Below are 72,089 nucleotides of genomic sequence, written 5' to 3'. Positions count from 1 at the left end.
TGAAAGGTACGCACAAGGGGACCCCTATCGTGCTTCTGGGAGGGAGGGGAATGGGTGAGAGCCGAAGTGAGGGAAATAGAACGGGCACGTTCGAGGGTCCTGTCCACCGTGGTGGAGGCGATTCCTCGGTTGAGGGAAAAGTAAAACATATCGGAAGGTGGCATCATCAGAAGAGAAACTGAGAATAAGAAATAAGAATCAAGGTGGGAGGAAGTGTCGTCAAGTTAGCTGTGGAAGCAGCTGGGCTTATTTGGTTGATGTGAGTGGTTTCAAAGGAGAAGTAGTTCAATGTATGTTCAATACAAGTTCAGCCAGGCGGAGGAGGGTGCTAGTGATAGGGATTGTGTTGGTCTCCATTCAGGAAAGAAGCCGTCCTGCTGGAGGTGTAGAGGGAATAGATGCCCATAGTGAAAAGCAGGAAACTGGAGAGTAACTGATGTTATATTTTTCCACAGCAGCATTCAAATCAATGGCATTATCAATGGATTTGTATTTTGATGTGAAAGGAATTTGTTGAATTGTGTACAACTGTGCATTGCTGTTTATATCACCAGCATGGCCGAGTGGTTGAAGGAATCGAGTTATAAATCCTGGGTGTTTGACGTGCACTTTAACATTTTTACTTAAAAGGTGTTCGGTGTTGAGGGGAGGGTTACATGTTCTGTGGGCTAAAAGCCGAAGGATTTCTTGCCTAGTTACGAACGTTCAGCTCAATGCGTTATTTGCCCAGCTGCTGTGCTTTAGCAGTTCAGCTTTTCACCGTCCGTAGTTTTAGAAAAACTCTTTATCCTCTCACTCTTTCAGTTTATTTTAATATGTAGTTTGCTCTAACCTGAAAACTAAATTTCGAGTCTGCAAGGAATTTGTCGAATTTTCAAGCACTACACAGCAAAGCTGGTAGCACCAGGATGGCCGAGTGGTTAAGGCGTTGGGCTTAAGATCCAATGGGCGTTTGTCTACGTGAGCTCGAACTCCACTCTTGGTAGATGCTCAGGCAATGGAATTGAACATAAAAACTAATAATGTTGTTGGTTTGAAAACGCTTATGATCTCTGCAAGGGATTGTGCCATATTTATAATTCACCCTTCAAGACAGCGTTTCTTCATTTACAATTGATGTTCTGAACATAGGAACAGGAGGCCATTCAGCACCTTGAGCCTGTTCACCATTCACTGAATTCCTGTCTGAGCTGTGTCTTAACTCCATCCATCAGCGTCAGGATATGTATAATGTAGCACAAATGTACAAGGTGGAGATAATGAGTTAATCCATACCCTGAGTTAAATGATATATGGGCCTGTATATTGCATTTACCCAGCTAAGCTTTAAAAACATGGTTAAATGACTTCGAATGCTGAGAAATTAAACTGCAGAGCAACTCGTGGGAAGATTAGGGAGGATATCTGTTCGGCCAGGTGAGGCAACACATACGAGATAACACACCTAAGAATTCGTTTGTTGTAAACTCACAACAGGGTTCCATTACATCAAAGTATGGTGGGACTAATCAGAATGTGCTTGCTTTGCAGAAGTAACCCGAGAGAAGGTCAGAATCTGTGCTTTGCAGAAATTGAACGAGGACTGTTATCTTAAGAAAACATGTAATGAGCAAACCACCTGACCAGAGACAAATGGACGGTTGTAAAGCAATAGATTAAAATGAGGCCACAGTCACCGATAATAGGCCTGTGCATTTATAGGTGGCAGGAAGGATTAAATGTCACGGTTTATAATTACCATTTAGCAATAAAGGTGTATATGCTGATAAGCTTTGCGCCCGCCCCTAGGGCAGGGGTTTGATTTTTGTACAATTGTGAACGTTGCTGGGATATCGGTGGAGTCGGATTTAGACAGCGATCATAAAGGTTCTCCACAGGCCGGCGAGTAAAGACCGTTTTGAACCATAACTCTGAGTCTGTCATCTTTTCCGGGGATGGTGTTAGCGTCGAACTTGCATATCACTTGGTCCACAAAACACCTACAACAGGCCTGCCTCTGATTTTATGATTATGTCCCCTTGTCCGAGACTCCTGCAACAACGGCAAAAAAGGTTTCTCTCTATCTAGCTTATCAACTTGTTTCTAAATCTTAAAAACGTCAATCAAATCCCCACAACCTTCTATATTGCAGGAAGTACAAGCCCAGTTTATGTAATCTCTGCTCATATTTTAACCCTTGGAGCGCTGGTAACGATCTGGTGAATGTGCACTTCACTTCATCCAAGGTCAATCTATCCTTTTTAACAGGCGATGCCCAGAACTGTACACAGAAATCCAGATGCGGTCTAACCAGATCTCTGTATAGCTGTAGAATAACTTCCTCTCCTTTATATTCTAGCCCCTCGTTATAAAGCTTAACATGCTATGAGATTTTTATAATTATTTCTGTACCTGACTGCTACATTTTAGTGGTCTGTGTACATGAACCCGAAATCCCTTTGGAACTCTACTGTTCCAAGCTGTACACCATGTAATTAATTCTCTGATCTACTTTTTTGGTCTAAAATGAAAGACGACATACTTACCTGCTTTGAAATCCACCAGCCACTGTTTCACCCATTCACTTAATCTATCAATATATCTTTGTTATTATATGCTGCTGCCTACACGACTTACCATACCACCAACCTTTGCATCATCGGCAAACGTGGATATATGGCTCTCTATTGTGTTTTCTAAGTCATTAATGACTATAGAAGGAACCATTTATTTAATATCAACATTTATAAACGGGCCATGATGCGACACCCTGGCAGGGTCTGTGGGGAGAGGAAGGTAGGGTTAAGGTTTCAGCTAGATGGACATCTTCACCTATAAATAAACATCACGCAAGTGTTAGTAGTTTTTAAATAGTAAAAAAGAGAACTTGCACTCCTATAGCACCTTTCACGACTTTGGGACGTCCAAATTGCTCACCAATGCTCAGTTTGAGTCCCCACAGGACCACTAGAGTCCAGACCTCATTACAGCCTTGATCCTAACATGGACAAAGGAGCTGACTTCTAAAGGTGAGATGCTCTTAGCATCAAAACAGCTTTAGACCAAGTTTTTTTTTATCAAGGAGCCCGAGTAAAATTGAAGACAATGGAATCTGTGGGGGGACGGGCGGGGGGTGGGGGGAACCGCCACTGCTGGAGACATACATAGCATAAAGAAAGATGCTTGTGGTTGTTGGAGGCCAATCATATCAGCACCGGGCCACCACTGCAGGAGTTAATCTTCACCTGCTTCATCAATGACCTTCCCTCTATCAGAAGAGCAGAAGTGTGGAAGTTCAGCCATGATTGCAGTGTTCAGTTCCATTCTCATCTCATCAGATAATGAAGCAATCCTGGACTGCATGCAGCAACACCTGGACAACATTCAGGCTTGGGCTGATATGTGGAAAGTAAAAATCGCCCTACACAAGTGCCAAAGCTTCTTCTACAGCGATCTGCACCTCCTAGAAGGACAAGAGCAGTTAGCGCATTGCAATACCACCACGTGCAAGTTCCCCTCCAGGGCATGCACCATCCTGACTTGGAAATATATCGTCGTTTCTTCATTGTCGCTGAGTCAAAGTCCAGGAGCTCCTTCCCTAACAGCACTGTGGGTACCTTCACCTCACGGACTGCAGTGGTTCAAAAAGAAGCTCATCACAACCTTCGGAAGGGCAATTAGGGATGTGCAATAAATGATGATTTTGCCAGCGACATCCACATTCCATGAATGGCGAATTAAAAAAAATTGCTTTTAAGAAAATTAGGTACATTTTGAAGCATGGTCACTGCTTATAATTTAGGAACGATGGACTTCGACTCTGGTCAAAAGACTTATGCAGCCTGTTCCCACTTTCCAGCTATTGGTCCATAGCCTTGCAGATTATGGCACATCAAGTGCATATCCACGTACATTTCAAATATGGTGAGTGTTTCTGCCTCTACCACCATTTCATGTAGTGAGTTCCAGACCACCATCACCCTTTGGGTGAACAAAGTTCTCCGCAACTCCCCTCTAATCCTTCTACCAACAACTTTAAATCTATGCATCCTTGTTATTGACCTCTCTGCTAACTGAAATAGGTGCTTCCTATCCACTCTAGCTCGGCCCCACATAATTTTATGTACCTCAATTAAGTCTCCCCTCCGCCGCCTCTGTTCCAAAGAAAATAACTCCAGCCTATCCAATCTATCCACAAAGCCAAAATTCTCCATTCCTGGCAACACCCAGAGGACAGCAGAGGACACAGATTGAATGTAATTGGAAAAAGAATGAGATGGGAGGTGAGGAGATTTTTTTTACATTGCGAGTTATTATAATCTGTAATGCTCTGCCTGAAATGGTGGTGGAAGCAGATTCAATAGTAACTTTCAAAAGGGAATTGGATAAATACTTGAATTGGAAAATGTTGCAGGGGTATGGGGAAAGAGCTGGGAATAATTGGACTGCTCTTTCAAGAGCACGACGGGGCAAATGGCCTCCTTCTGTGATGTATGATTCTCTGATTCTCTGAAAGGATTCATGTAAATGAGGCTGTTATTTGCTGGCTCCACTATCTCATTTTATTACTGTATACAAATGCCAGTTCTGTTTCAATCTCATTCAAATGAATCGGGGTTCGGTACCAATGAAGCTCAAGTCAAAATCTGAAGTATGGCATGTTGACCAAGTGATAAGGCGTCGGTTACATGAACCAACAATCATGGGTTCGATCCCCCTCTACGCCTGGGAAGATTTGATCACATTTAATTTGACATTTTTAATGTTTCTCCTTTTTGTCTCTTTTAAAACCATTCATAATTTTGAACATTTCAAACAACTCTCCTCTTGACATTCTCTGCTCTAAGGAGAAGAATACCAGCTTCTCCAGTCTCTGCATAAATGAGGTCCCCCATCCTTGGTACCATTCCAGTGAATCTATTCTGCACTCTCTAGAAAGTCTTGACATCTTTCCTAAAGTGCCCGGAATTGAACGCAATACTCCAGCTGAGGCCTCAGCGGTGCTTTATAAATATTTCACGTAATTTCCTTGCTTTTATGCTATATTCATCTATTAATAAAATAAAGGATCCCAAATCGCTTTTCACAGCTTTCTCAACTTGTCCTGCCACCTTACAATACTTGTTTGCGCACACCCCATGTGTTCCTGTTTCTGCACCCTCTTTCAAATTGTAACATTTAGAGCTGGTTAATAAATTGCAGGGGAGGGCATTCTGAGCGGTTTGGGACCAGTGATCTACAGAGGGAGCCGATAAAAGGAAATAATCGGCCCCATTAAAGTTGGAACATTTAGTTTATTTTGCCTCTCCTCATTCCTCCGGCCAAAATATTTCACCTTGCATTTCTCTGCGTTAACTTTCATCTGCCATGTGTCTGCCCATTTCACCAGTCTCTTTCTGTTCATATTCCCCCTTTGTAGCTCTTACTATCTGTTGCGTGCCCCTTTGCTGTTTTTTGTAACTTTCCCATTCAACAGGATCTGTGCAATGTTTTGCATTTGTGTTTGCTTTTTCTTTTCTTTCAATGCCGTCTGTTAACTCTTTAGCCGTCCATGTCTGTATTTTGGCCAGTAGAGTTCTTGCCCCTCAAATGTATAAACTGATTCTGTTTCATAGCAAATTATTTTAGAACACCTCCCACTGATCTTCTGTCCTTTTACCTATGAAAAGGTTTGCCCAGTTTCCTGCGGACAGGCTTTGTCTTGTTGAAGTCGGCCTTAGCGAAATCTAGAACCTTTGTAGCTGTTTCGCATGTCTCCCTTCCAAACATTGCGTTGAACTCAATCATGTTATGATCACTATTAAATACATTTTCACGTACGCTATGTCTGATGAATAAATCTAGCTTGTTACACATTACTAAATCTAATATGGCATGCCCCCTCGTTGGTTCTAGGACATATTGTTGTAGAAAACTATCCAGGACACACTCAATAGTTAACTACCTTTCTGATAGGTGCTAGTCTGCTTATCACAATCTATATGAAAGTTAATATCCCCCATTAGTACCACTCTGCCTTTACGACGCCCCTGTCTATCCGCTGCATTTATACTTCAGACCTGCGACCAGGGAGCCTACACACAAACCCCACTTTCTTAGTCCCTCAGTCTTTAATTCTTGCCTATTTCTTAATTCTACCCATAAATTCTCCACTGTCTGTTTACCTCTCGTTATATCCTCCTTTAACATTGAATTGATTTCATCCTGAATCACTAAGGCTACTCCTCCCCCTGCACCATTTCCCTATCTATCATGTAGGCCTCCAGCAGTACTTCCGCCCCTTTGTATTCCCGCCATCTTGAGATTAAGGCTAATATTCCATGAACCTTGCATTTTTTTGTACGTGTCCGGTAGTTTGAAGTAATTACTGTACGTGGACTTTTAAATCTCTCTGCTCCTCCTCAGTTCCTAACTTCTCACCATTTTGAAATTACTCTAACCCACCTTTCTTAGTTCGAAGGTGGATGATCCGCACATTGAACCCCGTTAGCCACATTTTTGCCCATTCACTTAACCTATCAATGTTCCTTTGCAAATTTCTGCTCCCACCTACACTACTTACTGTGCCGCCTAACTTAGTGTCGTCAGCAAACTTGGATATACGATGGAAGTCATCGAACTGTGAAAGAAGGCTGGGAACGGGAATAGAACTGCGGGCTGACATGACAGGGCGTTGGTATTCGGAATGTACAAAATACAGTCTCCTATGCTCCGCTTATCTGCATCAGACTGAAAGTAATTTGTAATACATGCTCGATCCTTATTGGTCGCTGTAACCTGATGCTGTAGCTCGGTGAATTAGTGGTTCAGTCTGGAAAGGGTTGTGTCTCTGTTGCACAATCAGTTAACAAGGTCGGCCGTGAGCACAAAAAATAATGGTTCCACGAACGATCGGGTAATCTTTACCTTATTGTCTCGCAGTTTCAGGTTTCACCGTGTGTTTTGACTGAAAGGAAATGTGCTGCAAACATTGCCAGCTGGGCAGGGCTGACATTCCCACCATTTACCCTGCGATCGGATAGCAGGTACATCAAAAATATATAAAAGCCTGAGATTGGCTTCACGGAAATCAGAATTCGTATTAGCAGCCAAGGCCACGAAAGGCCGGATGGGAGGCTGCACTGGTTGCAGGAGAGCTGGTTCGCTGTGACATGGATATTTCCAGTGAGCCAGACTAGACCCTCTTCATGTCTCCACAATGAAAGTCACACCGTTCATTTTGGAAAAGCAAAATGATACTTACATTCTGACTGGTTTCAATTGATATTTGAGAGATCAGTATAATATCCTGCAGGGTGGCCTCGGTTAATAACAACTGTTCGAAGCTGCATTTCAGACACGGCAACAAATCCATCGTTTTGTTGCTGTTTTCCAGAACCCTGAAAGAGCAAGGCCGCGAAAGACAACTCTCTTCAATCACCAGCTGCTGGCAGAAAGCAGCGAATGTGGCTTCAGACAGTCCATTACAGCCCATCTCTGGGGAACAAGATCCCACTGAAGCAGAGTTGTGCAGAGCTTTGCATCTCTTGCCTATAGGTGACGTCGTGGAGGTCGATAATATAGAATGAATGAATATTTCAACACAGAAGTGGGCATTCGGCCCATCGTGCCTGTGCTGGCTCTTTGAAAGGGCAAACCAATTAATCCCACTCCCCTGCGATTTCAGTATTCTTTTTAAAGTATTTATTCAATTACCTTTTGAAAGTTACTATTGAATCTGCTTCCACTACCCTTTCTGGCAGTGCATTACAGATCATAAAAATCACTGTGTATTAATGTTCCCTCATCTCTACACATAACAGAAGTCTTTCATCCCTTGTGCCATTCTAGTAAATGTCTACTGCAGACTCTCTGAGGCCTTGACATCCTTCCTCACTGTGGTGCCCAGAATTTGCCACAATACTCCAGCTTGTGCCTCAATGGTGTTTTATGAAATTTGAGCATAGATTCCTAGCTTTTGTACTTTATTTCCCTATTTATAAAATCAAGGATCCCGAGTGCCGAATACTGTCCAGCTCAATATTTACAACGTTGCCAACCCATCAGCAAACTTTGAAATTTGCTCCCGATACCCAAGTCCAGGTCATTTATATAACAAGAAAAGCGATGGTGATAATACCCACCGCTGTGGGACCCCACTGCAGCGAATGCAGCGCATTGCTGTCCATCCTTGGGAAGTACAATACAATATGGCCCAGCGAAGCCTCCTCATACACCGAGCACAGCGACAGTAATATCCATGGAGATTGAATCCAGGTCACTCGGCCTTCCAGCAACAGTTGGTGAGGACCGAATGAAATGAAACATTTTACTTGCCTCAGTGAGAAAATCACTGGACAATGTTGCAGGAATAAAAACAGAAAATGCTGGAAATACTCAGCAGGTCAGGCAGCATCTGTGAACGGAGAAACCGAGTTAACATTTCAACAGAAATGGAAAAAAAGTAGGAAATGGAACAGATTTTTAAGCAAGTGTAGGAGCTGGGAATGGGGGGAGTGAATGAAAGAACATAAGGGAATGTCTGTGTTAGGATAGGAGGCAGTAAAGGGTAAGAGGCATTAAGAGACATTAACCGATATTCAAGGCAAAATGCGATGGTAATGGGGCAGATTAAGAAACAAAAGATGGCTCTAGATGAAGTGCAAATGGCGCTGGCAGAAGGAAAGACAGCTGCCATGTTGGAGCAAAGAAAACAAAACACAAATAAACAAAAAAAAAGCGTGGAAAAAATATATATGATCAGGCCGAGGTTATGGTCTGAAATTGTTGAACTCTATGTTGAGTCCAGAAGGCTGTAAAGTGACTAATGGAAAGATGACGTGCTGTGCCTCGAACTTACGTTGAGCTTCAGTGGAACAATGTAAGAGGCCTAGGACAGTGAGGTCTAATTGGGATTGTAGCAGAGAATTAAAGCAACAGGCGACCAGAAGCTCCGGGTCACCCTTACAGACTGAAAGCAGGTGTTCCACAAAGCGGTCACCCAATCTGTGTTTCATCTCCCCAATGTACAGAAGACTGTTTCGTGAGCATCGAATGCACTATACTAAATTGCAAGAAGTACAAGTAAATCGCTGTTTCACCTGGAAGGGGTGTTTCGGGCCCTGGACAGTGGGAAGGTGGTGCTTTAAGGGCAGGTGTTCCATCTCCTGTGCTTGAACGGGAAGGTCCCAGGCGAAGGGGAAGGGGTGCTGGGGGCGATAGAGGAGTGGGTTAGGGTGTCTCGGAGGGAGCGGTCCCTTCGGAATCCTGAAAGGAGAGCTGAGGGGAACATGTGTTTGGTGGTGGGATCAAGCTAGAGGTGGCAGAAATGGTGGAGGATGATCCGTTGAATGTGGAGGCTGGTGGGGTGAAAGGCGAAGAGAAGTGGAACCCTATGGTGGTTGTGGGAGGGAGGGGCAGAGGTGAGAGCAGAAGTGCGGGAGATAGAACGAACACGGTCAAGGGCCATGTCAACCACAGTAGAGGGAAATCCTCGGTTGAGGAAAAAGGAAGACATGTCGGAAGCACTTTTATGGAAGGTGGAATCGGCAGAGCAGATGCGGTGCAGATGGAGAAACTGGGAGAATGGAATCAAAATCAAATCAAATCAAATCAAATCAACTTTTATTGTCATTGTTAGTGCACAAGTGCAGTACAACGAAATGTAAGCATACGGCTCCTGAGAGTGTACAATTTGGATTAGGACACTTAAACATTTCAACATACATTTGTACATATATATTAGCATAAATATGACCATAATAAAGTGCCTCGGCAGATGTGCAGGCTTTAGTGTTTATTTGTGGAGTTCAGTAGGATGACAGCCCTGGGAAAGAAGCTGTTCCTAAATCTGGTCGTACGGGTGCGAATGCATCTGTAGCGTCTTCCAGATGGTAGGAGGGCGAACAGACTGTGGCTGGAGTCCTTACAGGAAGCGGGGTGGGAAGAAGTGTAGTCCAGGTAGCTGTGGGAGTCAGTGGGCTTGTAGTGAATGTTTGTCAATAACCTATCCCCAGAGATGGAGACGGAGAAGTCGAGGAAGGGAAGGGAAGAGTCGGAGATGGACCATGTGAAGGTGAGGGAAGGGTGGAAATTGGAAGCAAAGTGAATAACATTTTCTAGTTCAGGGCGAGAGCAGGAAACAGCACCAATACAGTCATCAATGTACTGGAAAAAGAGGTGAGGGAGGGTACCTGAGTAGGATTGGAACAGGAAGTTAGAATGGCCGAGCTGTTTCAGACGTTTAACATAGAAACGTAGAAACATAGAAGATAGGAGCAGGAGTAGGCCATTCGGCCCTTCGAGCCTGCTCCGCCATTCAATGAGATCATGGCTGATCATCCAAATTCCGTTCCCTGTCCCTGCCTTCTCCCCATAGCCTTAAGAAATATATCCAACTCTCTCTTGAATATATTTAATGAACTGGCCTCCACCGCCCTCTGTGGCAGAGAATTCCATAGGTTCACCACTCTCTGGGTGAAGAAATTCCTCCTCATTTCAGTCCTAAATGGCTTACCCCTTATCCTTAGACTACGACCACTGTTTCTGGACTCCCCAGCCACCATAAACATCCTTCCTGCATCTCGTCTGTCCAGGCCTGACAGAATTGTATAGGGTTCCATGAGATCCCCTCTCAATCTTCTAAGCTCCAGTGAGTATAAGCCCAATCGACACAATCTCTCCTCATACGTCATTCCTGCCATCCCAGGTATCAGCCTGGTGAATCTTCGCTGCACTCCTTCCATGGTAAGAACGTCCTTCCTCAGGTAAGGCGACCAAAACTGCACACAATACTCAAGGTGCGGTCTCACCAAGGCCCTGTACAACTGTAGCAAGACATCTTTGTTCCTGTACTCGAACCCTCTTGCTACGAAGGCCAACACATCATTTGCCTTCTTAACTGCCTGCGGACAACCGTTGCAGTCCGTGTGGTGAAGGCACTCCCACAGTGTTGTTAGGGAGGATGTTCCAGGATTTTGACCCAGCGACAATGAAGGATTGGTGCTACATTTCCAACTGAGGATGGTGTGTGTCTTGGAGGGGAACTTGAAAGTGATGGTGTTCCCATGCTGTTGCTGTCCTTGTCCTTCTAGGTGGGAGAGTTCACGGGTTTGAGGGGTGCTGCCGAAAAAGCCTTGGTGAGTTGCTGCAGTGAATCATGCAGATGGTACACACTGCAGCCACGGTACACCGGTGGTGGAGCGAGTGAATGTATAAGGTGGTAAATGGGGTGCCAATCAACCGGGCTGCTTTGTACTGTTGTCGAGCTTCTTCATTGTTGTTGGAGCTGCACTCATCCAGGCAAGTGGAGAGTATACCCTCACACACATGACTTGTGCCTTGTAGATGGTAGAAAGGCTTTAGGGAGTGAGGATGTGCGACACTCGCCACAGAATACCCAGACTCTGACCTGCTCTTGTAGCCACAATGTTCAGCGGTTCCCAGACACGGCTCAGGCCGGGGACAGCAGCGGCTGGATTAGAGAGCGGGGATCCTGCGCTGTTGTTGAGGTGGTCTGGCTGCTGCTGCCTCCGCCTCTCGCACTCCGAGAGGCCGAGCGGCGGTCCACACCGATCTCCCTTCTCTGGACCCGTTGTCTCTTGCAAACTGTGGACCTAGTGGCGGAACGACCGCGTATCTGCATTTGCAGTAAAATGCTGTTTGTTTGAATCACTGCGGGATCACTGAGCTTTCACAGTGTTTGGTCCTCAGTTTATATCAGAGAAGCGTTTGAATTATTTAATGTCCAGTTTTGGGGCAATCATTATTTTCAGAATTAAATGCACTTTTTCTGTTACTTTTGATTAAACTCTCAGTTTTTCTGTTCGAGAGTATTTTTTAAATTTTATATCGGAACAATGTTTAAAGGATGTGATGCGCTCACTTATTGTATAATAACACTCTTTCCCACTTGATGGAGTTTACTGATGCGGTAACAGAGAGGGTTGATGAGGGCAATGCGGTTGACGTGGTGTACATGAACTTCCAAAAGGCGTTTGACTATGTGTCACATAATAGGCTTGCCAACAAAGTTAAAGCCCATGGAATAATGGGACAGTGGCAGCTTGAATACGAAATTGGCTAAGTGCAGGAAACAGAGAGTTGAGGTGAACTGTTGTTTATCGGACTTGAGGAAGGTATACAGTGGTGTTCCCCTGGGGTCGGTTCTAGGACCACTGCTTTTCTTGATATATATTAATGACTTGGGCGTGGGTGTTCAGGTCACAATTTCAAAGGTTGCAGCTGATGCAAAACATGGAAGTATAGTGAACAGTGAGGAGGGTAGTGATAGAGTTCAAGAGGTCATAGACAGGCTGAGGGAATAGGCGGACACGTGGCAGGTGAAATTTAACATTGAAAATTGCGATTGATACATTTTGGTAGAAATAATGAGGAGAGGAAATGTAAACTAAAGGGTACAATCCTAAAGGGAGTGCATGAACAGAGAGACCAGTGGGTGTATGTGCACAAATCGTTGAAGGTGGCAGGGCAGGTGGAGAAAGCAGTTGAAAAAAACTTACAGGATCCCGGGCTTCCTAAATAGAGGTATAGTGTACAAAAGCGTGGAAATTATGAGGCTTGATGGATAAAACACTGGTTCTGCGCCAACTGGAGTATTGTGTCCAATTGTGGGCACCACAATTTAGGAAGGATGTGAAGGCCTTAGTAATGGTACAGAAAAAGATTTACAAGAATGATTCCAGGGATGGAGGGACATCAGTTACGTGGATAGTCTGGCGAAGCTAAGGTTGCTCTCTTTGGAGCAGAGAAGATTGAGTGGAGATTTGATAAAGGTGTTCAACATCATGAAGATCTGGGCAGAGTAGATAGAGAGAAACTGTTCCCATTGCCAGAAATGTCGAGAACCAGAGGGCACATAAGATTGGCAAAAGAACCAAGGGCGACATAAGAACAAACTTTTTTTAGGCAGCGAGTAGTTAGGATGTGGAATGCACTGCCTGAAAAGGTGGTGGAGGCAGATTCCATCACAGCTTTCAAAAGGGATTGGATAAGTAACTGAAGGAAAAAAATGCAGGGCTACCAGGAAAGGGCGGGAGCGTGGGAGTAGCTGAAGTGCTCTTGCTGAGAGCCGGCACGGGCTCGATGTGCCGAATGGCCTTCTTCCACGCTGTAACCATTCCAGTCTATGATTCTGTGAAAGGCGCTATACATATTCAAGTTGTTGTTGTATTACGGTTTGTTATAATATTCGTAACATGCAAAATCCAAACTTTACAAAATTAAATCCACACAAAATGCCACGGGGAAATTATTTTGAATAACATCCATTGCACCTTGCAACACATCTTTACATTTATGTGTCTTTCCTCCGTTTGCTGATAAACGTTTATCTTGCGGCCTGTTCTCGTTAATGGTCACAAGCAGGAACAGATAGACACAGCGTGTCTGACCGCCCCGAGATGTGCCAAAGGCATCACAGAGTCATAACGGCACAGCAGGAGGCCAATCGGCTCATAGATTTGGTGCCGGCTCTCTGTAGAGCAATCCAGTCCATCCCATTCTCCCACTCTATCCCCGTAGCCTGCAAGTTAATTTCCCTCAAGTGCCTATCCAGTCTCCCCTTGAAAACATTGAGCATCTCTGCTTCCACCACTTGTGCCGGCAGTGAATTCCAGGTCATCACCACTCGCTGCACAAAAAAGTTTTCCGCTTCTACTGATATTTTGTCAGCTTCCACCTGCTTAGTAAACACCAATACAAAGTACTCATTGAGTATTCTAGCCTTGCCCTGCGCCTCTAAGCATACATCACCTTCTATTTCCCTAACAGGCCCCACCCCTCCTCTTACTACCGGCATACTGTGTACATGCCGGTAGAAGATTTTTGAGTTCCCTTTTATGTTAACCGCCATTCTACTCTCATGTTCTCTTTGCCAATCTTATTTCCATCTTCAGTTCCCCTCTCAACTTATTGTATTTGTTCTGGCTCTCCGTTGCAGAATTCACCTGTCATACATCATAAACCCTCTTTTCTGTTTCATCATCTTCTCTATCTCCCTCTTCATCCAAGGGGCCCTTGCTTCGGTTCCCTTACCCTTCCCTCTTGTTGGAATGTATCTAGCTTGTACTTGGAAAATTTCCTCCTTAAAGATCACCCATTGTTCCATTACAGATTTTCCTGTCTGTCTTTGGTTCCATTTTATCCTGGCTGGATCCTTTCGCATCCCATTGAAGTTAACCCAATTCCACTTTAGAAAATCCACTCTAGATTGTTCCTTGCTCCTCTCCATTGCTAATCTAGATCTTATGATCCGATGATCATTCATATCCAAGTGTTCTCCCACAGACACTTGGTCGACCTGCTCCATTTCATTCCCCAGCACCAGATCCAGAAATACTTCCCTCCTAATTGAGCCAAGAATATATTGGTCAAGGAAATTCTCCTGAACACGTTTCAAAAATTCCTCCCCCTCCTTTCCCTTTACCCTAGCATTATCCCAATCGGTATTTGGGTAATTAAAGCCCCCCAATATCACCACTTTATAGCTCTATAGCATCAGTTTAGGACAAATGCATCAAATCAAATGTTCACCCGTCACAGAGACAAATAAAAACAGAGGAAAGGGTAGAAGGAGATAGGGAAACAAATCTAAATACAGAAAATATAAATATTTCCTATCCTTGATTTCTCTCTATTACAAACCAATACTCCAGTGGCGGATAAATAACTTCAGTGTACATTGCTCAGTTCGAGAATCGGAACAAAGAAAAAGACACAAAATAACTAAAAGTGGCCGAAACCAGGGACCTCAGGGTCTTCAGTCGAACGCTCTCCCAATTGAGCTATTCTGGCCCCTCGTTAATAAAGCTTTGTGTCAATCTTTCAGAAGAAAATCTAACCCCGGGTGGACGCCGCTCATTCCTCACTCCGGGGGAATGGGACCCGGCCAGATCTCGGAGCTCAGGTAATGTTAATGATCTGCTGAAGCATTTATAAACACAGAAAGCTGACACACCAGGGGAGACCTCACCGTGTTGGACACGGAGTGGAATACACTGAAGATTCTTTTGTTACATTTACAGAGCACACTAACCCCGAGCTGCAGGGGAAATTATATGAAGTTCAATGTTCAGCAGCGAGATGCTGGAGAGATAAGAGTCCCGAATCGGGGAGAAATTTTCTGATACCGCTGCTGAATTTCATTTATGTCAAACACTCCCTGAAATCACTGCAGGAATTCAGAGCTGGGGACCGCCTGTGAAATCAGCCTAATAAATAAAATAATACACTCGCCCAACGTGGGGCTCGGACCCACGACCCTGAGATTAAGACTCTCATGCACTACCGACTGAGCAAGCCGGGCCCACACACTATTTCACATTCTCTGCCTGTTATTGCAGAGCGGCAGCTGTTGGCTCCGCCCCAGGGGCCCGTCTTGATCTACAAACCATGAACCAGCTTCCTCTCAATTCCCAGGTTTATCAGTAAACTGACCCACACAAGCCCGAGAGAGCGATGGATTCCTCTCACTGATCGACAATAAAACTCAGATTTTCTGCTCTTTTCACCTTCCAAACATTCACATCCATTTTGCTCAGTGTTTATTTCGCTTTCCTTTTTATTCTGTTTCTGCTTTTCTTTGTAAACATTTATATTGTAATTATTTATGAGATGGAAGAAATGAACAGAAGAGATTTACTGGAATGGTTCCAGGAATGAGGGACTTCAGTTATGTGGAGAGACTGGAGAAGCTGGGGTTGTTTAGAGCAGAGACGGCTACGAGGAGATTTGACAGAGGTGTTCAAAATCATGAACGATTTTGAAATCGTAAATAAGGAGAAACTGTTTCCAGTGGCAGAAGGGTCGGTAACCAGAAACCACAAATTGAATCTAATTGGTAATAGAACCAGAGGCGACATAACGGACCATTGCTTCATACGGCGAGTTGTTGTGGTCTGGAATGCACTGCCTGAAAGGATGGTGGAAGCAGGTTCAATAATAACTTTCAAAAGGAAATTTGATTAATACTGGAAGGGAAATATTTACATGGCAATAGAAAAATATCAGGGTATTGGAACTAATGGAGAGTTCCAACAAAGTGGCAGCACAGGCGCGATGGAAAGTCCCAGGCTTCATTTCTGCCTGCACTGAGATCGATTATCTCACCCAGTGTGCTGCCGAGCTCCACAGAATGTAGGAAGGGCCGATGTTCCTACACTGGCCTGTGCTTCATCAGCTGATCTCACCCGGCATCATATTGAGCCGCACAAAGCAGGGTGGGCCCAGGATTCATCACCGGCCTGTGGTGTGTTAGATCATCTCATGATGTGTGCTACTGAGCCATCCAATTCAGTAAACTCTCTGTATACATCCCCGGTTTGTGCTGAGTTAGCATATATCACCCGCTGTGGTACCGAGCCCCATACAGACCAGGATAGGCCCAGGATCATTCCACGGCTTGTGGTGTGTTCGCTGATCTTATTTGGTGAGTTACTGAGCCTAAAGAACAGGAAAGATCCAGGCTTCATCTCTGGTCTAAGCTGAATTATCTGACCTCATCTGCTGTCTGGGCCTGTGTTGGGCATATCTGGGTCCTTGTAGCAACTGTCCGAGTAGTAGGTCATGGTCTGCGCAGGAGTTGTTCAGGTCTTTGTAGAAGCTACCTGGGCCTGTGTAAGATATTACTGGGTTTGTGCTGGAGCTACCTGGGTCTGTGTAACAGCTGTATGTGTCAGGGTAGGAGCTGTCTGGGCCTGTATGTTATATTTGAGTCTGTGTAAGAGCGGTTTGTTTCAGGGTGGGAGCTGTCTGGGTCTCTACGTTATATCTGGGTCAGTGTAAGTGCTGTCTGTGCCGGAGTAGGAGCTGTCAGGTTCTGTATATTATATCTGGGTCTGTGTAAGAGCTGTCTGTGTCAGGGCAGGAGCTGTCTGGTCTGTATGTTATATCTGGGCCTCTGTAAGTGATGTCTGTGTCAGGGTAGGAGCTGTCTGGGTCTGTATGTTATATCTGGGTCTATGTAAGAGCTGTCTGTGTCAGGGAAGGAGCTGTCTGGTCTGTATGTTATATCTAGGTCTGTGTAAGCGCTGTCTGTGTCAGGGTAGGAGCTGTCTGTGACTGTGCGTTATATCTGAGTCTGTGTACGAGCTGTCTCTGTCAGGGGAGGAGCTGTCTGGCTCTGTATCTTTTATCTGAATCAGTGTAATTTCTTTCTAGGTTTGTGTAGAAACAACCAGGGCATATGAAGAAGCTGGTGAAAGGCAGTCAACCAGCAACATTAACTGTTTCTCTCTCCACAGATGCTGCAAGACCTGCTCAGTATATCCAGCATTTACTGCTTTTATTTCAGATTTCCAGCATCAGCAGCATTTTGCTTTGGTTTCTATGAAGAAGATGTCTGGGTCTGTGTAGGAATGTCTGGGTCTGTGCAGGAGCTGTCTGGATTTTTGTATGAATGTCTGGGTCTGTGTAGAAGCTGTCTGCGTCTGTGTAGGAATATCTGGGCCCGTGTAGGAACATTCTGTGCCTTTCTTGGAACTGTCCGTTCCCTGTAGGAAATGTCCATGGCTGTATATGGGGCTCATGTATAGATGCTGGCTGTGTTATTGTAGGAATTGTCTGGGTCTATGTAGGAGCGAATGGATCAGTGCAGGATTTCTTGGATCTGTACAGATGCTCCCTGGATCGGGGTAGGAGCTATCTGTGTCTGCGTAGGAACGTCTGTGCCATTGATGGTGCACCCTCACGGGCACAGGCTTTCCTAGACGGACCCAGACAGCTCCTACCCTGACACAGGGAGCACCAGCAAAGGCACATACTTTCCTAGACGGACACAGGCAGCTCCTACCCTGACACATGAAGCACCACCACAGGCACAGACTTTCATACACGGACCCAGGCAGCGACTACCCTGACACATGAAGCACCACCACAGGCACAGACTTTCCTACACGGACCCAGGCAGCTCCTACCCTGACACATGAAGCACCACCACAGGCACAGACTTTCCTAAATGGAAAGATAGGAGCTGACTGGGTCTACATAGGAAAGTCTGTGCTTGTGATGGTGCTCTCTGTGTCAGGGTAGGAGCTGCCTGGGTCCGTCTAGGAAGAGGGTTAGTACAAATATTCCGGATCAAAGGCAATCTCTACCGCCTACACTTTCTATCAACGAGTTTTTTTCTGGAAGTTGAATGCGATATTCAACCAGTTCTGGATTTTCATCTCACTGAAGCAGATAAATGAACGAAAGACTTGAATTTATTGGGCGCCTTTTCCCACCACCGGACGTCCCAAGAAGTTTACAGCCAATGAAGTACTGTTGTACATCACTATTGTAATTTAGGAAACATGGTAGCCCATTTGCGCACAGCGAGCTCCCACAAACAGCAATGTGATAATGACCAGATCATCTGCTATTTTTTGTTATGTTGATTGAGGTTTAAAAATGGCCAGAATGATTGATGTCCCAGGTTTATTCAGTATACAGACAGTCATTAAGATAAATAATGATTGAGCCTGGGAAGGACACCGTTTTCACACCTACCCACAATGATCACAAGCTCCTTGAGGAAGGGCATTCAGCCCATTCTAATACAGCCCTCCAGAGCAACTGTAGTCTTCACCTCATTGCTTAATCCAGTTTCCTCCTAAATCATTCAGTGGTTTTCACCACCACCGCTCTGCCTGGAGTCCATTCTAAGTGTTGATCATTCTCCTGATATCAGCCCTAAAAAAGTTCCCTTTCACTTTTGAGGCTGTTTCTTCTTGTTATTTCTCCCACAATGTAATCTGGTATTCCACACGAGTTACTTTCTTGTAGATCTCTGCAATACCAAATCGCAGATGCCTCCGTTCTAGGCTGAAAATTTCGATTATAACTCCCAGCGAGTAGGGTTAAAATCTTTCCACCCGTGTATGTTTGTTCTACAGTATCCAGGTGTGTCTGGTACTGCTGCTGCCTCCTCTGGCCGCTGTGCAGTATTTTACAACCTTGTACTGCTGCTCCCTCCACGGGCCGGTGTGCAGCATTGCACCACCTGCTCCCTCTGCTGGCTGCTGCGCAGTATTGCTGTGTACGGTTGAACCTGGTACAACTTCGACCTCCTCTGCTTCTAGCTGTGCCAGAACTGGGCGAGGAGAATGGAGGGTGGAGTTGCTTCCTGAGAAGCGACCCTACAGAATAGGAGTGAAAGACGATTTCTTGATCCAGTCTGCTGACAGCTAATGTAGGGTAATGTTATCTGAGAAGGAAGAGAACAGAATTCACGACCTTAGAGCGCGAGTAGTCCTTTCAACCTTCTCCCTGCTCCGACATTACATTAGATCATGGCTGATCTGCACCACACCTACATATAACTAAATCCCCTTTCCTAACAACAACGCGTCGATCTCAGTCTTGGTAGCAACAATTGACCCTCAGCATCCACGGACTTATCGGGGAGAGAGTTCCCGATTCCTACAAACCTTTATGTGAAAAGGTGCTATCGGATTTGACTTTTGAATGGACTGGCTGTAGTTTTAAGTTTTTCCCCCTTGTACTTTTTTCCTCGTCAGAGGAAGTTGTTTAACTCTATCCACACTATTAAACCTTTTAATACTTAAAACACCATGATCTGATCACACATCAGTCTTCTAAATTCAAGAGAACAGAAGCCAAATTAATCATCATAATGGAATCCTGTACGCCTCGGTATTAATCTGGTAAATCTGCGCTGCACCATTCCGAGGCCAATATATGCTTCCTGCGTACGGTACCCAGAAGAGAACACAACCGACTTGACGGTTCCAATGGACGCCTGGCCGGCCTTCTACGTTCTTTCCTTCGGAAAACTCAAGTAATTCTGCCTGCCCGTGTCCTTACTCACACCAAATCCCGTCCAGCCATCACCCCTGTGCTTACTGACCTCGATTGGCAGGGCAACAATTTCTGTGTGAATAACTGGGAGAATCGGACATTATAGGCTCGTGGGAGGCTATTGAAACCCGGAGCGAACCAGGACTTCTTCATTTTGAGTCTAACTTTAGAAAAAAAACATAATCGCTGAATGGCAGCTTATGATCAATTATGATTATGGAGCCTGACATTGCTGGGAAATAATGATGCATTAAAGGCGTGCGTCATTATTAATACATCAATGTGCCAGCAAGCACGAGGCGAGATGTGTTGCGCTGCACTATTAATTGATGGTTTTTCACTACAAATGGGAACATATTGCACGTGTCCGTGATTTGTACATCAGACCTCTCACATATCAATCAGTGAAACCCCATAGCGAGAATCACACCACCAAAACAACGAGCCGCTGGCACCGTAGTCGTTCAGCCATTATAGAATTTCTCTGCCATCAACACCCCATCAGCCGGCCTTTCAGACAGCTTGTGTCCATTTCATCTCGGTTTCTGTTCGGGTAAATTCCTCTCTGACCCATCTAGGTGAGCGGAATTAGCCCAGGAAATCACCCTGGCCCTGTATTCCTCGCAGTACCGAGCTGTTGTACGAGGTGAATCTGCCCCAGTCAGAAACAGGTCCAGCTCTCGCTTGAAGAAATTCAGCGAATCGGTGTCCACTGCCCGAGCCGGCAGATTGTTCCAGAGTTCCACTATTCTCTGGGAAAGGAACCACCTCCAGACATCTGATCAAGATCTGGCCTTATACAACTTAAAATTGTCACCCCTGGTCTTCCCTCAAATATTTAATTGGAACGAATTGTGAACTGGAACTAAAGCTACTCTTCATCATCTTATAAACATCGATCAGATCAACCCTCAGTCTAGGCTTCTGTAAAGTGTCGACACGCAACTCGTTCAGTCGATCTTGACAACTAAACTGCTTTATACTGGGAATTAGTCTAGTGGTTTTCCTCTGCACACTTTCCAAAAGAGGTTGGCCTTTACCTCAAGAGGGATGAAATACTAAAGAGGAGGATGATATTCACCAGTTTACAAAGTTCCAGGTGGCCCACATCTGGAGTATTGTGTTCAGTTCTGGGCACGGCATGCAGGAAGGATATATTGGCCTTGGAGTTGTGCAGCGCAGATTTCCCAGATTAACACCGAGACTTACAGCGTTAAATTATGAGGATTGATTGTATAAAGCTGCCTTTTGGTCACGTGAGTTTAAAAGATTGAGGGGTGATCGGATTGTGGTGTTTAACATGTTAAATGGATTAATAGGGTACATGGAAATCAACTATTTCCTCTGGTTGTGGAATCAAAGACAAGGGTCATAACCTCAAATATAGAGCCGGGCCATTTAGACATTAAATCCGAAAGCAACTTCTCTCTCAAAGGTTTTAGAAATCCAGAACTCCCTATCCGAAAAGGCTTTGGATGCTGGGGGTCAATTGTTGCTTCCAAGACTGAGATCTACACGGTGTTGCTGGGAAGGGTATCAAGTTATATGGAGGAAAAGAAGAAAAATGGAAGAGAACTGCAGATAGCCAATTTCTTATCCAAGCTGTCACCGACCCACCTATTCCACGGGCCTCAATTTTGTCAACTAGCCTTCTATATGGTACTTTGTCAATTGCCTTCTGTAAATCAATGTAGACAACATCCATTGTATTCCCTTCACCAATCCTCCCTGTTACTTCATCAAAAAATTCAATTAGATTACGCAAACACGATCTGCCCTTTACAAATCCGTGTTGGCTCTCCTTAATTAGCTTAAACCTCTCCATGTGCCCGTTAATTTTAGACTGGATTATTGTTTCTAAAGCTTTACCCGCCACTGATGTTAGAGTGACCGGCCTGTAGTTGTTAAGCTTGTCCTTAGACTTTTTCTTGAATAATGCTGCCACATTTGCCAATATCCAATCCTCTGGCACCTCCACCGCATCTAGGGAAGATTGTAAAATTATGGCAAGCACTTCCGCTATCTCCTCCCCCAATTCCCTTAGCAACCTGGCATGCAGGCCATCTGGACCAGGCGACTTATCCACTGTAAGAAGACCCAGCCTATCTAGTACATCCTGTTTATCAATTTTCACCCCTTCCATTGCTTGTACCTTTTCCACTTCTACAGATATTTTGTCAGCATCCACCTCCTTAGCAAACACAGATACAAATGACTCATTGAGTATTCTAGCCTTGCCCTGCGACTCTAAGCATATATCACCTTCATTGTCCCTAATAGGCCCCACCCTGCCTCTTACTACCCGCTTACTATTCACATTCTGGTAGAAGAATTTTGGGTTTCGCTTTTATGTTAACCGCCATTCTACTCTCATACTCTCTCTTTGCCAACCTTATTTTCATCTTCATTTCCCCTCTCAACTTATTGTATTTGGTCTGGTTCACCGTTGAAGAATTCACCTGACATTCATCATACACACTCTTTTTTTGTTTCATCATCTTCTCTATCTCCTTCGTCATCCAAGGAGCCCTTGCTTTGGTTCCCTTACCCTTCCCTCTTGTTGGAATGTATCTAGCATGTATTTGGAACATCTCCTCCTTAAAGTTCACCCATTGTTCCGTTACAGTTTTACTGTTATCCTTTGGTTCAATTTTAATCTGGCTGGATCCTTTCGCTTGCCATTGAAGTTTGCCCTATTCCAATTTAGAAGTTCCACTCTAGATTGTTCCTTGCTCCTCTCCATTGCTAATCTAAATCTTATGATACAATGATCATTCCTACACAATTGTTCTCCCACAGACACTTGGTCGACCTGGCATACCTCATTCTCCAGCATCAGATCCAACAAAGCCTCCTTCCTACTTGGGCCAAGAACATATTGGTCAAGGAAATTCTCCTGAACGCATTTCAGAACTCCCTCCTCCTCCTTTCCCTTTCCTCTGGCATTATTCCAATCGATATTTGGGTAATTAAAGTCCCCCAATATCACCACTCTATAGCTCTTGCATATCTCTGCGACTTCCCTGCAGATTTGCTCCTCTGCCTCCCTCTCACTATTTGGGGGCCTGTAGAATACCACCAATACCGTGATCACACCTATTTTGCTTTTCAACTCTAACCAAATGGATTCTGTCCCTGGTCCCTCAAGAACATCTTCCCTTTCCAACACTACAATGTCTTCCTTAATCAGCACTGTCACCCCATCTCCCATTTTTCCTTCCATATTATTTCTGAACACCTTGTCTCCTTGAATATTAAATGCCAAGTCCTTACCGTTTTTAAGCCACGTTTCGGTTGTTGCCGCAACATCATATTGCCACATGGCTAATTGTGCTTGTATTCACCAACCTTATTCACCACACTTTGTGCTTTTATGTACATGCATTCTAAACCAATTTTTAACTTTTTCGTAGTCTTGCTTAGTCTGCTCCTATCTAAAATTGTACTTCTTCCTCCTCTAGTACTACTTTCATCTCTAGGACTATCCAACACACTCAATTTTTATGCACCTTATTCCTCTTTCGTACTCCTATATTCTGGTGCCCATCCCCCTGCCAAGCTAGATTAAACACTCCCCAACAGCACTAGCAAACCACCCCACGTGAATATTGGTTCTGGCTCTCGAGGTGTAACCCGTTCAGCTTGTACAGATCCCACCTTCTCCAGAAATGGTCCCAATGCCTCAGGAATCTAATCCCCCTCCCTCCTGCACCATCTCTCCAGCCAGGCATATAGGACAAGAAATGGTGAAACTTCGTGGCCAATGTCTCTACTCAAATGCTTCTTCGCTGCCACAGTGAAATAACGCAACATTTTCAGTACAGTCGACTATTCTAGAGTGTATTATATCAGGATGCTGAGACAGACGACAATGCTGAGCTATTAATTCTGCAATATCTTATTTGATAATATAAGTCGTAGATTCAAAACTAGTTTTGTAAAGAGAGTCTAATATTGTTGACTTGAACTAGTCAGCAATGTCCGCACGGCAGTTGGATGCCTGTGTCCAGTTGGAAAGCTGTCTGAAAGAACATGCAGTCTGGCAGAGCTGGACGTCCAGCAGATTGACTTTTCTGCTGAGCAGACGATGAGCTTCCTTCTTGAAATATTTCGTCAGTCCATCTCAGAGGGGATTAAGCATCATTAATGTGGAATGTGACTGGGGCCGATTGTGTGACAGGAAGTGTAGGGGCAGTTTCCCATCCTTCAAGAACATTAATGATTCAGTTGCAGAATTTGATTGCACCACTCGCCACTCAGTCCAAGGATGAGCCAAACTGATCCCGTCGAGTTAAAGCGATTCTGCCAGTCAGTTAATTCAGGGGAATTTCAAGATCAATAAGAAATCAGATAATAATAATCGCATCACATAATGGATAAGGTGTTTAACTTTGATGTGTATTATAATGTTATCAGAAATTTGTAGTTTCCAGTCTTCCACGGTCGGTTTGCACATTGGCTTCCAACCTGGATCGGACCTGTTTTACATCTGACCATTTCTAACAATCACTGACATCATGTAATGGAAATATCTAAATTTATTTTGTGCACAGAAGCTGGCTGTACTTTTTCAACGCTGTGGATCCGGGTGTAATGGGCAGGACTTGCGGTGAAGAGGACTTACGTGCACATTGTTTCTGTTTGGATGTCATCTTTTTTTATCTCCGTTATTTCACTCCAGTCGAACGAACTGACGGAAGAAGGAAAAAGTGCTCTCTCTGATTCACGATCTCTGTCTTACCTTCATTCGAGAAGGTGAAGAATTCCAATGGTCCCTGTTAATTTAAACAAGATATGAACAATGCAGGGGCCAAGACCAGTGGTTTGGACGAGATTAGAATTGAAAGCTAATTTTATGTAAGATTCAGTCAAATGCTGGGAAGGTTTATCAGCATCAAACATTCAACACAATAAATAAGCACAATGGATTAGCATTCCATCGTCTTAACCTCTCGTCTCCCGTCTACATCAACTCAGCCATTCCATTTCCTGCTTTTTGCATCCAAACAGAAATACGCCACAGGGACGTCCCCTTTACTGCTTGTCCTGCCCGTGCACCTAGATCGACAATGCTGAAAATGTAGAATCATCTTCTGCATTCAAAATGCATTCCGATCTTCAGGAAGGCAGTAATGTCCCTGATCGAAAGATGAGGTGTGCACCCCTTTTAGTCAGACCAGGAAGGCTGGTCATGCCGGTTTGATTCCCGGCCAGTACAGAACCCTGTACGGTTTGAATTCAGCACCCATCGGACCCATTCACCAGTCAGCTTCTCACATCCTTTCAGCGCTAGAGAAAGCAGGACTGACTAATATTCAGGGAAGAGGGTGTTTCAAGAAGATTGACGCTGAATGTATGTTTATCCCAATTCAGGCGAGCTCATGGGTGCAGAAAGCAAAATGTAAAGTTTCTGCATTGGCCGGAATCGAACACGGGTCCAAGACGTCCAATGATACACCGAGCAGAATACACCTGGGAGACTTTAACTTTTCTCAGTTGGTTGGTTTTCAGTTGCTTCTGTGAAGCTCTATGATTTCGAAAGATATGGGCAAAATGACAAGAAATCTCATGTTTTTAATGGAAAGTAATTTTGTTTTCTGCAATGTCGATTGGCTGTAAGAAGCTGAGTTTTGACTAAAATTTAGCGGGGCTCGTCCGGGATTTGAACCCGGGATTTCTCGCAACATCAAAGCAAGAATCTGAGCAAACCCGATTTAAACAGACATAGAATGATCCATGACTGGCAGCAATCCTGATTACGATTAGCAACAACGTCAGACGCCTTATCCATCAGGCCAAGAAAATGTCTCGTGCAATCAGGTTATTTTGCTTCCAAAGGCCAGCCCTGCTTTCGAAATACTTGTCTGTCGAGCGGTCCCGCAGGTCTAAATGTATCGACTGGTTTCAACGCATCAATTCAGATTGCTGCGAATGGGACCTGTGCCGCCAGGGACAGCGGTGGTAGCAGAGCAACTTAACAGTGTAAATAGGTGAAAGTGAATGTTAGATTAAGGTAATGCCGCAGGAAAGTGACAAAGAAACGGAAGGAGGAAACTAAAGAAGGTCTATAGATTGTGGACGGAAGAAAAAGCTGGGAGAAGAGGCGGGTTTGAATTATGGAGCATCAAGCTCAGTCGTGTGAGAGCGCGGGGTTTGAAGGAGTAAATAGGTTCTCACCATCAATTAAAAAAATGCAGTTTGATGTAGTGAAGATTGATTTTTCGCTGCGTTCTATCAGCAGGCGCCACAGAAGACAGTATGTAGAAAGCGAGCTATACCGTGATTTGGATTATGAACCGAGTTTGCTATGACCACATTGCGGAGTACTAGACCATTATACGACCCTGGCGTCACACATCAACTGCTTCAGCGCTGCCCCAACCATAGCCAATTCACGAATGGTGCTGCTTAGAAAAGATAGATTTTTGGTGAAGATGCCAAAATCAGTACTGACAGAAATTTTGACAGCGGTGAAATTCGACCCACGTTCCACAGCGACTGGAGCCGTAATCCAGAATGGGAACTAGTGCAACCGCAGTTACATTTAAAAGGATTGCAGCCCTATCACAAGAGAAGAAACGACCCCCTGGAGATTCATTAGGACAAAAAAGCCTCATGGGAGTCAAACCCAGAATTTACGAGGTACCCAGCTAAGCCACGGAACCAAATCAAACCTCAACTAATCCACCTCCTCTCACTGATATCTATCAGCTACCTGTCACTGCGTCTTGGAGCATGAGGCTGTTTTGTATTGATTAATCTCTCCTGTCTATTCCGCCAGGTATTCCGCTGTTGTCTGTATCTCACTGTGTTTATCTCAGTTTCAATCTGCGGGTTGATTCTAAATGAATAGCTGTGTTTGTGTCTTACATGAAATAAATGAGTGGTCAGACAATTCTTCCTCTGACACTGGGGAACTAATGAGCCAACATTTGTAACAAGATATTGTTTATTGTGATGCACCAATTACATTGTTCCATTTTGCATTATATATGTTCAATTCTGAGCAAAAAAATTGTGATCCCAACGTCGCAGCTTTTTAATTTGACGTCACAGGCGCCACCATTTCACTCAAGGTGATTCATAACTAATAAACAGAGAAGTCAAGCACTGAAAGGGTATTTGTAGAAAGCGTTGTGAGACTGTGGAATGCACTGGCCCAGCAAGCAGCAGATTTATAACAAGGTTTAATAACCGGCAGCCTGTGGGAGGAAGGGGGCAGAGAGGCAAGAGAGACACAGGAAAGATCAACTTGGAAACTATTGGCCCCGAATCTACTTTAAATCCCCCAATGTATTTAAACCCATTTAATGTCAGATTCACACATTGATGCATGTGAGCAACATAGGACATTTATCGCTGTCTCTGGTCTAAATAACTGCTTTATTATTTGATCCCACCCGCTGTGTTTAGGCTCTACCCTGAATATTTATCTCCGCCTTAGAATCAGTTTGTAATCTGGAGACAAGGTTTCTGCAGCAGGCGGTCAGGGAGCAGAGGCTGAGGCTGATTTGTGTCATGTGGGAGCACAACACAATGTTTCTGCTGTTTATTTTCATTACCCTGCAGGATATTCCATACTGTTCTCAACATCTTACATACCGTTAAATATCGGAAGTTTTCTTTTATTGTAACGATCGCTGCGACTCTTCTTGACGTGCAGAATTTGCAGCAAATTTAATATCACGAAACCGTCATCCCCAACAATAAACAGGGTCAGCGATTTGAGAATTTAATTTCTTGGAGCCGTCATGTTTGAGGCTGCGATGGCCGAGTGGATAAGGCGTGTGACTTGAAATCCACTAGAATTTCCCCCGCGCAGGTTCGAGCCCTGCTCGCAACGGGTTTTTTCTTTATTGTCATTAATACTTCAAATAATTTATTTTCTTCAATCTGTAAAGGAGGGCTATTGATTGTGGAAGCAAGAAAAGTCTGCGTTATGTTTCGGTTTGGAGCCGAAGTTGCTGCGGCCAGAACGCAGAGTATTAATCACGATACGAGCACGGCACCACACATCAACAACTGGAGATCTGCAAAGTATCGCATGGCACTGCTTAGGAAACATGGATTTTTGGTGAAGAGTCCAAAATCAGCACCGCCAGAAATACAGAAGCGGTGAAATTCGACGCAGGCCTCGCAGCGACTGGAGCCTTCAGGCACAGTTACATTTAAAAGAATTGTCGCCTTTTCACACGAGAAGAAGCTCACCCCTGGAGATTCTTTAAAAATAGGCCGCGCTGGAAATTGAACCCAGGATTTCCTGTTTACGAGACAAAAGTTTTGACCAGCTAAGCCACGGGACCGAACGCGAGCGCAACTCCTCGCCCCCACTCACTGATATCTATCAGCTTCCGGTCACTGTCTTCTGGACTCTCAGGCCGTTTCTTATTTCTCCAGCTCTCTTGTCCATTCCGCCATATGCCCCATTGCTCTCTGTACCTCCCGCTTAATTTATCTCAGTGTCAATCTGTGAGGTGATTCTGAATGATTACCCTATGTTTGTGTCTTATATGAAATAAATGGGAGGATCAGACAAATCTTCCTCTGACAGTGGGGAACAACTAAGCCAACAGTTATAACACGATATTGTTTACTGTGATGCAGCAAATACAATATTCCATCTTAAAAGTTTCAGTTTCAATTCTGTGCAAAAGAAACTGTGACTCCAACGTGTTTCCAATAGCCTGCCTTTTAATCTGACATCACAAACGCCACCATTGCACCTCAAGGTGATTCATAACTAATAAACAGAGAAGTCAAGCACTGATACAGAGTGGAGCTATAGTAGGGGGTGATTTACAGCCAAATACAGAGGGAAAAACAAGTCAGCTGGAAAGGCAAAGCAAATATGTGAAGGCAAAAGAGAATATGGCAGGGCTGGAAGGCATTTATTTTAATGCAAGGAGTCTTGCAAATAAGGTGGATGAACTGAAGTTGTTGTTGAACACATGGGAGTACGATATTGTTGCTATCACGGAGACATGGTTGAGGGAGGGTCAGGACTGGCAGCTCAATATTCCGGGGTATAGAATCTTCAGGCGAGACAGAGGGGGGTGTAAAAGGGGAGGGGGTGTTGCAATATTAATTAAGGAGTCAATTACTGCTGTAAGGAGGGATGATATATTAGCGGGTTCCTCTAATGAGGCCATATGGGTAGAACTTAAAAACAAAAAGGGGGCAAGCACTTTGCTGGGAGTGTACTATAGGCCCCCAAACAGTCAGGGGGGGATAGAGGAACAGATATGCAGGCAAATCTCAGAAAAGTGCGAAAATAATAGGGTAATAATAGTGGGGGATTTCAACTTCCCCAATATAAATTGGGATAGTCAGAGTGTGAAAGGCTTAGAGGGTGCAGAATTCTTAAAGTGCATCCAGGAGAGCTTTTTGAGCCAACATGTAGAAAGTCCTACAAGAGAGGGGGCGGTACTGGACCTAATTCTGGGGAATGTAGCCGGGCAAGTGGTGGAAGTGTCAGTAGGAGAGCATTTTGGCGACAGTGACCACAATTCGGTGAGATTTAAGGTGGTCATGGAAAAAGACAAAGACGGCCCGGAAATAAGGGTTCTAAATTGGGGGAAGGCCGATTTTAATATGATAAGGCAGGATCTGGCCAAATTGGACTGGGAGCAGCTACTTATAGGAAAATCCGCATCAAAACAGTGGGAGACTTTCAGAAGGGAAATAGAGAGAGTACAACGCCAACATGTTCCTGTAAAGGTCAAGGGTGGGACCAACAAGCAAAGGGAACCTTGGATGACAAGGGATATACAAAAATGCATTAGAAATAAAAGGGGGGCTTTTGGCAGTTACAAAAGACTAAAGACGGAAGGAGCCCTAGAGGAGTATAAAAAATGCAGGGGCATACTTAAAAAAGAAATTAGGAGGGCGAGGAGGGGCCATGAAATAACACTGGCGAGCAAAATAAAGGAAAATCCTAAGATGTTTTATAAGTATATTAAGGGCAAGAGGATAACCAGGGAAAGGGTAGGGCCCATTAGGGACCAAAGTGGCAATCTGTGTGTAGAGCCAGATGATGTAGGCGGGGTTTTAAATGAATATTTTGCATCTGTGTTCACTATGGAGAAAGACGATGCAGACATAGAAATCGGGCAAGGGGGCTGTGACATACTTGAACATATTAGCATCGAGAGGGAGGAGGTGCTAGCGGTTTTAGCAGGCCAAAAAGTGGATAAATCCCCAGGCCCGGACGAGATGTATCCCAGGCTGCTGTGGGAGGCAAAGGAGGAGATTGCAGGGGCTCTGACACAAATTTTCAGAACCTCTCTGGCCACAGGGGATGTACCAGAGGACTGGAGAACAGCTAACGTAGTACCATTATTCAACAAGGGTAGCAGGGATAAACCAGGGAATTACAGGCCAGTGAGCCTAACATCTGTGGTAGGGAAATTATTGGAAAAAATTCTGAGGGACAAAATTAGTCTCCACTTGGAGAGGCAAGGATTAATCGGGAATAGTCAGCATGGCTTTGTCAAGGGTAAATCATGTCTGACAAATCTGATTGAATTTTTCGAGGGGGTGACTAGGGGGGTGGATGAGGGAAATGCTGTGGATGTGGTTTACATGGACTTCAGTAAAGCTTTTGACAAAGTCCCGCATAGGAGACTGGTCAAGAAGGTAAGAGCCCATGGGATCCAGGGTGCCTTGGCGCGTTGGATCCTAAACTGGCTGAGTGGCAGGAGGCAGAGGGTGATGGTCGAAGGTTGCTTTTGTGACTGGAAGCCTGTGTCCAGTGGGGTACCTCAGTGATCGGTGCTGGGTCCCTTGTTGTTTGTGATCTACATAAATGATTTGGATGAGAATGTAAAAGGTATGATCAGTAAGTTCGCAGATGACACGAAAATTGGTGGGGTGGTAAATTGTGAGGAGGAAAGCCTCAGGCTACAGGACGATATAAACGGGTTGGTCAGATGGGCGGAAAAGTGGCAAATGGAATTTAACCCTGAAAAGTGCGAGGTGATGCATTTTGGACGGACAAATAAGGCAAGGGAATACACAATGAGTGGTAGGACCCTAGGAAGTACAGAGGGTCAGAGGGACCTTGGTGTACATGTACATAGATCCCTGAAGGCAGCGGAACAGGTAGATAAGGTGGTTAAAAAGGCATATGGGATACTTGCCTTCATTAGCCGAGGCACAGAATATAAGAGCAGGGAGGTTATGATGGAGCTGTACAAAACGCTGGTGAGGCCACAGCTGGAGTACTGTGTGCAGTTCTGGTCGCCTCACTATAGGAAGGATGTGATTGCTTTGGAGAGGGTGCAGAGAAGATTCACCAGGATGTTACCTGGGATGGAGCGCCTCAGCTATGAAGAGAGGCTGGACAGGCTGGGGTTGTTTTCCTTGGAGCAAAGAAGGCTGAGGGGGGACCTGATTGAGGAGTACAAAATGATGAGGGGCATAGATAGGGTAGACAAAGAGGAACTTTTCCCCTTAGTAGGGGGGTCAATAACAAGGGGGCATAGATTCAAGGTAAGGGGCAGGAGATTTAGAGGGGGTTTGAGGAGGAACTTTTTCACCCAGAGGGTGTTGGAATGTGGAACTCAATGCCTGAAAGGGTGGTAGAGGCAGGAACCCTCACAACATTCAAGAAGCATTTGGATGAGCACTTGAAATGCCATTGCATACAAGGCTATGGACCAAATGCTGGAAAATGGGACTAGACTGGACAGGGATGGATGGGCGGCGCAGACACGATGGGCCGAAGGGCCTCTTTCTGTGCTGTAAAACTCTATGACTCTATGACTCTATGACCTAGAATCAGTTTGTAATCTGGAGACAAGGTTTCTGCAGCCGGCGGGCAGGGAGCAGAGGCTGTGGCTGATCTGTGTCATGTGGGAGCAGAACACAATGTTTCTGCTGTTTATTTTCATTACCCTGCAGAATATTCCATACTGTTCTCAACATCTTACATACCGTTAAATATCGGAAGTTTTCTTTTATTGTAATGATCGCTGCGATTCTTCTGGACTTGCTGAATTTGCAGCAAATTAAATATCACGAAACCGTCATCGCCAACAATAAATAGGGTCAGCGATTTGAGAATTTAGTATCTTGGAGCCGACAATTTCGCGGCTGCGATGGCCGAGTGGTTAAGGCGTTGGACTTGAAATCCAATGGGGTTTCACCGCGCAGGTTCGAGCCCTGCTCGCCGCGGGTTTTCTCATTATGATAATTAATTACTTCAAATAAATTATTTTCTTCAATCTGCTCCCTCTGGGAGGATTTTGGAATTTTCAATGCCGGTTTTAAGGAAACTAAAGGATTGCCGAGAGACCTGGATCACTTACTTCAAGAAGGTTTGCTGACCGAATTCCAAAAGTTTTCTGCAGGTTGTCTGGAAGCTCCAGATAAGGAGACCTCGACAGTCTCTGAGGTACCTTCCCATACACTCGGTGCTGTCCGGTAGCATCAGTCTGTGTAACGATGGGAGAGAGAGAATGGAAAGTCACTGGAAGGCTTGTTTCTGTCAGCAGCAATGGTACAAGAGCAGCCATTCTAAAGTGAAAAGCAGAACACATTCCAGTAGACAGGCTAGGAGACAGACAAACGGAGTGGAGATCTGGAAGACTGACCAGAAAAAAAACAAGGAGGACACCAACTCATAATTCATCTCTCCCTCTCCCGAAGCAGAAGAATTGAACATTCTGAGTTTTGAGTTGCACCACTGAGGTTGTAGAAGTCTCTCTCTGTAAAATTTGTATTATTATGTCAATAAAACGATTTGTTTGAAAAGTTTGAAGCTTCATTTCCCAAGGAATTTTCTTGTACAATCGGGCTGCATTGGTTCCGAAGGCCGGCTCTGCTTTCGCAGAGCTTGACTGTCGAGAGGTCCCGCAGGTCGAAATGTATCGACTGGTTTCAAAGCACCAACTCAGATTGGGGCGTATGGGATATGTGGCCCAGGAAGAGCGGTGGTAGCAGAGCACACTTAGCAGTTTAAGTGGCTGAAAGTGAATGTTAGATTAAGGAAATACCGCAGGAAAATTACAATGAAATTGAAGGGGGAAAGTAAACGAGAGCTATTGATTGTGGAAGGAAGAAAAGTGTGCGTTATGATTCGGTTTGGAGCCGAAGTTGCTGCGGCCAGAATGCAGATTATTAATCACTATACGAGCACGGCACCACACATCAACAACTGGAGCTCTGCAAAGTATCGCATGGCACTGCTTAGGAAACATGGATTTTTGGTGAAGAGTCCAAAATCAGCATCGCCAGAAATACAGAAGCGGTGAAATTCAACGCAGGCCTCGCAGCCACTGGAGCCTTCATCCAGAATGGGAACTGGTGCAGGCACAGTTACTTTTAAAAGAATTGCAGCCTTTTCACACGAGAAGAAACTCACCCCTGGAGATTCTATAAAAATAGGCCGCGCTGGTAATCGAACGCAGGATCTCCTGTTTACCAGACCGACGCTTTGACCAGCTAAGCCACGGGACCCAATGCTGGCGCAATTTCTCGCCCCCACTCACTGATGTCTATCAGTTTCCGGTCGCAGTCTTCTGGACTCTCGAGCCGTTTCTTATTTCTCCAGCTCTCTTGTCTATTCCGCCATATGTCCCATTGCTCTCTGTATCTCCCGCTTAATTTATCTCAGTGTCAACCTGTGAGGTGATTCTGAATGATTACCCTATGTTTGTGTCTTATATGAAATAAATGGGGGGATCAGACAACTCTTCCTCTGACACTGGGGAACAAATAAGCCAACAGTTATAACACGATATTGTTTACTGTGATGCAGCAAATACAATATTCCATCTTAAAAGTTTCAGTTTCAATTCTGGACAAAAGAAACTGTGACTCCAACGTGTTTCCAATAGCCTGCCTTTTAATCTGACGTCACAAACGCCACCATTGCACCTCAAGGTGATTCATAAATAATAAGCAGAGAAGTCAAGCACTGAAAGGGTATTGGTAGAAACGGTTGTGAGACTGTGGAATGCACTGGCCCAGCAAGCAGCAGATTTAAAACAAGGTTTAAAAACCGGCAGCCTGTGGGAGGAAGGGGGCAGAGAGGCAAGAGAGACACAGGAAAGATCAACTTGGAAACTATTGGCCCCGAATCTACTTTAAACCCCCCACTGTATTTCAACCCATTTAATGTCAGATTCACAAATTGATGCATGTGGGCAATATAGGACATTTATCGCTGTCTCTGGTCTATAATAACTGCTTTATTATTTGATCCCACCCGCTGTGTTTAGGCTCTACCCTGAATATTAATCTCCGACCTAGAATCAGTTTGTAATCTGGAGATAAGTTTTCTGCAGCCGGCGGGCACGGAGCAGAGGCTGCGGCTGATCTGTGTCATGTGGGAGCAGAACACAATGTTTCTGCTATTTATTTTCATTACCCTGCAGAATATTCCATACTGTTCTCAACATCTTACATACCGTTAAATATCGGAAGTTTTCTTTTATTGTAATGATCGCTGCGATTCTTCTGGACTTGCTGAATTTGCAGCAAATTAAATATCACGAAACCGTCATCGCCAACAATAAACAGGGTCAGCGATTTGAGAATTTAGTATCTTGGAGCCGATATTTTCGCGGCTGCCATGGCCGAGTGGTTAAGGCGTTGGACTTGAAATCTAATGGGGTTTTCACGCGCAATTCGAGCCCTGCTCGCAGCGGGTTTTCTCATTATGATAATTAACTACTTCAAATAATTTATTTTCTTCAATCTGCTCCCTCTGGGAGGATTTTGGATTTTTCAATGCCGGTTTTAAGGAAACTAAAGGATTGCCGAGACAACTGGCTCACTTACTTCAAGAAGGTTTGCTGACCGAATTCCAAAAGTTTTCTGCAGATTGTCTGGAAGCTCCAGATAAGGAGGCCTCGACAGTCTCTGAGGTACCTTCACATACACTCGGTGCTGTCCGGCAGCATCAGTCTGTGTAACCGTGGGAGAGAGAGAATGGAAAGTCATTGGAAGGCTTGTTTCTGTCAGCAGCAATGGTACAAGAGCAGCCATTCTAAAGTGAAATGCAGAACACATTCCAGGAGACAGTCCGGGAGACAGACAAACGGAGTGGAGATCTGGAAGACTGACCAGAAAAAAAACAAGGAGGACACCAACTCATAATTCATCTCTCCGTCTCCCGAAGCAGAAGAATTGAACATTCTGAGTTTTGAGTTGCACCACTGAGGTTGTACAAGTCTCTCTCTGTAAAACTTGTATTATTGTGTCAATAAAACGATTTGTTTGAAAAGTTTGAAGCTTCATTTCCCAAGGAATTTTCTGAATCGGGCTGCATTGGTTCCGAAGGCCGGCTCTGCTTTCGCAGAGCTTGACTGTCGGGAGGTCTCGCAGGTCTAAATGTATCGACTGGTTTCAAAGCACCAACTCAGATTGGGGCGTATGGGACATGTGGCCCAGGAAGAGTGGTGGTAGCAGAGCACACTTAGCAGTTTAAGTGGCTGAAAGTGAATGTTAGATTAAGGAAATACCGCAGGAAAATTATAATGAAATTGAAGGGGGAAAGTAAAGGAGAGCTATTGATTGTGGAAGGAAGAAAAGTCTGCGTTATGTTTCGGTTTGGAGCCGAAGTTGCTGCGGCCAGAATGCAGATTATTAATCACTATACGAGCACGGCACCACACATCAACAACTGGAGCTCTGCAAAGTATCGCATGGCACTGCTTAGGAAACATGGATTTTTGATGAAGAGTCCAAAATCACCACCGCCAGAAATACAGAAGCGGTGAAATTCAACGGAGGCCTCGCAGCCACTGGAGCCTTCATCCAGAATGGGAACTGGTGCAGGCACAGTTACATTTAAAAGAATTGTAGCCTTTTCACACGAGAAGATACTCACCCCTGGAGATTCTATAAAACTAGGCCCTGCTGGGAATCGAACCCAGGATCTCCTGTTTACTAGACAGACGCTTTGACCAGCTCAGCCACGGGACCGAATGCCGGCACAATTTCTCGCCCCCACTCACTGATGTCTATCAGCTTCCGGTCACTGTCTTTTGGACTCTCAGGCCGTTTCTTATTTCTCCAGCTCTCTTGTCCATTCCGCCATATTTCCCATTGCTCTCTGTATCTCCCGCTTAATTTATCTCAGTGTCAATCTGTGAGGTGATTCTGAATGATTACCCTATGTTTGTGTCTTATCTATGTATATAAATCGGTACTTCTGTCTGTCATTCTGTCTGTCATTCTGTCATCGCCTGTGCGTCTGTCGGGCTATGCGCTCGAAAGTTACAGGGCGTACCTACGCGCGCGTTACCTCCAAAGAAAGCTTACGCTTCAGAGACGGTTTTAAGCGTATTTACTTTTCAGTCGGACGAAATGTGTTCGCGCCTTATGCAAAAAACCTTCAGCAAAAAACCTTCAAAATTAAACTCATTATCTGGTAGCATTGATTGACTGACATCAAGGTTCCACCAATCCTGTTCCGTCACGATTGACCAATCCTACAGTACGGTCCCCTGATGGTTGGCCAATCGGTGTGTGTGTGGGCGGGACTATTCGTTTTCATCTCGGGGATGTGGCAGCCATTCTTTCACTAAGCTTCCAGCTCAAATGACTTCAGCTTCCAGCTACAACGACTTTCAAAGTTAGTATCTCTTTTAAAAATAACATAAGATTTACCAAAAACGTTTTATAAGTACTTTCACTTTCATTTTTCAACCTTTTAAAAGGTAGACATACAGGGACACAAACAGGGCCCTAAGCCTGCCACTCGATTTAAAATGTTGCCCAGCACCAGATTCACAAAGGGACACAGACAGGGCCCCAAAGCCATAAGTAGTTTCACTTTCATTTTGCAAGCTTTTAAAAGGTAGACAGACAGGGACACACGCAGGGCCCTAAAGCCTGCCACTCGATTTAAATTGTTGCCCAGCACCAGATTCACAAAGGGACACAGACAGGGCCCCAAAGCCATAAGTAGTTTCACTTTCATTTTGCAAGCTTTTAAAAGGTAGACAGACAGGGACACACGCAGGGATCTAAAGCCTGCCACTCGATTTAAAATGTTGCCCAGCACCAGATTCACAAAGGGACACAGACAGGGCCCCAAAGCCTGGCACTCGATTTAAACCGCCTGCCCCAAAACAGCCCCGGCAACGCCGGGCTCCCCAGCTAGTATGAAATAAATGGGGGGATCAGACAACTCTTCCTCTGACACTGGGGAACAAATAAGCCAACAGTTATACCACGATATTGTTTACTGTGATGCAGCAAATACAATATTCCAGCTTAAAAGTTTCAGTTTCAATTCTGTGCAAAAGAAACTGTGACTCCAACGTGTTTCCAATAGCCTGCCTTTTAATCTGACGTCACAATCGCCACCATTGCACCTCAAGGTGATTCATAACTAATAAGCAGAGAAGTCAAGCACTGAAAGGGTATTTGTAGAAAGGGTTGTGAGACTGTGGAATGCACTGGTCCAGCAAGCAGCAGATTTAAAACAAGGTTTAAAAACCGGCAGCCTGTGGGAGGAAGGGGGCAGAGAGGCAAGAGAGACACAGGAAAGATCAACTTGGAAACTATTGACCCCGAATCTACTTTAAATCCCCCCACTGTATTTAAACCCATTTAATGTCAGATTCACAAATTGATGCATGTGAGCAATATAAGACATTTATCGCTGTCTCTGGTCTAAAATAACTGCTTTATTATTTGATCCCACCCGCTGCGTTTAGGCTCTACCCTGAATATTTATCTCCGACCTAGAATCAGTTTGTAATCTGGAGATAAGGTTTCTGCAGCCGGCGGGCAGGGAGCAGAGGCTGTGGCTGATCTGTGTCATGTGGGAGCAGAACACAATGTTTCTGCTGTTTATTTTCATTACCCTGCAGAATATTCCATACTGTTCTCAACATCTTACATACCGTTAAATATCGGAAGTTTTCTTTTATTGTAATGATCGCTGCGATTCTTATGGACTTGCTGAATTTGCAGCAAATTAAATATCACGAAACCGTCATCGCCAACAATAAACAGGGTCAGCTATTTAAGAATTTAGTATCTTGGAACCGATATTTTCGCGGCTGCGATGTCCGAGTGCTGAAGGCGTTGGACTTGAAATCCAATGGGGTTTCCCCGCGCAGGTTCGAGCTCTGCTCGCAGCGGGCTCTCTCATTATGATAATTAACTACTTCAAATAATGTATTTTCTTCAATCTGCTCCCTCTTGGAGGATTTTGGAATTTTCAATGCCGGTTTTAAGGAAACTAAAGGATTGCCGAGACAACTGTATCACTTACTTCAAGAAGGTTTGCTGACCGAATTCCAAAAGTGATCTGCAGATTGTCTGGAAGCTCCAGATAAGGAGGCCTCGACAGTCTCTGAGGTACCTTCCCATACACTCGCTGCTGTCCGGAAGCATCAGTCTGTGTAACCATGGGAGAGAGAGAATGGAAAGTCACTGGAAGGCATGTTTCTGTCAGCAGCAATGTTACAAGAGCAGCCATTCTAAAGTGAAAAGCAGAACACATTCCAGGAGACAGGCCAGGAGACAGACAAACGGAGTGGAGATCTGGAAGACTGACCAGAAAAAAAACAAGGAGGACACCAACTCATAATTCATCTCTCCCTCTCCCGAAGCAGAAGAATTTAACATTCTGAGTTCTGAGTTGCACCACTGAGGTTGTACAAGTCTCTCTCTGTAAAACTTGTATTATTATGTCAATAAAACGATTTGTTTGAAAAGTTTGAAGCTTCATTTCCCGAGGAATTTTCTGAATCGGGCTGCATTGGTTCCGAAGGCCGGCTCTGCTTTCGCAGAGCTTGACTGTCGGGAGGTCCCGCAGGTCGAAATGTATCGACTGGTTTCAAAGCACCAACTCAGATTGGGGCGTATGGGACATGTGGCCCAGGAAGAGTGGTGGTAGCAGAGCACACTTAGCAGTTTAAGTGGCTGAAAGTGAATGTTAGATTAAGGAAATACCGCAGGAAAATTAAAATGAAATTGAAGGGGGAAAGTAAAGGAGAGCTATTGATTGTGGAAGGAAGAAAAGTCTGCGTTATGTTTCGGTTTGGAGCCGAAGTTGCTGCGGCCAGAATGCAGATTATTAATCACTATACGAGCACGGCACCACACATCAACAACTGCAGCTCTGCAATGTATCGCATGTCACTGCTTAGGAAACATGGATTTTTGGTGAAGAGTCCAAAATCAGCCCCGCCAGAAATACAGAAGCGGTGAAATTCAACGCAGGCCTCGCAGCCACTGGAGCCTTCATCCAGAATGGGAACTGGTGCAGGCACAGTCACATTTAAAAGAATTGCAGCCTTTTCACACGAGAAGCAACTCACCCCTGGAGATTCTATAAAAATTGGCCCCGCTGGGAATCGAACTCAGGATCTTCTGCTTACGAGACAGACGCTTTGACCAGCTAAGCCACGGTGCCGTATGCTGGCGCAATTTCTCGCCCCCACTCACTGATGTCTATCAGCTTGCGGTCACTGTCTTCTGGACTCTCAGGCCGTTTCTTATTTCTCCAGCTCTCTTGTTCATTCCGCCATATGTCACATTGCTCTCTGTATCTCCCGCTTAATTTATCTCAGTGTCAATCTGTGAGGTGATTCTGAATGATTACCCTATGTTTCTGTCTTATATGAAATAAATGGGGGGATCTGACAACTCTTCCTCTGACACTGGTTAACAAATAAGCCAACAGTTATAACACGATATTGTTTACTGTGATGCAGCAAATACAATATTCCAGCTTAAAAGTTTCAGTTTCAATTCTGTGCAAAAGAATAGCCTGCCTTTTAATCTGACGTCACAAACGCCACCATTGCACCTCAAGGTGATTCATAAATAATAAGCAGAGAAGTCAAGCACTGAAAGGGTATTGGTAGAAACGGTTGTGAGACTGTGGAATGCACTGGCCCAGCAAGCAGCAGATTTAAAACAAGGTTTAAAAACCGGCAGCCTGTGGGAGGAAGGGGGCAGAGAGGCAAGAGAGACACAGGAAAGATCAACTTGGAAACTATTGGCCCCGAATCTACTTTAAACCCCCCACTGTATTTCAACCCATTTAATGTCAGATTCACAAATTGATGCATGTGGGCAATATAGGACATTTATCGCTGTCTCTGGTCTATAATAACTGCTTTATTATTTGATCCCACCCGCTGTGTTTAGGCTCTACCCTGAATATTTATCTCCGACCTAGAATCAGTTTGTAATCTGGAGACAAGTTTTCTGCAGCCGGCGGTAACGGAGCAGAGGCTGTGGCTGATCTGTGTATGTGGGAGCAGAACACAATGTTTCTGCTGTTTATTTTCATTACCCTGCAGAATATTCCATACTGTTCTCAACATCTTACATACCGTTAAATATCGGAAGTTTTCTTTTATTGTAATGATCGCTGCGATTCTTCTGGACTTGCTGAATTTGCAGCAAATTAAATATCACGAAACCGTCATCGCCAACAATAAACAGGATCAGCGATTTGAGAATTTAGTATCTTGGAGCCGTTATTTTCGCAGCTGCGATGGCCGAGTGGTTAAGGCGTTGGACTTGAAATCCAATGGGGTTTTCCCGCGCAATTCGAGCCCTGCTCGCAGCGGGTTTTCTCATTATGATAATTAACTACTTCAAATAATTTATTTTCTTCAATCTGCTCCCTCTGGGAGGATTTTGGATTTTTCAATGCCGGTTTTAAGGAAACTAAAGGATAGCCGAGACAACTGGCTCACTTACTTCAAGAAGGTTTGCTGACCGAATTCCAAAAGTTTTCTGCAGATTGTCTGGAAGCTCCAGATAAGGAGGCCTCGACAGTCTCTGAGGTACCTTCACATACACTCGGTGCTGTCCGGTAGCATCAGTCTGTGTAACCGTGGGAGAGAGAGAATGGAAAGTCACTGGAAGGCTTGTTTCTGTCAGCAGCAATGGTACAAGAGCAGCCATTCTAAAGTGAAAAGCAGAACACATTCCAGGAGACAGTCCAGGAGACAGACAAACGGAGTGGAGATCTGGAAGACTGACCAGAAAAAAAACAAGGAGGACACCAACTCATAATTCATCTCTCGCTCTCCCGAAGCAGAAGAATTGAACATTCTGAGTTTTGAGTTGCACCACTGAGGTTGTACAAGTCTCTCTCTGTAAAACTTGTATTATTATGTCAATAAAATGATTTGTTTGAAAAGTTTGAAGCTTCATTTCCCAAGGAATTTTCTGAATCGGGCTGCATTGGTTCCGAAGGCCAGCTCTGCTTTCGCAGAGCTTGACTGTCGGGAGGTCTCGCAGGTCTAAATGTATCGACTGGTTTCAAAGCACCAACTCAGATTGGGGCGTATGGGACATGTGGCCCAGGAAGAGTGGTGGTAGCAGAGCACACTTCGCAGTTTAAGTGGCTGAAAGTGAATGTTAGATTAAGGAAATACCGCAGGAAAATTATAATGAAATTGAAGGGGGAAAGTAAAGGAGAGCTATTGATTGTGGAAGGAAGAAAAGTCTGCGTTATGTTTCGGTTTGGAGCCGAAGTTGCTGCGGCCAGAATGCAGATTATTAATCACTATACGAGCACGGCACCACACATCAACAAATGGAGCTCTGCAAAATATCGCATGGCACTGCTTAGGAAACATGGATTTTTGATGAAGAGTCCAAAATCAGCACCGCCAGAAATACAGAAGCGGTGAAATTCAACGGAGGCCTCGCAGCCACTGGAGCCTTCATCCAGAATGGGAACTGGTGCAGGCACAGTTACATTTAAAAGAATTGTAGCCTTTTCACACGAGAAGAAACTCACCCCTGGAGATTCTATAAAAATAGGCCCCGCTGGGAATCGAACCCAGGATCTCCTGTTTACTAGACAGACGCTTTGACCAGCTAAGCCACGGGACCGAATGCTGGCGCAATTTCTCGCCCGCACTCACTGATGTCTATCAGCTTGCGGTCACTGTCTTCTGGACTCTCAGGCCGTTTCTTATTTCTCCAGCTCTCTTGTCCATTCCGCCATATGTCCCATTGCCCTCTGTATCTCCCGCTTAATTTATCTCAGTGTCAATCTGTGAGGTGATTCTGAATGATTACCCTATGTTTGTGTCTTATCTATATATATAAATCGGTACTTCTGTCTGTCATTCTGTCTGTCATTCTGTCATCGCCTGTGCGTCTGTCGGGCTATGCGCTCGAAAGTTACAGGGCGTACCTACGCGCGCGTTACCTCCAAAGAAAGCTTACGCTTCAGAGACGGTTTTAAGCGTATTTACTTTTCAGTCGGACGAAAAGTGTTCGCGCCTTATGCAAAAAACCTTCAGCAAAAAACCTTCAAAATTAAACTCATTATCTGCTAGCATTGATTGACTGACATCAAGGTTCCACCAATCCTGTTCCGTCACAATTGACCAATCCGACAGTACGGTCCCCTGATGGTTGGCCAATCGGTGTGTGTTTGGGCGGGACTATTCGTTTTCATCTCGGGGATGTGGCAGCCATTCTTTCACTAAGCTTCCAGCTCAAATGACTTCAGCTTCCAGCTATAACGACTTTCAAAGTTAGTATCTCTTTTAAAAATAACATAAGATTTACCAAAAACGTTTTATAAGTACTTTCACTTTCATTTTTCAACCTTTTAAAAGGTAGACATACAGGGACACAGACAGGGCCCTAAGCCTGCCACTCGATTTAAAATGTTGCCCAGCACCAGATTCACAAAGGGACACAGACAGGGCCCCAAAGCCAAAAGAAGTTTCACTTTCATTTTGCAGGCTTTTAAAAGGTAGACAGACAGGGACACACACAGGGCCCTTAAGCCTGCCACTCGATTTAAAATGTTGCCCAGCACCAGGTTCACAAAGGGACACAGACAGGGCCCCAAAGCCTGGCACTCGATTTAAGCCGCCTGCCCCAAAACAGCCCCGGCAACGCCGGGCTCCCCAGCTAGTATGAAATAAATGGGGGGATCAGACAACTCTTCCTCTGACACTGGGGAACAAATAAGCCAACAGTTATACCACGATATTGTTTACTGTGATGCAGCAAATACAATATTCCAGCTTAAAAGTTTCAGTTTCAATTCTGTGCAAAAGAAACTGTGACTCCAACGTGTTTCCAATAGCCTGCCTTTTAAACTGACGTCACAATCGCCACCATTGCACCTCAAGGTGATTCATAACTAATAAGCAGAGAAGTCAAGCACTGAAAGGGTATTTGTAGAAAGGGTTGTGAGACTGTGGAATGCACTGGTCCAGCAAGAAGCAGATTTAAAACAAGGTTTAAAAACCGGCAGCCTGTGGGAGGAAGGGGGCAGAGAGGCAAGAGAGACACAGGAAAGATCAACTTGGAAACTATTGACCCCGAATCTACTTTAAATCCCCCCACTGTATTTAAACCCATTTAATGTCAGATTCACAAATTGATGCATGTGAGCAATATAGGACATTTATCGCTGTCTCTGGTCTAAAATAACTGTTTTATTATTTGATCCCACCCGCTGCGCTTAAGCTCTACCCTGAATATTTATCTCCGACCTAGAATCATTTTGTAATCTGGAGACAAGGTTTCTGCAGCCGGCGGGCAGGGAGCAGAGGCTGTGGCTGATCTGTGTCATGTGGGAGCAGAACACAATGTTTCTGCTGTTTATTTTCATTACCCTGCAGAATATTCCATACTGTTCTCAACATCTTACATACCGTTAAATATCGGAAGTTTTCTTTTGTTGTAATGTTCGCTGCGATTCTTCTGGACTTGCTGAATTTGCAGCAAATTAAATATCACGAAACCGTCATCGCCAACAATAAACAGGGTCAGCGATTTGAGAATTCAGTATCTTGGAGTCGATATTGTCGCGGCTGCGATGGCCGAGTGGCTAAGGCGTTGGACTTGAAATTCAATGGGTATTTCCCCACACAGGTTCGGGCCCTGCTCGCAGCGGGCTCTCTCGTTATGATAATTAACTGCTTCAAATAATTTATTTTCTTCAATCTGCTCCCTCTCGGATGATTTTGGAATTTTCAATGCCGGTTTTATGGAAACTAAAGGATTGCCGAGACAACTGGATCACTTACTTCAAGAAGGTTTGCTGACCGAATTCCAAAAGTTATCTGCAGATTGTCTGGAAGCTCCAGATAAGGAGGCCTCGACAGTCTCTGAGGTACCTTCCCATACACTCACTGGTGTCCGGTAGCATCAGTCTGTGTAACCATGGGAGAGAGAGAATGGAAAGTCACTGGAAGGCATGTTTCTGTCAGCAGCAATGGTACAAGAGCAGCCATTCTAAAGTGAAAAGCAGAACACATTCCAGGAGACAGGTCAGGAGACAGACAAACGGAGTGGAGATCTGGAAGACTGACCAGAAAAAAAACAAGGAGGACCCCAACTCATAATTCATCTCTCCCTCTCCCGAAGCAGAAGAATTGAACATTCTGAGTTCTGAGTTGCACCACTGAGGTTGTACAAGTCTCTCTCTGTAAAACTTGTATTATTATGTCAATAAAACGATTTGTTTGAAAAGTTTGAAGCTTCATTTCTCAAGGAATTTTCTGAATCGGGCTGCATTGGTTCCGAAGGCCGGCTCTGCTTTCGCAGAGCTTGACTGTCGGGAGGTCCCGCAGGTCGAAATGTATCGACTGGTTTCAAAGCACCAACTCAGATTGGGGCGTATGGGACATGTGGCCCACGAAGAGTGGTGGTAGCAGAGCACACTTAGCAGTTTAAGTGGCTGAAAGTGAATGTTAGATTAAGGAAATACCGCAGGAAAATTATAATGAAATTGAAGGGGGAAAGTAAAGGAGAGCTATTGATTGTGGAAGGAAGAAAAGTCTGCGTTATTTTTCGGTTTGGAGCCGAAGTTGCTGCGGCCAGAATGCAGATTATTAATCACTATACGAGCACGGCACCACACATCAACAACTGGAGCTCTGCAAAGTATCGCATGGCACTGCTTAGGAAACATGGATTTTTGGTGAAGAGTCCAAAATCAGCACCGCCAGAAATACAGAAGCGGTGAAATTCAACGCAGGCCTCGCAGCCACTGGAGCCTTCATCCAGAATGGGAACTGCTGCAGACACAGTCACATTTAAAAGAATTGTAGCCTTTTCACACGAGAAGAAACTCACCCCTGGAGATTCTATAAAAATTGGCCCCGCTGGGAATCGAACTCAGGATCTCCTGTTTACTAGACAGACGCTTTGACCAGCTGAGCCACGGTACCGTATGCTGGCGCAATTTCTCGCCCCCACTCACTGATGTCTATCAGCTTCCGGTCACTGTCTTCTGGACTCTCAGGCCGTTTATTATTTCTCCAGCTCTCTTGTCCATCCGCCATATGTCCCATTGCTCTCTGTATCTCCCGCTTAATTTATCTCAGTGTCAATCTGTGAGGTGATTCTGAATGTTTACCCTATGTTTGTGTCTTATATGAAATAAATGGGGGGATCTGACAACTCTTCCTCTGTCACTGGTTAACAAATAAGCCAACAGTTATAACACGATATTGTTTACTGTGATGCAGCAAATACAATATTCCAGCTTAAAAGTTTCAGTTTCAATTCTGTGCAAAAGAATAGCCTGCTTTTTAATCTGACGTCACAAACGCCACCATTGCACCTCAAGGTGATTCATAAATAATAAGCAGAGAAGTCAAGCACTGAAAGGGTATTGGTAGAAACGGTTGTGAGACTGTGGAATGCACTGGCCCAGCAAGCAGCAGATTTAAAACAAGGTTTAAAAACCGGCAGCCTGTGGGAGGAAGGGGGCAGAGAGGCAAGAGAGACACAGGAAAGATCAACTTGGAAACTATTGGCCCCGAATCTACTTTAAACCCCCCACTGTATTTCAAACCATTTAATGTCAGATTCACAAATTGATGCATGTGGGCAATATAGGACATTTATCGCTGTCTCTGGTCTATAATAACTGCTTTATTACTTGATCCCACCCGCTGTGTTTAGGCTCTACCCTGAATATTTATCTCCGACCTAGAATCAGTTTGTAATCTGGAGACAAGGTTTCTGCAGCCGGCGGGCAGGGAGCAGAGGCTGTGGCTGATCTGTGTCATGTGGGAGCAGAACACAATGTTTCTGCTGTTTATTTTCATTACCCTGCAGAATATTCCATACTGTTCTCAACATCTTACATACCGTTAAATATCGGAAGTTTTCTTTTATTGTAATGATCGCTGCGATTCTTCTGGACTTGCTGAATTTGCAGCAAATTAAATATCACGAAACCGTCATCGCCAACAATAAACAGGGTCAGCGATTTGAGAATTTAGTATCTGGTAGTCGATAGTGTCGCAGCTGCGATGGCTGAGTGGTTAAGGCGTTGGACCTGAAATCCAATGGGGTTTTCCCACCGCAATTCGAGCCCTGCTCGCAGTGCGTTTTCTCATTATGATAATTAACTACTTCAAATAATTTATTTTCTTCAATCTGCTCCCTCTGGGAGGATTTTGGATTTTTCAATGCCGGTTTTAAGGAAGCTAAAGGATTGCCGAGACAACTGGATCACTTACTTCAAGAAGGTTTGCTGACTGAATTCCAAAAGTTTTCTGCAGAATGTCTGGAAGCTCCAGATAAGGAGGCCTCGACAGTCTCTGAGGTACCTTCCCATACACTCACTGGTGTCCGGTAGCATCAGTCTGTGTAACCATGGGAGAGAGAGAATGGAAAGTCACTGGAAGGCATGTTTCTGTCAGCAGCAATGGTACAAGAGCAGCCATTCTAAAGTGAAAAGCAGAACACATTCCAGGAGACAGGTCAGGAGACAGACAAACGGAGTGGAGATCTGGAAGACTGACCAGAAAAAAAACAAGGAGGACACCAACTCATAATTCATCTCTCCCTCTCCCGAAGCAGAAGAATTGAACATTCTGAGTTCTGAGTTGCACCACTGAGGTTGTACAAGTCTCTCTCTGTAAAACTTGTATTATTATGTCAATAAAACGATTTGTTTGAAAAGTTTGAAGCTTCATTTCTCAAGGAATTTTCTGAATCGGGCTGCATTGGTTCCGAAGGCCGGCTCTGCTTTCGCAGAGCTTGACTGTCGGGAGGTCCCGCAGGTCGAAATGTATCGACTGGTTTCAAAGCACCAACTCAGATTGGGGCGTATGGGACATGTGGCCCACGAAGAGTGGTGGTAGCAGAGCACACTTAGCAGTTTAAGTGGCTGAAAGTGAATGTTAGATTAAGGAAATACCGCAGGAAAATTATAATGAAATTGAAGGGGGAAAGTAAAGGAGAGCTATTGATTGTGGAAGGAAGAAAATTCTGCGTTATTTTTCGGTTTGGAGCCGAAGTTGCTGCGGCCAGAATGCAGATTATTAATCACTATACGAGCACGGCACCACACATCAACAACTGGAGCTCTGCAAAGTATCGCATGGCACTGCTTAGGAAACATGGATTTTTGGTGAAGAGTCCAAAATCAGCACCGCCAGAAATACAGAAGCGGTGAAATTCAACGCAGGCCTCGCAGCCACTAGAGCCTTCATCCAGAATGGGAACTGCTGCAGGCACAGTCACATTTAAAAGAATTGTAGCCTTTTCACACGAGAAGAAACTCACCCCTGGAGATTCTATAAAAATTGGCCCCGCTGGGAATCGAACTCAGGATCTCCTGTTTACTAGACAGACGCTTTGACCAGCTGAGCCACGGTACCGTATGCTGGCGCAATTTCTCGCCCCCACTCACTGATGTCTATCAGCTTCCGGTCACTGTCTTCTGGACTCTCAGGCCGTTTATTATTTCTGCAGCTCTCTTGTCCATCCGCCATATGTCCCATTGCTCTCTGTATCTCCCGCTTAATTTATCTCAGTGTCAATCTGTGAGGTGATTCTGAATGTTTACCCTATGTTTGTGTCTTATATGAAATAAATGGGGGGATCTGACAACTCTTCCTCTGTCACTGGTTAACAAATAAGCCAACAGTTATAACACGATATTGTTTACTGTGATGCAGCAAATACAATATTCCAGCTTAAAAGTTTCAGTTTCAATTCTGTGCAAAAGAATAGCCTGCTTTTTAATCTGACGTCACAAACGCCACCATTGCACCTCAAGGTGATTCATAAATAATAAGCAGAGAAGTCAAGCACTGAAAGGGTATTGGTAGAAACGGTTGTGAGACTGTGGAATGCACTGGCCCAGCAAGCAGCAGATTTAAAACAAGGTTTAAAAACCGGCAGCCTGTGGGAGGAAGGGGGCAGAGAGGCAAGAGAGACACAGGAAAGATCAACTTGGAAACTATTGGCCCCGAATCTACTTTAAACCCCCCACTGTATTTCAAACCATTTAATGTCAGATTCACAAATTGATGCATGTGGGCAATATAGGACATTTATCGCTGTCTCTGGTCTATAATAACTGCTTTATTACTTGATCCCACCCGCTGTGTTTCGGCTCTACCCTGAATATTTATCTCCGACCTAGAATCAGTTTGTAATCTGGAGACAAGGCTTCTGCAGCCGGCGGGCAGGGAGCAGAGGCTGTGGCTGATCTGTGTCATGTGGGAGCAGAACACAATGTTTCTGCTGTTTATTTTCATTACCCTGCAGAATATTCCATACTGTTCTCAACATCTTACATACCGTTAAATATCGGAAGTTTTCTTTTATTGTAATGATCGCTGCGATTCTTCTGGACTTGCTGAATTTGCAGCAAATTAAATATCACGAAACCGTCATCGCCAACAATAAACAGGGTCAGCGATTTGAGAATTTAGTATCTTGTAGTCGATAGTGTCGCAGCTGCGATGGCTGAGTGGTTAAGGCGTTGGACCTGAAATCCAATGGGGTTTTCCCCCGCAATTCGAGCCCTGCTCGCAGTGCGTTTTCTCATTATGATAATTAACTACTTCAAATAATTTATTTTCTTCAATCTGCTCCCTCTGGGAGGATTTTGGATTTTTCAATGCCGGTTTTAAGGAAGCTAAAGGATTGCCGAGACAACTGGATCACTTACTTCAAGAAGGTTTGCTGACTGAATTCCAAAAGTTTTCTGCAGAATGTCTGGAAGCTCCAGATAAGGAGGCCTCGACAGTCTCTGAGGTCCCTTCACATACACTCGGTGCTGTCCGGTAGCATCAGTCTGTGTAACCGTGGGAGAGAGAGAATGGAAAGTCACTGGAAGGCTTGTTTCTGTCAGCAGCAATGGTACAAGAGCAGCCATTCTAAAGTGAAAAGCAGAACACATTCCAGGAGACAGTCCAGGAGACAGACAAACGGAGTGGAGATCTGGAAGACTGACCAGAAAAACAACAAGGAGGACACTTACACATAACTCATCTCTCCCTCTCCCGAATCAGAAAAATTGAACATTCTTAGTTTTGAGTTGCACAACTGAGGTTGTACAAGTCTCTCTCGGTAAAACTTGTATTATTATGTCAATAAAACGATTTGTTTGAAAAGTTTGAAGCTTCATTTCCCGAGGAATTTTCTTGTATCATCGGGCTGCATTGGTTCCGAAGGCCGGCCCTGCTTTCTCAGAGCTTGACTGTCGAGAGGTCCCGCAGGTCTAAATGTATCGACTGGTATCAAAGCACCTACTCAGATTGGGGCGTATGGGACACGTGGCCCAGGAAGAGCGGTGGCAGCAGAGCACATTTAGCAGTTTAAGTGGCTGAAAGTGAATGTTAGATTTAGGAAATACCGCAGGAAAATTACTATCAAGTTGAAGGGGGTAATTAAAGCAGGGCTATTAATTGTGGAAGGAAGAAAAGTCCGCGTTATGTTTCGGTTTGGAGCCGAAGTTGCTGCGGCCAGAATGGAGAGCATTAATCACTATCCGAGCACGGCACCACACATCAACAACTGGAGCTCTACAAAGTATCGCATGGCACTGCTTGGGAAACATGGATTTCTGGTGAAGAGTCCAAAATCAGCACCGCCAGAAATACAGAAGCGGTGAAAATCAACGGAGGCCTCGCAGCCACTGGAGCCTTCATCCAGAATGGGAACTGGTGCAGGCACAGTTAAATTTAAAAGAATTGTAGCCTTTTCACACGAGAAGAAACTCATCACTGGAGATTCTATAAAAGTAGGCCCTGCTGGGAATCGAACCCAGGATCTCCTGTTTACTTTACAGACGCTTTGACCTGCTAAGCCACGGGACCGAATGCTGGCACAATTTCTCGCCCGCACTCACTGATGTCTATCAGCTTCCGGTCACTGTCTTCTGGACTCTCAGGCCGTTTCTTATTTCTCCAGCTCTCTTGTCCATTCCGCCATATGTCCCATTGCTCTCTGTATCTCCCACTTAATTTATCTCAGTGTCAATCTGTGAGGTGATTCTGAATGATTACCCTATGTTTGTGTCTTATCTATATATATAAATCGGTATTTCTGTCTGTGATTTTGTCTGTCATTCTGTCTGTCATTCTGTCATCGCCTGTGCGTCTGTCGGGCTATGCGCTCAAAAGTTACAGGGTGTACATACGCGCGCGTAACCTCCAAAGAAAGCTTACGCTTCAGAGACGGTTTTAAGAGTATTTACTTTTCGGTCGGAGGAAAAGTGTTCGCGCCTTATGCAAAAAATCTTCAGCAAAAAACCTTCAAAATTAAACTCATTATCTGCTAGCATTGATTGACTGACATCAAGGTTCCACCAATCCTGTTCCGTCACGATTGACCAATCCTACAGTACGTTTCCCTGATGGTTGGCCAATGTGTGTGTGGGCGGGACTATTCGTTTTCATCTCGGGGATGTGGCAGCCATTCTTTCACTAAGCTTCCAGCTCAAATGATTTCAGCTTCCAGCTAAAACGACTTTCAAAGTTAGTATCTCTTTTAAAAATAACATAAGATTTACCAAAAACATTTTATAAGTACTTTCACTTTCATTTTTCAACCTTTTAAAAGGTAGACATACGGGGACACAGACAGGGCCCTGAGCCTGCCACTCGATTTAAAATGTTGCCCAGCACCAGATTCACAAAGGGACACAGACAGGGCCCCAAAACCATAAGTAGTTTCACTTTCATTTCGCAAGCTTTTAAAAGGTAGACAGACAGGGACACACACAGGGCCCTAAAGCCTGCCACTCGATTTAAAATGTTGCCCAGCACCAGATTCACAAAGGGACACAGACAGGGCCCCAAAGCCTGGCACTCGATTTAAATCGCCTGCCCCAAAACAGCCCCGGCAATGCCGGGCTCCCCAGCTAGTATGAAATAAATGGGGGGATCAGGCAACTCTTCCTCTGACACTGGGGAACAAATAAGCCAACAGTTATACCACGATATTGTTTACTGTGATGCAGCAAATACAATATTCCATCTTAAAAGTTTCAGTTTCAATTCTGTGCAAAAGAAACTGTGACTCCAACGTGTTTCCAATAGGCTGCCTTTTAATCTGACGTCACAAATGCCACCGTTGCACCTCAAGGTGATTCATAACTAATAAACAGAGAAGTCAAGCACTGAAAGGGTATTTGTAGAAACGATTGTGAGACAGTGGAATGCATTGGCCGAGCAAGCAGCAGATTTAAAACAAGATTTAAAAACCGGCAGCCTGTGGGAGGAAGGCGGCAGAGAGGCAAGCGAGACACAGGAAAGATCAACTTGGGAACTATTGGCCTCGAATCTACTGTAAATACCCCCACTGTATTTTAACCCATTTAATGTCAGATTCACACATTGATGCATGTGAGCAATATAGGACATTTATCGCTGCCTCTGGTCTAAAATAAATGCTTTATTATTTGATCCCACCCGCTGTGTTTAGGCTCTACCCTGAATATTGATCTCCGACCTAGAATCAGTTTGTAATCTGGAGACAATGTTTCTGCAGCAGGCGGGCAGGGAGCAGAGGCTGTGGCTGATCTGTGTCATGTGGGAGCAGAAGTACGACGCCAACGTTAAAAAGGGGCTCACGCGGGACATTTCGCAAATTTCAATCTACAATCCCTCAAGCGAGATTCATACCCATTCACTGAAGTGTCACTCTGTCTGGAATACAGACCGAATCAACTGATTATCAAATGTATAATCAAATAGGTTTGACATGTATTGTCCATTGCATTTTGACTGATTCAGGTAAGCAGAGTATTGGAGACAGCAGTTTTGCATTCCCAATACCAATGCTCTGTCACGCGTGCCCGCAGTTCCATTTCCATTCCAAACCGTCTTTTTACTGTCAATGATTTGCCCGGAATGTGCTTGGAGAAGTGTTAGAATCGCAGTACAGCCCTTTTCAATGTCGCTTCCTCTAAATTTCCGCTGATGATTTTCGCCAGTGTAAGATTCATCAGCTTGAGCTACTGTTTAATTTGTTCTCGGCATTAACTGTGCTGATCCTTTAACTTGTCCCACTGCACGTCATCTCCAAATTTGTCGATTGTACCTCGAGGGCACTTTTCATACGTAAATCTGCAACATCTGCCAGAGAACGATTCAGGTTCAGCTGTTCCAAAACAATGAGTCGGTCATATTACCTACACGCTACAGATGTAAACCTCTGCGCTCCTCTGCTTCAATGATATCTTGTTACGCAGCGATGGGCAGTTTACGCTCTCTGAGGTTGCAATTGCTGCTTTCCACCAGCAGAGGGCGCTTGGAGAGAGCGGGGCCGGACAGGCGGCCTGAATGTTGCTGCTGTCGCGGCCACACTCACTCTGGGAGCTGGGGAACAGCAAACAAACTCATGGGTTTGTTACCGCATCTGAAATGCAGCTCCTAACTGTTGCTATTGACCGAGGCATCGTTGCAGGATCCTGTAATGATCTCTCACACTGTCGGTATCTCTGTAGAGTTTAATTGTGTACAGAACTCTTGTCCATTTCGCCATGTGTCTCATTGCTATCTGTATCTACCGCTTTGTTTATATCTGTGTCAATCTGTGAGGTGATTCTGAATGATTACCCTGTGTTTGTGTCTTACATGAAATAAATGAGGAGATCAGACCATCCTTCCTCTGACACTGGGGAGCTAATGAGCCAGCCTTTATAACAAGATATGTTTTATTGTGATGCAGCAAATACAATAGTCCATCTTGAAAGATTCCGGTTCAATTCTGTGCAAAAGAAACTGTGACCCCAACGTGTTTCCAAATCGCCGCCTTTTAATTTGACGTCAGAAACGCCACCATTGCACCTCAAGGTGCTTCATAACTAATAAACAGAGAAGTCAAGCAGTGAAAGGGTATTTGTAAAAAGGCTTGTGGGACTGTGGAATGCTCTGGCCCAGAGAAGCAGAAATAAAACAAGGTTTAAAAACCGTCAGCGTGTGGGAGGAAGGGGAGAGTGAAATAACGAGCCACAGGTAAGATCACCTTAGAAACCATTGGCTCAGAATCTGCTTTAAATCCCCCTACTGTATTGAAACACATTTAATGTCATATTCACACATTAATGCATTGAGATTTAACGCTGTCTCTGATCTAAAATATCTGCTTTATGTATGTGAAATTCTCATTGCCGAGATTAAACAATCAGTGCAAGGTTAGTGGTTCTTTGGTCGAGGGGTGTGGTTGTCATTTTGGGAATTCACATCAATTAAAATGCAAGAGGTACCGGGTCCAAATTCTGGACGCGCCCCAACATTTTAATAGAACCACTTTCCTCGGCCTGGAGACATTCCACAAATCTTCAAATAATAACTGCCAGAAAAACAGCTTGTGTTCAGTACATCGCAATAAAACGGCAATTTTATTCTTTAAAGCAGGAATCCCGTCCCAGAAGTGCTGAAACTGTGAGGTCAATGTGTAAGTCCGTTTGTTTCCAGAAGCCTGCTCCATATTTTCCACATTGTCAATCTGGGAGCTCGGCAGGACATGCGGTAAAGGGGACTTTATTAAAGGTTGTTTCTACCATTTGGAAACAGAAATACTGAACTAACGAGCCACAGGTAAGATCACCTTAGAAACCACTGGCTCCGAATCTGCTTTAAATCCCCCTACTGTATTTTGTATCAGTCTTTACAGTAGAGGACACTAAAAATATCCCAACACTGGACAAACAGGGGGCAATGGGGGGGGAGGAGCTAAACACGATCAAAATCACTAAGGAGATGGTACTCAGTAAAATAATGGGACTTAAGGCGGATAAATCCCCCGGACCTGATGGCCTACATCCTAGGGTCTTGAGAGAAGTGGCGGTAGGGATTGTGGATGTATCGGTGATTATTTTCCAGATCTCCCTGGACTCAGGAAAGGTCCCAGCAGATTAGAAAACTGCTAATGTAACACCCTTATTTAAGAAGGGAAGTAGACAAAAAGCTGGAAACTATAGACCAGTTAGCCTAACATCTGTGGTTGGCAAAATGTTGGAGTCCATTATTAAGGAAACAGTAACAGAGCGTTTGCATAAACATAATTTAATAGGACAGAGTCAGCATGGTTTTACGAAGCGGAAGTCATGTTTGAGCAATTTGCTCGAATTCTTTGAGGATGTAACATACAGGGTGGATAAAGGGGAACCAGTGGATGTAGTGTATTTGGACTTCCAAAAGGCACTTGACAAGGTTCCACACAAAAGATTACTGATCAAGATAAAAAAATCACAGGGTTGGGGGTAATATACTGGCATGGGTGGAAGATTTGCTATCTAACAGAAAACAAAGAGTTGGTATAAATGGTTCGTTCTCGGGCTCGCAATCAGTAACTAGTGGTGTTCCGCAGGGGTCAGTGCTGGGACCCCAACTCTTTACAATCTATATTAACGATTTGGAGGAAGGGACCGAGTGCAACATATCCAAGTTTGCCGACGATACAAAGATGGGAGGGAAAGCATTGAGTGAGGAGAGCATAAAAAACCTGCAAAAGGACGTAGACAGGCAAAGTGAGTTGGCAGAGATTTGGCAGATGCAACATAATGTTGGAAACTGTGAGGTTATGCACTTTGGCCGAAAAAATCAAAGAGCAAGTTATTATCTAAATGGAGAGAAACTGCAAAGTGCTACAGTACAAAGGGATCTGGGGGTCCTGGTGCATGAAACACAAAAAGTTAGTATGCAGATGCAGCAGGTGATCAGGAAGGCCAATGAAATCTTGGCTTTTATTGCAAGGGGGATGGAGTATAAAAACAGGGAAGTCTTGCTGCAGTTACACAGGGTATTGGTGAGGCCACACCTGGAATACTGCGTGCAGTTTTGGTTTCCATATTTAAGAAAAGATATACTTGCTCTCGAGGCGGTTCAGAGAAGGTTCACTCGGTTGATTCCAGAGATGAGGAGGTTGATGTATGAGGAAAGGTTGAGTAGGTTGGGACTCTACTGATTGGAGTTCAGAAGAATGAGAGGCGATCTTATCGAAACATATAAGATTGTGAGGGGACTTGATCGGGTGGATGCGGTGAGGATGTTTCCACTGATGGGTGCGACTAGAACTAGGGGGCATAATCTTAGAATAAGTTGCTGCCCTTTCAAAACTGAGATGAGGAGAAACTTCTTCACTCAGAGGGTAGTAAATCTATGGAATTTGCTATCCCAGAGAGCTGTGGAAGCTGCAACATTAAATAAATTAAAAATGGAGATAGACATTTTCCTAGCAGATAAGGGAATTAGGGGTTACGGGGAGAGGGCAGGGAAGTGGACATGAGTCGACATTCAGATCAGCCATGACCCTATTGAATGGCAGAGCAGGCCCGAGGGGCCGTATGGCCTACTCCTGCTCCTATTTCTTATGTATTGAAACACATTTAATGTCATATTCACACACTGATGCATTAGAGCAATGAGATTTAACGCTGTATCTGATCTAAAATATCTGCTTTATGTATGTGAAATTCTCATTGCCGAGATTAAACAATCAGTGCCAGGCCTGCTTCTAACATGGTAAGTGGTGAATTAAATAAAATTAAAACTTTTTTCCACAGGTTTATTATTTTTAAATACTTAAATGAAAGGTAAGTTTATTTTAAGCCGCGTTAAAAACAGTAATTATTTTTTTCAAAATTTAAATTTTTTTTTAAATAGTTATTTTATGTAATTTATAGTTATTTTAAAATTGTGATGTTTTCTAAAAAAATGTTGAAGTTTTAGTTAGGTTTTCGGGCAGATCTCTATTCATTGATTTGACAGGTCTTCCTGTCAAATCTGATAATAAAGATTCCGTGCTACGATTGGCTCTCCATTGCCCACGTGATCCCAGGGGACTCTTCGAACTAATGGCGCCACTGGGACATGCAAGCACTGCGCGCCAGCAGCTGGAGCAGGCCCAGGATCAGAATCCCACGCGGGCCCACAGCACAACGGCAGGCGCGCTAGGTAACTGCAGGTCGGGGGCTTCCACGCACGGGAGGCCTCCGACCCGGATTTCTGGCCCATAGTAGGCCCAGAGATTCGGGTCCCAACGCGTGAGTATGCACGGGGTACTCACGCGTAGATCCGATGGAAGGGCCGATATCATGCATGCACCGCGCATGCGCGGGAAACCGGCACTTCCGATCCTCTGAACGAAGTGGTTCAGAGGTGGAACGCGCGCGCAGGGGAGGCGGCGCGTGCGCTTTGAACATAGTTTTTTTTTACAGGTTTTCACGCAAGGGTAAGCCTGTAGGATTTACACATTTGAAAAGCAGGCGTAAGGCCTGCTTTTTAAAGGTAAGTGGTGAATTAATTGAAATGAAAACATTTTTTCCAGAGGTTTATTATTTTTAAATACTTTAAAGTAAGGTAAGTTTATTTTTAGCCCCGTTTTTTTATAAAATTATTTTTTTCAAAAATTTTAATTATTTTTAAAATAGTTATTTAATGTAATTTAAAGTTTATTTAAAAAGTGTGATGATTTGTTAAAATTTATTTGAAGGTTAACTACTGTTTTGGGGACCGGAGTATTCATAAGTTTGACAGGTCTTTCTGTCAATCTTATGAATGGGCTTTTCCTTCCTCGGATTGGCTGCCCATGGCTCACGTTATCCAAGGGGACGCATCGCACTAACTATGCCGCTGGAACACGCAAGCACAGCGCGCCGGGAGCTGGACCGGGCCACAGAGAGGAAATCCACGGAGCCCTAAAGCTCAACTGCCGGCGCGCAAGGTAAGTGTAGGTCGGGGGCTTGCACCCACGGGAAGCCCCCGACCCGAATTTCTGGGACACATAAAGACAAACAATTACAGTACTTTTAGCAATCAATCACCTGTGATGGATGTAAGTATATTTGTGTATGTCCATGTTAGATACAAATGTATTTGCGAGTTGCTATTGTGTTAGATGTAAATGCTTTTGCACCTCTGTTCATTACAAATATATTTAGACATATCTGTATTATTTATTAATGTATTGGGTGGGGGAATCAGTGTAAGTTATAAATCTATTTCTCAGCGCTACAATTGTCCAGGCCGGCCCCTTTCTACGGTCTTATTGCCCCCACGTGGGAGACGGCAGACCACCTGTTACATTCGGATTCAACTTTTGCTTTTATTGATAATTCGAAAATGTGAGGTTTAGAAAGTAATAAATCTGCATCCATCAGCCTCTCTGATACCTCTTTACCGTCCCTTATTCTGTCTGATAGGTCCTGAGTGCACCCTAACCGCTCTAGAACCCCCTGAGCATCTCATACCCTGTCTGGTAATTCCGCAGTGTCCTTTAGAATGTCTGGTACATCCGGAGCGTCCCTTGCCCTGTCTGGTACATCAAGAGCGTCCCTTGCCCTCTCTGGTACATCGGGAGCGTCCCTTAATCTGTATGATACATCCGGAGCGTCCTTTACCCTGGCTGGTACATCCGGAACGTCCCTTACCCTATCTGATACATCCGGAGCGTCCCTTACACTGTCTGTTACATCAGGAGCATGCCTTACACTGTCTGATCTATCCGGAGCGTCCTTACTCTGTGTGATACATTCGCAGAGCCCTTTACCCTGTTTGGTACATCCGGAGCGTCCCTTACACTGTCTGGTAAATCTGGAGAGTCCCTTAAACTGTCTGGCACATTTGGAGCGTCCCTTACCCTGTCTGTTACATCCATAGCGTCCCTTACCCTGTCTGTTACATCCGGAGCGTCCCTTCCTCTCTTTGTTCCCTACTGAGCGTGCATTATGCATTTTGATAACCAGTTTGCAAAAATTGCATATTTCACATTTCACGCTTCATCCGCAGCCATGTACTGCTTCCCATCGCTCACGCTCCTCAACTGTCTAGGGAAAAGCGCCAACTACCAGCTAAAAAAAAAAACAGTTCTTCAGTTAATCTCCCCAGTTCACTTCATTCCCCAAGGAGTTTACTTGTAAAATCGGGCTGCTTTGGTTCCAAAGGCCGAACCTGCATTCCTACAGCTTGTCTGTCGAGCGGTCCCTCAGGTCTAAAGGTATCGACTTGAGTTTGGGGCGAATGGGACATGTGCCCCAGGAATAGCGGTGGGTGCAAAGCACACTTAGCGGTACGAGTAGGTGAAAGTGAATGTTAGATTAAGGTAATACCACAGGAAAGTTACAACGAAATTGAAGGAGGAAAGTAAAGGAGGGCTATTGATTGTGGAAGGAAGAAAAACCTGTATTATGACTCGGATTCGAAGCGAAGTTGCTGCGGCCACAACGCAGAGTACGAACAACTATACGATCATGGTGCCACATATCAGCAACTGTTTGCGGTTTCCTGCCCCATTGCAAAATGAGCCTGAATTTGATGTTAACTCTGTGTATCGTCATCATACCAGTTCCAGTCCTAACCTCATCTTCCTGCAGATTTATTAAAATCTATTTGATGGAAACTCTTTAACATATAATAAAATCGCCCATTTAAACGCTGTGAGTTAAAACAGGCGTTTTAATGTTGAGGGAAATATTTACAGGAACAGAACAACTCCTGCAGCAATAGAAATCGAGTCAGTGCCCAGCTCTGCTGTTCGGGGCAATCCTCGCCACCTCGTGTTTCATTTTCACATCGATGGGAAAACTGAGAGCGAACTCCAATCTACACGGGCTTTACACTGGTTAAGAGACAGACAACAAAGAGTAGGGATAAACGGGTCTTTTTCAGGATGGCAGGCTATAACTAGTGTGGTCACTCAATGATCGTGCTTGGGCCCCAGCTATTCACAATCTATATCAATGATTTAGATGAGGGGACTAAATGTAACATTTCCAAATTTGCTCAAGATACAATGCTAGGTGGCAGTGTCAGTTGTGAAGAGGATGTGAAGAGGCTTCAAGGGAATCTGGACAGGCTCAGTGACTGGGCGAGAACATGGCAGATGGAATATGATGTGGATAAATGTGAAGTTATCCACTTTGGTAGAAAAAACAGGAAGGCAGAGTATTTCCTGAATGGTGAAAAATTGGGGAATGCAGATGCTCAAAGGGACATGGGTGTCCTTGTATATGAGTCACTGAAAGTGAATGCGTAGGTGCAGCAAGCCATTCGGTTGGCAAATGGTATGCTGGCCTTCATTACAAGAGGATTTGTGTATAGGAGTAAAGAAGTCTTACTCCAAGTATATAGGGCATTGGTGAGGCCACACCTGGAGTACTGTGTACAATTTTGGTCTCCTTTCCGAAGGAAGGATATACTTGCCATAGAGGGGGTGCAACGAAGGTTCACGAGATTGATTACTGGGATAGCGGGACTGTCCTATGAGAAGAGATTGAGTAAACTAGACCTCTATTCTCTTGAATTCAGAAGAATGAGAGGGGATCTCATTGAAGCATACATAATTATTTCAGAGCTTGATAAAGTGGATGCTGGGTGGATGATTCCCTAGGCTGGGGAGTCTAGAACCAGTGGCCACCGTCTCAGGATAAAGGATAGGCCATTCAGGACTGAGATGAGAAGACACTTCTTCACACAGAGGGTGGTGAATCTTTGGAATTCTCTACCCCAGAGGGCTGTGGAGGCTCAGTCATTGGGTATATTCAAAATAGAAGTCGATAGATTTCTGACGAGTAAGGGCATCAAGGGATATGGCGATAGGGCCGGTGAATGGAGTTGAGGCAGAACATCAGCCCTGATCTCATTGAATGGCTGAGCAGGCTCGAAGGGCCGAATGGCCTACTCCTGCTCCAATTTCTTATGTTCTTATGTTCTTACACCGTTTGAAATATTAACTGAAAAAGCAAATGACGAGGGACCTTGCAGAAAGGGTTAACTTTATCCTTTGGAAATGAATTTAATTTCAAACTTTTATCTATCTTAGACCAGCCCAGTTTACTCATTCGCACCAAGTCTGTACATTTTATTTCTGTAAAACTTTGTTCCTGCTGCCGCTCTTCATAAAGAACACAGGGCCTTGCGCCACGGGCATTCAAAGACATTTCAACTCTTTCCATGTATCCTATATTTGTTTCAATCACACATTTCAACAGAACTCTTAAGATTAAGACGGAACACTTCCGATCTAACTGCACCATAACAGCGGGCCAATAGTTCACAGTTAAACCCCCATTGGCAGCTTGGTAGCGCTGCCCGTCGCTCACGCACTGCAAGAGTTTTCGGAAAAGTGCCAACCAGCATCAAAACAAAACCCAATTCTTCAGTTAACAAGATATCACAAGATTCTCCAATGAAATTTCGTGAACAATTCGGCCGCTGTTCTTCTAAAGTCCAGTCATGCTTTTGCAGCGCTTATCTGTCAAGCGGTCAAACAGATCTAAATGTATCGACTGGTTGTACACTGGTGCAAATGGAGCATGTGCCCCAATGAACAGCGGTGGTAGCAGAGAGAACTTAACCACGTAAGCACATGAAGTGAATGTTAGATTAAGGTAATACGGCAGGCAAGTGACAATGAAATGGAAGGAGTGAAGTAAAGAATTGCTACTGATTGTGGAAGAAGAAAAAGCTGGGAGAAGAGGCGGGTTTGAATTATGGAGTATCAGGCTCAGGCATGTGAGAGTGCGGGGTTTTAAATGAGTAAATAGGTTTTCACCTCCAAAAAAACATCTTTTTTCATGTGGTAAGATTTGATTTATCAGTCTGTTCCATTGGCAGGTGCCGCAGAGGACAGCAGATATAAAGCGAGCTGTGATGTGATTTAAATTTGAACCGAGGTTACTGCGGCCACAATGCAGGGCACTAACCATGATATGATCACAGCACCACACGTCAGCTTCGCGTATTTTTTCTGACCACAGCATAGTTGCACACGGCACGGATATTTTTGCTGTTAAATATGAATAAAATGTGCCATATGTTTGCAGCGGTTGAGGTTTCTGTCCTGTTACTGTCATAGGAGCAGAGAAATAGGAAGAGGCCATTTAGGACCTCGAGCCTGCTCCGCTATTCAATTAGATCGTGGCAGATCTGTATCTTAACTCCATCTACCTGCGATGATTCCGTAATCCTTCACATCCTCGCCGAACATAAATTTATCGACCTCATTTTGAAATTGTCAATTGACCCCAGCCTGACCAGTTGTTTTGGGAATAGAATTCCAGATTTCCACTGCCCTCTGTGTGAAGAAGAGATTCCTTACATCATCCCTGAACGGGGGAGCTCTAACTTTACTGCTTCACCCCATTGTGCTGGACCCTCCTACCAGAGGAAATAGATTCCCTCTCTCTTGCACCTATGTGTTTGCAGTTCTGACCGAAGTCCACACTCCAGAACATTAACTGTCCTTCTGATCCTGTCCCTCTAATTTGGATTTTGAGCCCATGCCTCTTTCCCTGATAATTCTTTGCGCCCTGCCCCTGCAATTTGATTTGTTGTAGATCACTGGCAGCAGGCGGCAGAAGCGACAGGAGCTGGTGGGGGGTTGAAAATCTTCATGTGTCACAAAGTCAGAATGTGTGAAGCGGTGTTTCAGAATATGACTATATATAGAATAAAATCTAAATGTTTAAGACACAACTGGATTTCAGGAACCCGTCTCACTCCAGATCATAAGGCCTCCTGTTGCTACTTTTACATCACATGTATGTCTCAATAAATGGAATCCCCTCACAATAAACACTCTCACCTTTCACAGTTTAGCGGACGAGATTCTCGGAGCGATGTGTGTGACCCTCTCATTTATGCGTTTGTACAAAGTTCGGGAAAAGACGGAGTTGGAAATAATTTACAGGGAAATCATTTAAACTTATCTTCAAGGCTCGCGTCACCCACAGAGAAGCACAAACTCACGGATTCAGAGCTGTAATATACAGTAGGCTCCATGGCGCATTGGATAGCGCCTTGGGCGTCTAGTTAATTATTGGAAAAAACATTCAAAAGTGGTGTGTTCAAGACCCATCAGAGTCGTTGTTTAGTCAGGTTTTTGGTGACGACATTTTGCAGCAACACCACAACTCGTTCACTGATGTCCTTCAAGAGATTCGCGTGCAAAGTTAAAGTACATGGGATTGGGGGTAATGTACTGACTTGGATAGAGAACTGGTTGGCAGACAGTAAGCAAAGATTTGGAAAAACCGGGTCTTTTTCCGTGTGGCAGGCAATGACTAGTTGGGTACTGCAGGGATCGGTGCTAGGACCCCAGTTATTCACAATATATATTAATGATCTAGATGAGTGAACTAGATGTAATATCTCCAAGTTTGCAGACGACACAAAGCAAGGTGGGCATGTGTGTTCTGAGGAGGATGCAGAGAAACTCCAGTATGATTTGGACAGGTTGGGTGATTGGGCAGATGCATGGCAGCTGCAGTATAATGTGGATAAATGCGAGGTTATCCACTCTGGTGGAAAAAACAGAAAGACAGGTTATAATCTGAACGGCAATAGATTGGGACAAGGGGAAGTGCAGCGATATCTGGGTGCTTTGTGCAACAGTCGCTGAAGGTAAGCATGCAGGTGCAGCAGGCCGTTAAGAAGGCAAATGGTATGTTGGCCTTGAGAGCGAGAGGTTTCGAGTACAGGAGCAAGGATGTCTTGCTGCAATTGTACAGGGCCTTGATGAGACCACACCTTGAGTATTGTGTGCAGTTTTGGTCACTTTACCTGAGGAAGGATCTTCTAGCCATGGAGCGAATGCAGCGAAGATTCACCAAACTGATACCTGGGAAGGCAGGAATGACGTACGAAGAAAGAGTGGGTCGACGAGGCTTATATTCGCTAGAATTTAGAAGAATGAGAGGGGATCTCATTGAAGCTTGTTAAATTCTAGCAGGACTAGACCGACTAGATGCAGGAATGATGTTCCCGATGGCGGGGGTCCAGAAACAGGGGTCATAGTCTAAAGATAAAGGGTAAGCCATTTAGGACTGAGATGAGGAGGAATTTCTTCACCCAGAGAATGGTGAACCTGTAGAATTCTGTACCACAGAAGGCAGTTGAGGACAATTCATTAAATATTTTCAAAGAGTTAGATATATTTCTTAAGGCCAAAGGGATTAAGGGATATGCGGAGAAAGCATGGACAAGGTACTGAATTTGGATGAACTGCCACGATCTCATTAAATGGCGGAACAGGCTCGAGGGGCCGAATGGCCAACTCCTGCTCCTATCTTCTATGTTTCTATATTTCAAGAACTGGGAATCGCCAATGAGGCCGCTTGAATTGTGATTAATTAACATGTCAGCTTCAATCTGCGCGCCTCCTGGCAACATTTTCTTTACTCCACGTGTGTTGTGTGGACAAACCCTGTGCATTCTGTCCTCTGGAGCTCAAACATTCTCTGGAGAAAAGACAATCCGACCTTCTGGAACGGTACAAAGACATCATTTGAGCCTGGGAATCTCTCCCATATCAATCACTGAAACCCCCCGAGCGTGAATCAAACCCCAAGTCCAACGAGCCGCTGGAAAGGAAGCCGTAAGATTTCGCTATCACCCACTGCTGATCAGCCATCGTTTCAGAGCGCTTCTGTCCATCCAATCCGCTTTCTTACACAATGTTCAACAATATCAAGCGGTTCACTAAATATTCCAGGTCAGCAATATTAGTCTCAATTCACCAGATTCGGTTGGAAAGTGCGAAATTTACTTTTCTGAATTACTTTCCTTGCCGTCTCAGTCATTATTTCTTTCTTTACTCTTTTCTGCTGGTGTTGCAGGTTCGGGGCAATTCCATCCGGGGAAATATTTTTTTCCAATGAATGACACAAAGCGCAATTTGCTGTGAGGCCGAAATAGCTCAGTTGGGAGAGCGTTAGACTGAAAAAGATCTAAAGGTTCCTGATTCATTCTCTGGTTTTGGCAGTTTTATGGTATTTCCTGTCACATTCTTTGGTCTGAATCTCGAACTGAATGATTTACTCTGAAATTCTTTATCCGGAACTGAAGGGTTGGGTTTGAATCAATAAAGAAAAAAAGACTTGCATTTCTATTTTGCATTTCATGACCACCGGACCAATCAAAGCACTTTACAGAAGTGGAGTCACTGTTGTAATGTCGGAAACGCGACAGCCATTGCGCACAGCAAGCTCCCACAAACAGCAATGGGGCAATGACCAGATCATCTGTTTTTGTTATGATGGTTGAGTGACATCTAGAGTGGGACATATTTATATCCTCTGTATTTAGTTTTTATTTCTCGATCTACTTCTGCCATTTTCTCTGGTTTTTTCTCTCTCGGTACCGGGTGAACATTTGATTTGATGCATTTGTCCTAAACTGATGCCTTTTGCACATCTCGGGCGGTCCGACACGCTCTGTCTGTCTGTTAATGCTTGTGACCATTAACGGGAACAGGCCGCCAGTTAAACGTTTATCAGCAAACCGAAGAAACACAAATAAACAAACAGATGTGTTACTCCACCCCAGTGCAAAGGTGCAATGGATGTTATTGAAAATAAATTCCCCTGACATTCTGTATTTTTTTGTAAAGGCGTTATTAACACCGCCTCTAACCAACTGAGCTGACGGACAGAAAGACTCACCTCGAATGGGTGCGAGCCCCAGGCTGGGCAGTTTGTGTTTCACTTCTCACACTGGGTGACAGAGTTACTGTACCAACAATGAATACATCACATCCCCTAAACATTGTTCCGATATAAAATAAAAATTGCCAAATAAAAACTGAATGTGTAACTGGGAAGTAACAGAAAAAGAGCACAATTCTGAAAAACACTGAGTTTCCCAGCTTGCAAACTGTTCCGTTTTATCAATTGAGGAGCGGTTTCTGTAACTGCGCATGATTTTGAACACGCAGCTTTCATGAACTGGCTTCAGACTGCGATACCATTGCGCCACAGTGAACGGAGTAAAGTTGGGATCTATAGGAGTGAGATCAGTACGGACTGTGGCTCAGGCTCTCCGAGTGCGAGAGGTGGAAGCAGCAACAGCCAGACCGTCTCAACAACAGCGCAGGATCCCCGCCCTCTAATTCAGCGATTCACCCTGTCCCTGAACACGTCATCTGACTTGCCGATAATAAACGGAGCAGAGGTTTCCATCGTGTTGTGATTATCACGTTCACCTCGACACGCGAAATGTCTCTGGTTCGATCCCGGGTGGAAACATTATTTGGAACTTGCTCCAGAAGAACCTCCAGGAGCGAAGAATGAAGCCATTGTTTTCGGTCACCATCACGAACTCTGTTCCCTAGCCATTGATTCCATCCCTCTCCCAAATAATTTTTTGAGGCTGAACATCACTGTTCGCAACCTTGGTGTCATAATTGACCTTGAAATGAGCTTCTGACCACATATCCGCGGTATAACGATGGCCACCTACTTCCACCTCTGTAACATCGCCTGTATACACCCCTTGTTTTGCTCATGCGCTGCTGAAACCCTCATCCATGTCTTTGTTACCTCTAGACTTGACTATACCAACGCACTCCTGGCTGGCCTCCAAGATTCCACCCTACATAAACTTGAGATCATCCAAAACTCGGCTGCCCGTGTCCAAACTCGCTCCAAGTCCCGTTCGCCCATCACTCCTGTGCTCGCTGACCTACATTGGCTCCCGGTTAAGCAGTGCCTCGATTTCATAATTCTCATCCTTGTTTTCAAATCTCTCCAAGGCCTCGCCCCTCCCTATCTCTGTAATCTCCTCCAGCCCCACAACACCCGAGATATCTGCGCTCCTCTAATTCTGCCCTCTTGAGGATCCCTGATTATAATCGCTCAATCTTTGCTGGCTGAGCCTCCTGTTGCCGCCCTAAGCTCTGGAATTCCTTGCCTAAACCTTTCCGCCTCGCTACCCCACCTTCCTCCTTTAAGACGGTTCTTGAAACATATCTCTTTGACCAACTGCCCTAATTTACCCTTGTGTGGATCGGTTTCAAATTTTTTGACTTAAAACACTCCTATGCAACGCCTTGGGACGTTTTCCTACGTTAAAGGCGCTATGTAAATACAAGTTGTTGTTTTTATTGTTGTTGAGCGCCACCGAGAGCCCGATGTACTCTCCAGATAACGAAACCCCTCGGTCCTACTCTGAAATTGAGCTCAGATTTTGTCGGATGTTTGACGCCAATTATGTGTGTGATACTGTCCATCAGGGCCATGGTAATTGAACATCCTGTATGGACGATCTCGCTCCATCAATGTTGAAGTTCGGCAGTTAAATGAATCTATATTTGTGGATATGGGGTTTGGGCGATTCTCTGTACGCCACTTGCGTCGTTATAATCCTGAACAACGTGTTCAGGTGAATCGTTGTTTGTGTTCAAAATGATGTAGGAAACATGTACAGATAACCCGTGAGTTTACACATCTTCTCCTTTGTGTCAATGGCTTACTCACTGCGTTGAAATCGAATCTAATTCCTGTATATTTTTCTTTGTCTGATAGTTGCTGCTTTAACAGTTAAAACTGACCGCACCTTCCCTCCTGTCAATAAGCAATACTGAAGGGCTCCTTTAAAAGTCTCATGCTTTATTGCACCACCATGTTGTTTAATTGAGGAGCATTGGCTGGGGTTATATGCTAGAATGCAGCAGGAGTTACTCTCATGTATTCACGAGCTGGTGAATTTACCAAAGGCTGCACCAGATTCCTGGTGTCCTAAGCACTGAACATTTTTACCCAACTCCTAATATATAGTCTGTAAAATGAGAACGGATGAAAATACATCACGTGCAGAACACAATATCTTTTTAAAGTTTTGCCTATGACTCGTTAACCATGTGAGTATTTCGCTGAGTCGGAAACAGAAAGTTAGCGGTTGATTAATGGCGATTAAAACAAACTTTTCACACAGTTTATTGAGTTTTGTGTAATTAATAAAATAAACAGTTTTCTGAAAGTTAATTCCTCGACGTGGAATGGAACCATCGTCGCATGGATAAGAGATTTATAGATGAACAGTTGCTGTTCTGGGCTGTTCCTCTCATTATTTAGAGAGCAGCGGTTTCTGAAGTGTAACTTTCGTCTCAAGTACAACAGGTCCCCGGTTCAATCATCACTTGTAGGCAGAGAGCAATAAAATATATGAACAGCCGCGCAGTATTCTCCTTTTCTCTATACAGTTCTGTACACACTCAAACTCTACAGAGACACCGACAGTGTAGGAGATCATTACAGGATCCTGCAGCGCTGCCTCGGTCAATAGCAACAGTTCGGAGCCGCATTTGAGGCCCGGCAACAAACCCATTGTGTTGGTTTACTGTTCCCCAGCTCCTGGAGTGAGTGAGGCCGCGGCAGCAGCAACGTTCAGGCCGCCTGTCCGTCCGGTTCCCTCCAAGCGCCCGCTTCAGTGATAGCTTGTTTCGCAGCGATGGGCAGTTTACGCTCTCTGAGGCTGCAATCGCTGCAATTTGGAAACCGCTGCTCTCTAAATAATTGTAGGCACAACTCAGAAGAGAACTGTCATCTATAAATGCTCTTAATCGTGCGACATGGGTTCCATTAACTTTTCGAAAACTGCTAATTTATTAATTAAGCAAAACTCATTAAACTGTGCAAAACGTTTCTGGTAATCGCCAGTAATCAACCGATAACTTTCTGTTTCGGACTGATCGAAATACACACATGGTTAACGAGTCATAGGCAAAACTTTAAAAAAAATGTTGTGTTATGCATGTGATAAATTTACATCCGTTCTCATTTTATAGACTGCACTTTTAGGAGTTGAGTAAAAATGTTCTATGTTTATGACGCCAGGAATCTGGTGCAGCCTTTGGTAAATTCATCAGCTCGCGAACACATCAGAGTAACTCCTGCTGCACTCTGTCATATAACCCCAGCCAATGCTCCTCAATTAAACAACAGTAACCAGTGCCGCAGCCCCGCGCACTGTTAAGCAATCTGAAAAATTAAGTAAATGAGCATGGATAACTCCAACCCACGGTGCACGTCTCTAGTGGTGCAATCGTTTAGCGTGCCATATTTCTATGAGAGTAGAGGTTCTGGAAATGCCGGCGTTGTGATTTCAAGCCTCACTTGCAGCAGCCAATGCTTTTGCGGTGTGATATTTCTACCGGAGCTGATGGTACAATTGGTGTTTGCGGAAGCTTTCTCCTTATTAGCTGTTTCACGTAGGCACTTAGTTTCCTCAGGCCCACCGTGTTGCAATAACGGATGCGAGTTTTAAAGGAGCCCTTCAGTGTTACTTATTGACAGGACGAAAGTGGAGCCAGTGTTAACTCTTAAAGCAGCAACTATCAGGCAAAGTATAATGTGCAGGAAATAGATTTGATTTCAACGCAGTGACTAAGAATTTGGCACAATCGAGAAGATGTGTAAACTCACAGGTTATCTGTACGAACATACTAATTAGGAGCAGGAGAGGGCCACTCGGCCCCTCGAGCCAGCTCCGCCATTCAATAAGATCATGGCTGATCATCGACATATACTCCACTTTCCTGCGTGATCCCCATATCCATTGATTCCCCTAGTGTCCAAAAACCTATCTATCTCAGCCTTGAATATACTCAAAGACTCAGCATTCACAGCCCTCTGGGGCAGAGAATTCCAAACATTCACAACCCTCTGAGTGAAGAAATTCTTAAGGAAGCTCGGAGCTCTTTGCCTGAGATTTGTCCCACGGATGTGAGAGGATGGATTTACCTTCTTTAACTGAAGAATGACGGAAAGTTTGATACATATTTTAAAAATTGTATTCTTTGTAGTGCGTTTCATGAATCTTCTTTAATTTAAAAGGATTACCGAAATACTTCAGTCAGAATTTAAACTTTGCATTGGCCGGAAATGGAACCCGCATGGCAGGCGAGAATTCTACCTCTGGACCAACAGAGCCTAGTATTCAATTCTGTTGTTACGCTCCTGATTGTTTTAATGAAAGAATAAAACACAAAGCAAAATATTGCACAGTCTGGAAATGAAATTATTCAGAAAATGCTGTAAACACTCCGCAGGTCCGGGATCATCTGTGGAGATGGAAACACAGGGTTAACTTTTCAGGTCGATGAGCTCTCCTCCGATCTAATGTTTCGCACCAATCATTGAAAAAATTGCAGGTCATTTTATTAAAATTGATATTTCCACGCTCTGGTCTGTGTGGTTTTCAGATACAGAGTTATTTTGTTGCTTAATTTCACTAATTATAAAACAAAGCTGGGAGTCCAAGCCAGAAACACGTGTTTACTGAACAGGCACTTTAACCAACTGAGCCACGGAATTTTAAGAGAGGTAACTTTTCAGGTCGACGAAGGGTCATTGACCTGAAACGTTAACTCCCTTTCTCTCTCCACAGATGCTGCCTGACCTGCTGAGTATTTCCAGCATTTCCTGTTTTTATTTCAGATTTCCAGCATCCGCAGTCTTTTGCTTTTGTGCCAAAGTATTTTTCCTGAGCTAAAGGTATTGCAGTTTTCTCTGGTTGTGTTTATCTTTCATTCTCCATCTATGAGTTGTTTCTGAATCCATGAGTTTGTGCTGCTTTGTGGGTGAGCGGCAGACTTGTAGATATGTCCGGCTCGCGCTCCCAGATTGACAGTGTGGAAAATGTGGAGCAGGCTTCTGTAAACAAGCGGGTTAACATTATACAGTTTCTGTACACCTGAGACTGAATTCCTGCTTTTAATAACAAAATCGCGGGTTTCTTGCGTGTACTGGACACAAGCTCGGTGCACAATTTTTGCCAGTTATTATTTTAAATCTTCTGCAATGTCGCCAAACTGAGGGATTTGGGGATTTTCGTCTAAAGAACGGGGCTCATCCGCGATTTGGGTCCTCGTCTCTCGCATTTAAGTCAGTGGATTTTTCTGTGCGAGAATCATACCGGTAGACACCATCTCTCAATGTTTCCGTCTCTCTATCTTGCCTCTCTGTGTTTTCCACAGATAGACGTCTCAGGCTTCCTTGAACTGCCAAGGCTGATCTAACCTGCCACACCAGCAGGAAACGGTTAAGAAAGAAATAGTGACTGAGACGGCAGGGTAAGTAATTAAGTAAAGTGAAATTCGAACTTTCAAACAGAACCTGGTGAAGTGAGGATGATATTTTGACTTGAAATGTTTAGTGTACCGCAGATATTGCTGTACATTTTATAGGAAAGCCATATTGGACGGACAGAAGCGGTCTGAATGAAATGCTATGGCTTCATTGCCAGCGACTCGTTGGTCCTCGGGTTTGAATTCTCGCTTGGGGGGTTTCCATTGATTGATATGGGAGTGGTTCTCAGGTTCAAATGATGTCTTTTTACAGTTGCAGAAAGTGCGCAGATTGCTGACATGTTAATTGTTCACAATTCGAAACGACCTCATTGGCTATTCTCAGTCCTTGAAGGACATCAAAGTGGTTTTGCTTCAGAAGTTCATCATCGAAACCTGACTGAACAGCGACTCTGGCGGCACTCGAATCCACAGCCTTTGAATAACTTTTACCAACTCTTGGACACGAGAAGTTCAACGCGCTATTCATTGCGCAACAGAGCCGATTACGTCGGAGGATGCTGAATCCGTGAGTTTGAGCTTCTTTGTGGGTGACTGGGAGACTTGAAGATATGTTTACGTGATTTCCCTGTAAATCATTTCCACTTCCGTCTGTTCCCAAAGTTTGTAGAAACGAATTAATGAGAGGATCAAATTGATCGCTCGGAGAAACTCGTCCGCTAAATATTGAAAGTTCACAGTGTTTATTGTGAGCGGTTTAGATTTATTCAGACGCACATCTGGTATAAAAGTAGCCGTGATCTGGGCGTCATTCGAACAGGCGGTCTTATAATCTGGAGTTAGACAGGTTCCCGAAATCCTGTGTGCGTCTCAAATATCCCCATATACAGGCTCTTCCATTATAGGGTCGCACTTTGAGACACCACGTCATCAATTCTAACTGTGTTGCACATGAAGGCTTTCAAACCCCCGCCAGCTCCCGCGTGGTGTGAGACAGCCATGAGAAGCAACATTCCCTATCAGCACCCATATCCCGCTTGCTTCTGCTGCCTGCTGCCAGTAATCTGCAACAAACCCAATTACAGAGACAGGGCGCAAATAACAATCGGGGAAAGAGGCATGAACTCAAAATCCAAATTAGCAGGACAGGATCTGAGTGACAATTAATGTTCTGGGGTGTGAACTTCCGTTAGAGCTGCAAACAAATAGGTGTAAGAGAGAGAGAATCTATTTGCTCTGTTGGGAGGGTCCAGCACAACGGGGCCTAACGGTAAAATTAGAGCTACCACGTTCAGGGATGATATAAGGAAGCTGTTCTTCACACAAGGGTTGTGGGAATCTGGAACTCCCTTCCTGAAACAGCTGTTCAGGCTGGGGTTCAATTGACAATTTCCAAATGAGATCGATAGATTTGTGTTCGGCGAGGATGTGAAGGTTTATGCAATCATTGCAAGTAGATGGAGTTCAGATACAGATCTGCCATGATCTAATTGAATTGCGGAGCAGGCTCGAGGGCCTGAATGGCCTTGTGATGCTTCTATGTTCTTATGACAGTAACAGGACAGAAACATCAACAGCTGCAAACATACGTCGCATTTTATTCATAGTTAACAGCAAAAATATCCGTGCCGTGCGCAACTATGCTGTAGCCAGAAAAAATACGCGAAGCTGACGTGTGGCGCTGTGATCATTGATCATATCATCGTTAGTGCTCTGCATTGTGGCCGCAGTAGCCTCGGTTCAAACTTAAATCATGTCACAGCTCGCTTTTTATCTTCTGTCCTCTGCGGCACCTGCCAATGGAACTGACTGAAAAATCAATCTTTATGACATGAAAAATTATGTTTTTTTGGCGGTGAAAACCTTTTTACTCCTTTAAAACCCCGCGCTCTCACAAGCCTGAGCTTGATGCCCCATAATTCAAACCCACCTCTTCTCCCAGGTTTTAACTCTTCCACAATCAGTAGCCATTCTTTACTTCCCTCCTTCCATTTCATTGTCACTTGCCTGCGGTATTATCTTAATCTAGCATTCACTTTCATGTGCTTACGTGGTTAAATTCTCTCTGCTACCACCGCGGTTCATGGGGGCACATGTCCCATTCGCACCAATGTACAACCAGTCGATACATTGAGATCTGTGTGACAGATCGACAGATAATCACTGTGAAACCAGGACTGAACTTCAGATGGACAGCGGCCGGATTGTTCACGAAATTTCCTTGGAGAATCTTGTTAACTGAAGGACTGGGATTTATTTTAATGCTGGTTCGTGCTTTTCCCAAAACTGTTGTAGTGCATGAGTGACAGGGAGCGCTACCTAGCTGCCAATGAGGGTTT

General features: G+C 44.5%; 4 non-coding genes across 4 annotated transcripts; 1 reads left to right on the top strand and 3 right to left on the bottom strand.

The window, feature by feature from the left end:
* The first annotated feature begins 31,865 nt into the window (after positions 1-31,865).
* On the top strand, positions 31,866-31,950 carry trnas-uga (transfer RNA serine (anticodon UGA)). Its single transcript has one exon. It is a non-coding gene; the product is annotated as a tRNA-Ser (tRNA).
* A 3,682-nt stretch (positions 31,951-35,632) lies between these two features.
* On the bottom strand, positions 35,633-35,706 carry trnat-agu (transfer RNA threonine (anticodon AGU)). Its single transcript has one exon. It is a non-coding gene; the product is annotated as a tRNA-Thr (tRNA).
* A 3,377-nt stretch (positions 35,707-39,083) lies between these two features.
* Positions 39,084-39,157, bottom strand: trnat-cgu (transfer RNA threonine (anticodon CGU)). Its single transcript has one exon. It is a non-coding gene; the product is annotated as a tRNA-Thr (tRNA).
* Positions 39,158-41,530: 2,373 nt separating this feature from the next.
* On the bottom strand, positions 41,531-41,604 carry trnat-agu (transfer RNA threonine (anticodon AGU)). The gene has a single exon. It is a non-coding gene; the product is annotated as a tRNA-Thr (tRNA).
* Positions 41,605-72,089: the final 30,485 nt, after the last annotated feature.

Source organism: Somniosus microcephalus, chromosome 4 (assembly GCF_052327205.1).
Source record: "Somniosus microcephalus isolate GS21.2 chromosome 4, FLI_Smic_1.0, whole genome shotgun sequence".
NCBI classification, from domain to species: Eukaryota; Metazoa; Chordata; class Chondrichthyes; order Squaliformes; family Somniosidae; genus Somniosus; species Somniosus microcephalus.
This window is presented reverse-complemented; position numbering and strand designations above follow the sequence as displayed.